The 63,813-nt window shown below is 54.4% G+C and overlaps 2 protein-coding genes across 4 annotated transcripts; one reads left to right on the top strand and one right to left on the bottom strand.

Moving 5' to 3' along the window:
- The first annotated feature begins 6,693 nt into the window (after positions 1-6,693).
- Positions 6,694-12,411, top strand: BRF2 (BRF2 RNA polymerase III transcription initiation factor subunit). Its single transcript, XM_030817104.1, has 4 exons — positions 6,694-6,967; positions 7,939-7,998; positions 9,113-9,434; positions 11,081-12,411. Exons 1-4 carry the CDS (start codon positions 6,814-6,816, stop codon positions 11,802-11,804), a joined length of 1,260 nt encoding a protein of 419 aa, XP_030672964.1. The 5' UTR covers positions 6,694-6,813; the 3' UTR covers positions 11,805-12,411.
- On the bottom strand, positions 12,315-58,570 carry ADGRA2 (adhesion G protein-coupled receptor A2). 3 transcript variants are annotated; one of them, XM_030817101.1, is made up of 19 exons: positions 57,906-58,570; positions 41,085-41,156; positions 27,222-27,293; positions 26,849-26,920; positions 26,622-26,693; positions 26,167-26,330; positions 25,258-25,471; positions 24,593-24,757; positions 22,976-23,174; positions 22,342-22,491; positions 22,051-22,212; positions 20,753-20,977; positions 20,381-20,597; positions 18,361-18,569; positions 17,197-17,324; positions 16,658-16,781; positions 16,015-16,160; positions 15,432-15,521; positions 12,315-15,206 (listed from the first exon to the last, which is right to left on the bottom strand). In XM_030817101.1, the coding sequence occupies exons 1-19, from the start codon at positions 58,169-58,171 to the stop codon at positions 13,937-13,939; spliced, it is 4,017 nt and encodes a 1,338-aa protein (XP_030672961.1). In that variant the 5' UTR covers positions 58,172-58,570; the 3' UTR covers positions 12,315-13,936. The 3 variants fall into 3 exon arrangements, with proteins under 3 accessions (XP_030672961.1, XP_030672963.1, XP_030672962.1); XM_030817102.1 differs by lacking the exon at positions 15,432-15,521 and having other exon boundaries at positions 12,327-15,206; XM_030817103.1 differs by lacking the exons at positions 27,222-27,293; positions 41,085-41,156; positions 57,906-58,570 and having other exon boundaries at positions 12,325-15,206; positions 26,627-26,693.
- Between the last annotated feature and the right edge of the window lie 5,243 nt (positions 58,571-63,813).

Below are 63,813 nucleotides of genomic sequence, written 5' to 3'. Positions count from 1 at the left end.
GTGGGGACTTGCCGGGGGACATCCTGCCCACTCCCAACCAGGAAAACAGTCACTTACTGGGCGTGGTTACCATTCTTTACTGGGGCCAGTGGTCAGCACAACAGCCTCCATTAGCCCTTGGACCCAGTCTCTGAACACAGGCAGCTTGCCCCTGGGCCGCTTTGCGGGTGTCAGCTTTTGGGACCTGCAGTTTTCCCCTACTGGGATGTCATGAACTATCACTTCTGACTCGAAACTGGCTTCCTTGAGCCCTTTGAGGGGAGGGTTTCCCAATGCCAAAAAGCCTCCTGAGGGGATATGTCCTTACTTGGCCTTTCGACTTTCTATTACTTTACACAGAAACCTGTGTCTTGAGCCTGGGAAAGAATCGCCTTGGGGACATGATATGGCTCTCACAGAGTTGAGAAAAAGCTGCCTCTGTCCTTACGGACTGCTCACTTCAGGCTAAACCTTGACTGCAAAAGGAAGGCCTGCTTCTTGAAGCACTGAGGTGTACTATTTTTAATAACTCTCATCCAGGTCAATGTCTCCATTGTGCAGCTGAGCAAACAGACTCAGAGAGGCAACAGCACTCTCATTTGCCTAAGTCACACTGTGAGTTGTTAAGAGAGGATTCGATCTTATAACCTGTCTGACTTGCAGGCCTAGAACGGGTCAGCAAACGACAGCCTGTCTCCTGTTTTTGTACAGCCTTCAAGTCAAGAATGGTTTTTACATTTTTTTTTTTAATGCTTCAAAAAAAATCAGCTGGGTGCAGAGGCTCACTGTAATCCACAAAGGAAAAAAAAAAGTAAGAACAAAAAAAAAAAAAAAAAAAAAAAATAAGCTGGCATGCCATTATAGTCCAGCTTCTTGGGAGGCCAAGTAGGGAGGACTGCATGAGCCCAGGAGTTTAAGGCTGCAGGGAGCCTGGGTGACAGAGTAAGACCCTGTCTCCAAAAAATAAAGAAAACAACCAAAACAACAGTATTTCATGACACATACAAATTATACGGAGGGCTGGGCACAGTGGCTCACGTGTGCAATCCCAACACTTTGGGAGGCCGAGGTGGGCAGATCACCTGAGGTCAGGAGTTCAAGACCAGCCGGGTCAACATGGTGAACGCCATCTTTACTAAAAATAGAAAAATTAGGCCGGGTGTGGTGGCTCACGCCTGTAATTCCAGCACTTTGGGAGGCCGACACAGGTGGATCACACGGTCAGGAGATCGAGACCATCCTGGCTAACACGGTGAAACCCTGTCTCTACTAAAAATACAAAAAAAAAAAAAAAAAAGCCGGACGTGGTGGTGGGCACCTGTAGTCCCAGCTACTCGGGAGGCTGAGGCAGGAGAATGGTGTGAACCCAGGAGGCGGAGCTTGCAGTGAGCCGAGATCGCACCACTGCACTCTAGCCTGGGCGACAGAGCGAGACTCTGTCTCAAAAAAAAGAAAAAAATAGCCAGGCATGGCATAGTGGTGGGCACCTGTAATCCCAAGTACTCGGGAGGCAGAGGCAGGAGAATTGGTGGAACCCAGGAGGCGGAGGTTGCAGTGAGCCGAGATTATGCCACTGTACTCCAGACTGGGCGACACAACGAAACTTCCCTCTCGGGGGAAAAAAATATAGAGGCCTGTAGCAGGGCAGGGGTGGGCCCTGAGGAGGCGCCTTGGCCAGACCAGGTTGCACCCAGAGACCACAGGCTGCCTGCTCACCTCATGCCCATCGGCCACCCCTCCCTTCCCTGCCCCCAGTCCCCAGCAGGGCCAGAGAGGCCACCACCAACGTTGGTGGGGATCTGGTGGGAGTCTGGTGAAGGGAAGCTGAGAAGTGGGTCCTGGGGAGCTCACTGTGCTCCTGCGGGACGGGAGATGGAGGCCGAGTCACTCTGCTCATTGCTCGAGGCCAAGGTGCTGCCTTTCTAATGTGACCATTCGGCTCTCAGCTCTCACCCCTGCCGGTTTGATTCTGTTTTCCCTGGGTTCTGAATACCCAGAGACCCAGCAGAATGTCAGCCAGTGTTGCTCCTGTTAAAGCACTTCTGACTGATCTCTGTTAGTTTAGCTACTGTTCACTAGTTGATGCTGAAATTGCTCTTATTAAAGTTAGATAGCATTAGGATTGTATGGTACTATTGGTACTATTTTCAAATAAAGATTGTTTAATATGATTCTTACGAATACATGACTTCCACATCTCTGGGCCCTCCAGAAGTACATAGGATAAGTATTGTATTTTCATTTAGAGAAAGCGTCTCTCAGCTGGGTGCAGTGGCTCACGCCTGTAATTCCAGCACTTTGGGAGGCCGAGGTGGGTGGATCACTTGAAGTCAGGAGTTCGAGACCAGCCTGGCCAAGATGGTGAAACCCTATCTCCACTAGAAATACAAAAATTAGCTGGGTGTGGTGGCACACACCTGTAATCCCAGCTACTCAAGAGGCTGAGGCATGAGAATTGCTTGAACCCGGGAGATGGAGGTTGCAGTGAGCCGAGATGGCACCACTGCACTCCAGCCTGGTCAATAGAGCAAGACCCTGTCTCAAAAAAAAAAAAGAAGAAGAAGAAAGAAGAAGAAGGAGGAGGAGGAGGAAGAGAAGAAGAAAAGAAGAAGAAGAAGAAAAGAAGAAGAAGAAAGAAGAAGAAGATGAAGAAATGACCCCTTTTACCTCAACATCATTGTGTTCAATATGGATAGAAAGGTTGAAAACAGACCATTTTGCCGGAATAATTTCAGCACCCATAGATGAAGCTTTATTGGAATATAGCCATGACCGTTTGTTTGTTTATGTAACTGTCTATGGCTGTTTTCACATTACAACAGCTGAGTTGAGTAATTGCAACAGAGTATCTATTGTTCGAAAAACCCAAAATATTTACTATTTGGCCTTTTATAGAAAAAGTATGATGGCCGGGTAAGTCTGATGGCTGGGTGTGGTGGCCCATGCCTGTAAACCCAGCATTTTGGGAGGCCGAGGCAGGAGGATCATCTGAACCCAGGTGTCTGAGACCAGCCTGGGCAACATAGTGACATCCAGTTTCTACAAAAAAAATTTTTTTAATTAAAAATATTTTTTAAAAATAGAAAAGAATAAGTTTGCCAACCCCTAGGCTAGGATCGCTTTGAGGGGCAGGAATATAACATTCTATCATTCACTTGGAATCGTGGAGGATTGGAGCGGGCAAGGAAAATGGAGGCCATATGACTCAATCCTCTCTCAGGACTTTCCATAAGGCCAGATGAGCCTCAGCCTCCCAGCAGAGAGGCGTTCCAGGTCAGGTTGCAGTGGCCTACGCAGCGCACCCAGTCTGTGCTGTGACCACCTTCCTGGAGTTACCAGATGCCTTTGTTCCTAGGAGTTCAAGAAATTGAACGTGTGAATCTTTAGCCCAGAGAGAAGTGGCTGGGAGGGGCAGACTAAACTATGCAGAGGGGAAGCTGCATATGAGTGAGGAAAGGTGCTTGGCACGGGGATTTGGGAAGCCCTGGCCATGCTCTGCCCTGAGGCTATCTCATCGGGAAGTGCCCACTGAAGAGCGGTGGGAAGGAAGTCCAGTCAGAAAGGCTCCAAGGCCTGAGGCAACTGCCAGGCCCAGTGCCACGGTGCGAGCTGTACTCAGGGCTTGGTGAAACTGGGTCAGGGTCGCAAAGCATCATCAGCTAAGCTGAGAGGAGCCCAGAGCTGAGGCTGGAAGGCAGGCCTGGAGAGCAGCCCGCTCTCAGCAGTCACTTGCTCTAGATGGAAATGGGCCTGCTTTGGAGGAACTGGGTCTATGTGGTGCTCCTTCTTCTTCATCTTTTTTTTTTTTTTTAAGAGTCAGGGTCTCACTCTGTCACCCAGGCTGGAGTGCAGTGGTGCAATCGTAGCTCATGGCAGCCTCTTAACTCCTGGACTCAAGTGATCTTCCTGCCTTAGCCTCCCAAGTAGCTGGGACTACAAGTGCACACCACTATACCCTGCTATTTTTTTTGAGAGGGAGTGGGATCTCACTATGTTGCCCAGGACAGTCTCAAAGTCCTGGCCTCAAGCTGTCTTCCCACATCAGACTCCCAAAGTGTTAGGGTTACAGTCATGAGCCACGTGCCTGGCCTATTTGGTGCTGTGGACAGGCCCACCTAGGACAGGAATTCACAGGAGTTGAACTTCTCTTTACTGAATGCCAGCCCTCACTTTAGGAGGTACTCCTGGGGACACAAGGATGAGAAAGCCAGATTGTTCCCATAGAGACTTCCATCCAAAGAGAAAGTCAAACAACGAACTAGAATGTACACAGCCAACCGAGGGAGGATGCGCAGAGGACTTCATTCAGGTGCCAGATCCTCCTCTTCCTCAGTGCCTTTCTCTACTCTCCCCTCTAGAAAGAACTCTGGCCTCAACGTCAGCATTATACATCTGGACTACAGCTGGGCTGCTGTTCAATGGCCTCCCGACAACTAGCTTTCTGCTCTGGCCAAGCCCACCCTGGGCACTCGGGGCATCTGTTAAAAAGATAATCACTGCCAGGCATGGTGGCTCACGCCTGTAATCCCAGCACTTTGGGAGGCCGAGGTGGGCAGATCACCTGAGGTCAGAAGTTTGAGACCAGCCTGGCCAAGACAGTGAAATCCCGTCTCTACTAAAAATACAAAAACTAGCCAGGCATGGTGGTGGGCGCGTGTGGTCCTAGCTACTTGGGAGGCTGAGGCAGAAGAATTGCTTGAACCCGGGAAGTGGAGGCTGCAGTGAGCTGAGACTGTGCCATTGCACTTCAGCCTGGGCGACAGAGTGAGACTCCATCTCAAAATAAATAAATAAATTAATTAATTAAATAAAATAAAAAGATAATCACTACCAGGAATGATAACTCTTAGAAGACTTGGGAGCAGTGGAGAGGGCACCGAGATGATTTCCACGTCTGTCCAGATTTCCTGGAGCAAGGCAAATACATTTCCCAAATAAATGGACTCCTTCCTGAGAAAGTGAACCCCAAACTTACACAGCTTAGTAGAGGGCGCCACCTTCTGGCCTGGACCCTGCCCCCTCCCAGCCTGTGTGTGCCCGAGGACCAGGCTCTCCTAGGCTCCCAGTAAGTACATCCCACATGTGTGACTGGGAAAGACAACCAGCTTTCTCCTTCCGTGGCTGGCTGCAGGGTCATAAAACTGCTTTTCCACTTTACAATCAATCAGGTTGGGTCAGGCAGGATTTCAAGGCTTCTGTCGTAGGTAGATGGGCTCTGTAAAGTCCCGCTTAAAAAAAAAGTGGAGGTAGGTTCAAGATCTGCACACAACTGGGGATGAGGGGAGTCTGATGCTCTGCTGTGTGATCATGCAAGGAACTGTTCCCAGTGCAACTTATGTCGCTTTCAGGGACACTTTCTTCGTCCAAGTAAGAATGTCAACCACACTAAAACTAATGGATGTCTCTGAGTGGTGTGTGTGTGAGGGTGCGCATGTGCAAATGTGTCTTAATATTTAACTGTCAGCCAGAAATAAGCTCTCATCCTGTATCTCACGCTAGTGGGGAGGTCTAGAAAAGGGTGGGGGGTTTGAACTGCCGGATCCCACCCACAATTAATGTGCTGAAGCCCCCTTCTGTTATGATACTAAAGTAATTCAAATTGAAGAGAAAGGACCGTTGGGTATTATTGTGTCCCTTTGCCCTCCAATGTGATCAAGCCCCATGGGAATGGATGGGATGTCTCTGAAAAGGAGTAGTGATTCTCACACTCTGAGAAAGCAGTCTCTCAGGGAAGGGATGGTGTCTTTAGGTTTGGATATCACGTGTTAAAACTGGGTGTGGAAAAGAAGGGACTGACCCTTCTTAAAGGTATGTTTTGTTCTGTTTGAGATGGAGTCTCGCTCTGCCACCCAGGCTGGAGTGCAGTGGCGCGATCTCGGCTCACTGCAACCCGCGCCTCCTGGGTTCAAGCGATTCTCCTGCCTCAGCCTCCTGAGTAGCTGGGATTAGAGACGTGCACCACCACGCCCAGCTAATTTTTGTGTATTTTTAGTAGAGACGGGATTTCACCATCTTGCCCAGGCTGGTCTCAAACTCCCGAGCTCAGGTGATCCACCTGCCTCGGCCTCCCAAAGTGCTGGGATTACAGGCGTGAACCACCACGCCCGGTTAGCTCAAGGTTTTTTAAAAAACATCTGAATCTGCGTGCTTGCGCCGATCCAGGTTGCCAAAAGCTCCATCACTCCATATTCTTTCACTCCAAACTCCTTTAGCCATTCCTGCCTGGCCTCGAAAAGCATTTGGGTTTACCTCTCTGGATTTTATTTCAACTTCCTCATTTTACAGTTGAGAAAAACAGGAGGCAAAGAGAGGAAGGAACCTGCTTTAGGAAGCAGCTCTGGAAAGCAGAACACAGTTTCCTGCTCCCGCTCTCTCTCCACTACTCTCCCTTTAAAAAATATACTTTCTTCTATGGCCAAATTAAACATTCATTACCAACGTGCGATTCCCTTAGGACTTTAAAAGGAGGGTTGTTCAGGGGTGACAACAATCTCCTGTCTGTTATACGTGTCCATGTAGGCAAAAACTTTCCCAAATTCAACCCCAGTCTAGGTCCCAAAAACTAACTACAGAGAGAAGGGAAACCAGAGAGCTACAGTTCAGACCAGGAACCTCCTCTCCTAGCTCACGTTTCTACCCGAGCCCGCGGAGGAACAGACCGGAAATAGCGCGCAGCTTCCCCGCGGAGGGAACCGCCTATGCCGCTGCCGCACTGGCCGGAAGACGGGGGTGCAACCCTTTGAAGTGTCCCCTCCTACTTCTTGCTGCTTCACGGTTGCTGTTGCAGACCCAGGAGTCTCCGAAGGCTTCTGCGGCTTTGGGGCCGGTTGTGAGATGCCAGGCAGAGGCCGCTGCCCCGACTGCGGCTCCACGGAGCTGGTGGAAGACTCGCACTATTCGCAGAGCCAGCTGGTGTGCTCCGACTGCGGCTGCGTGGTCACCGAGGGGGTCCTTACCACTACCTTCAGCGACGAGGGCAATCTCCGAGGTACTTGTGGCCCAGGGGACAGCCTGGGGCGGTGGAGGGATTAACATCAGATTTCTTTTGTCTCCCCGCTCCCCCCATACTCCTAACTGAAACGCACACACTTAATTGGAGAGAAAATGACCTAAAGTGAGCGAGGGAGCTGAAGGAGATGGGGGCTGCCATTCATCTGTGTTTTCCCAGCACTTAGGATCGGGCATAGATGGTGCGTGTAATAAATATTGAATAAGTGAAACAGAAACAAAGTTCCACTTATCTTGCCATGTCTGGTCATTGTGGAAGGATTGCCGATATGATTATAGCAGGTATTATTACCCTGAAATAGTTTTAAGCACAAACTGGCAAAACATCACTTTTCTTTGCTTTCCAAGTTTCTGACCAATGCAGCCCTCAAAATCTGCAGCCACTGTCTGTGTGGGGTGGCTTACGCCTGTAATCCCAGCGCTTTGGGAGGCAGAGCCGAGAGGATTGCTTGAGCCCAGGATCTCGAGACCAGCCTTGGTAACGTAACGAGACGAGTGCCTAAAAAAATTTTTTAAATTAGCCAGGTATGGTGGCATACACCTGTAATCCCAGCTACCCAGGAGCCTGCTGAGGTAGGAGGATTGCTTGAGCCTGGGAGTTGAAGGCTGCCATGAGCTATGATCGCACCACTACACTTCGGCCTGGACTATAGAGGGAAACTCCTTAAACAAACAACAAAATCTGCTACTAGGGAAATTGCCCGTGTGGAATGTACTGGAAGGATGACTGGAAATTTGGAACACTTGGAGCTGCTTTAATGCAGTCCTAACCTTTCCCAGTCTCTGTGTATTCGGAACCGCTTGTAGACATAGAAAACCAGATGGGGCCTTTAACTGTGCAGCAGCAGATGCTCAATGATTTGAATTCTGCATTCTGGTTTTGTGTGGTGGGAGGGCAGGGGTCTGATGAATAAAGGCTAAGCACACTATTTGTTGTTTATTATCTTACAGAGGTAACATATTCCCGAAGCACAGGGGAAAACGAACAAGTTAGTCGCAGCCAGCAACGAGGTGAGAATTGACCTTTTACAACACAGTGGCTTTAAAGAAAACTATCCTAGGCCGGCTGCTGTGGCTCACGCCTGTAATCCCAGCACTTTGGGAGGCCGAGGCAGGTGGATCACCTGAGGTCAGGAGTTCAAGACCAGCCTGGCAAACATAGCGAAACCCCATCTCTACTAAAAATACAAAAATTAGCCGGGCATGGTGGCATGTACCTGTAGTCCCAGCTACTCGGCAGGCTGAGGCAGGAGAATCGCTTGAACCTGGGAGGTGGAGGTTGCAGTGAGCTGAGATCGCGCCACTGCACTCTAGCCTGGGTGACAGAGTGAGACTCCATCTCAAAAAAATAATAATTAAAAAAAGAAAATTATCCTGGTGGCCTAGCCCAGCTTTTCACTTTTCCTATTTTCAGCATTGCTGGTGTGAGGTAGAGTAGAAGAGAATGGTAATTAGGAATTTAAAATCGGGATGGTGGCTCACACCTGTAATCCTAGACTTTGGGAGGCCGAGACGGGCAGATCGCTTGAGGTCAGGAGTTCAAGACCAGCCTGGCCAACATGGTGAAACCCTGTCTCTACTAAAAATACAAAAATTAGCTGGGCCTGGTGGTGCATACCTGTAATCCCAGCTACTCGGGAGGCTGAGGCAGGAGAATCGGTTAAACCCAGAAGGAGGAGGTTTCAGTGAGCCAAGATGGCGCCACTGCACTCCAGCCTGGGCAACTGAGCCAGACTCTGTCTCAGAAAATAATAAAATAAAATAAATAAAATAAAATAAATAGGGATGGTTCTGAGAGAGGCAGCAATTCAGTATAAGGTTTGGGTTTGATCAGATGTATGTTTGAGGTAGCCTCTAAGAGCCTGGATAAAACTTTGGCTTGGCCCTGAATCAAACCAGCCTGCAAAAACTGGTGGGCTGAAATGTGACTTCTTTACACAAATGTTTTTGTGTCTTTAGGATGACTATACCAAGTGTCATTCCTGTCTATGCAGAAAGGTACATAATTTGTGCATCTGATATCTGAGGCAAGTTTAGCAGATCTAAGTAAGTCCTAGCAGAATTTTCTAGGAGTTGCACGATAGCTCCTTTGACCCCTCTAACTCTTGCTGTGGGTTTTTCCTAGGTCTCCGGCGAGTGAGAGACCTTTGTCGAGTTCTGCAGTTGCCACCACCATTTGAGGATACCGCGGTTGCCTACTACCAACAGGCATATCGGCACTCTGGCATCCGAGCGGCCAGGCTGCAAAAGAAGGAGGTGTTGGTTGGGTGCTGTGTCTTAATCACCTGCCGACAGCATAACTGGCCCCTAACAATGGGAGCCATCTGCACACTGTTGTATGCAGATTTGGATGTGTTTTCTAGCACTTACATGCAGATAGTGAAGCTCCTGGGACTGGATGTGCCATCTCTGTGCTTGGCAGAACTGGTGAAGACCTATTGCAGCAGGTACGTCCCTGGTGGGAGACAGTAGGATGGGATGGGATGGGTCCTTAGACCTGAATCCTTTGACCTTTGGCCATCTCTTTTTTTTTCTTGAAACGGACTCTCGCTCTTGTCATCCAGGCTGGAGTGCAGTGGCACCATCTCAGCTCACTGCAACCTCCACCTCCAAGGTTCAAGCTAATTCTCCTGCCTCAGCCTCCAGAGTAGCTGGGATTACAGGTGCCTGCCACCATGTCTGGCTAATTTTTTTGTTTTTCTTTGCATTTTTAGTAGAGACAGGGTTTCACCATGTTGACCAGGCTGATCTCGAACTCCTGACCTCAGGTGATCCGCCCACCTCGGCCTCCCAAAGTGCTGGGATTACAGGCGTGAGCCACCGCACCTGGCCTTGGCCATCTCTTTTTTTACCAAAGCCCATGTAAAAGGATGTGGGAGAAAGATCTTTAGTTTATACTTGTGCTAATAAGGTTAATATTGTTTTACATTTTTAGAATGCTATAATTTTCTGTTTTTTTGAGACCGAGTCTTGCTGTGTTGCCCAGGCTGGAAAGCAGTGGCATGATTTCGGCTCACTGCAACCTCCCCTTCCCGGGTTCAAGTGATTTTTGTGCCTCAGCCTCCCAAGTAGCTGGGACTACGGGTGCATGCCACCATGCCTGGCTAATTTTTTGTTTTTAGTAGAGATGGGGTTTCTCCATGTTGCCCAGGCTGGTCTTGAACTCCTGGACTCAAGCGTTCCACCCACCTCAGCCTCCCAAAGTGCTGGGATTACAAGTATGAGCCACTGCACCCCGCCAAAGAATGCTGTAATTTTCAAACCCCTTTGCCCTCACAGCAACCTAATGACGTGCGGAAAATAGGTCTGAGTCTTGGCACAGGGCTGCTGAGTTGCACCACTCATGTGCTCTGTGCATGGCAGTTCCTAGAGGTGAGCTGTGCCATGGGCTTTGTGGCTGAATGCCCAGCTCTGTCTCAGCAGGATCATCTGCAGAGGAAGCTGAAAGGATATTAGTTAATGACATAACTGGGCTTAGAAGCTAAGCCTTTTCTAGTTTTTTTAAAGACAGGGTCTCACTCTGTCACCCAGCCTGGAGTGCAGTGGCGCCATCATAGCTCACTGCAGCCTGGAACTCCTGGGCTCAAGCGATCTGCCCACCTGATCCTCTCAAAATGCAGGTATTAGAGGCGTGAGCACTGCATCTGGCTCTTTTCTCATTTGAAGTAGCTACGTTCTTTTCTTTTTTCTGATAAATAATATTGAAAGCAGAGGCTGTTGGTGTCTAATAGCCTTGTATTTGAAGCTTGGTTACTGCCTGGCTGGATGACTGTGGGAAAGTTTTTTAACTATACATGCACATAAGATGGTGCACATGCACGTACATTAAATGAGAACGTTGTAAAGCACTCAGAATAATGGCGACTGGGAGGCGCCCAATAAATGTTCGTGGTCTCCTGCATCCCTCCGCCTTCCCCTAACAAGCGGAAGATGCCCTATTTTCTCTCACTTACCTTTATTAACTTGCTGCCCAGTGAGCTTGAGTATTCCTGAGGGCAGAATAGCTTCCCCATCTTGAGTGGGCTGTCTTTCCTCACTGTGGGAGAGCAGCCCCCATATCATTAAGATCCAACCCTCATTTTGGTTGTTTCAGCTTCAAACTGTTCCAAGCTTCACCTTCTGTGCCAGCCAAATACGTGGAAGACAAAGAGAAGATGCTGTCTCGAACATTGCAGTTGGTGGAGCTGGCAAATGAGACGTGGCTGGTGACTGGGCGGCATCCCTTGCCCGTCATCACTGCTGCGACTTTCCTGGCTTGGCAGTCGCTGCAGCCTGCATATCGGCTTTCATGTTCCCTTGCCCGATTTTGTAAATTGGCAAATGTGGACCTGCCCTACCCCGCGTCCTCCCGCCTGCAGGAGCTGCTGGCTGTGCTGCTGCGGATGGCTGAGCAGCTGGCCTGGTTACGAGTTCTGAGACTTGACAAACGGTCTGTGGTGAAGCACATCGGTGACCTTCTCCAGCACCGCCAGTCACTGGTCCGCTCGGCCTTTCGGGATGGGACAGCAGAAGTGGAGACCCGAGAGAAGGAGCCACCGGGGTGGGGACAGGGGCAGGGAGAAGGGGAGGTGGGAAATAATTCCTTAGGTTTGCCCCAGGGGAAGCGACCGGCCAGTCCTGCCCTTCTCCTGCCACCCTGCATGTTGAAGTCCCCAAAGCGGATCTGCCCTGCACCCCCTGTCTCCACTGTCACTGGAGATGAGAACATTTCTGATAGTGAAATAGAACAGTATTTGCGTACCCCTCAGGAAGTTAGGGACTTTCAGAGAGCCCAGGCTGCTAGACAGGCTGCCACAAGTGTCCCTAACCCTCCCTGATGGATATCCATTGGGAGCACTTCATCCTGTTCTGACAGCTTGATAACAGTCCTGTCATAACCAAGGACGGAAGTGTACACGAGTCTGTAGGCATTGCCTTTCTTGTTTGAAGGAACCAAGAGGGGCTCTGCCATTAGTTGGACCCCGGGTCCTGGAGTAAAGTCCGGAGTGCAGGGATGACTATAGGTAGGAGAGATTCCCATCCCTTGGTGTGGGAGAGCAAGTTGCCTATGGCCATGTTCTGTGAGATGGCTTTCCTCATGGATGGGAAAATGTCAGGCTCTTTGCTGCTGGTTTGAATTGGACACACTGCTGCGGCTCCTCCTGCAGGCCTGAGGGGGCTTCCCTCTGCTTGTGGGGCGGTTGGCATTCCCAGCAGTATCAACCCTCAGAGGAGCGGGAACTGGGGAATTCCTGGCCCTACGTGCATTCACAGGCATTGGTGGGTTTGTGTGTATGGTATCATGAGATCCTCTACCTCATAACAAAAGGACAGTGGGTAGACTAAGGCAGTAGCTCAAAGGGCTTTGCAGAATTTTAATATATTAAAACAAGAGGCATCTGCTAGAAAACATTCTATTGTATAAAACCCGAGTTCTTAAAAACATGTTTTCTTTGGCACTTTCATTCCCTCCCTCCCCTTTCCCCAGCATATTGCAAAAAGCTCTCCAGTGCTAAGGCGTTGGCAGGGTGTGTAAACAGCAGCCAGCATATGTGGAAGAATAATACAAAGCATTTTTTTTTTCTTCTAATATGTCTGTGCAGCAAGCATAAATAACAGGACCCATTCCAAGGAGTGTGTGTGGGTTTTCCCCCTCCCCTGTGTCCTCTGTCACCTTGGTGATGAGGCCAGGGTGATGTGAAGATTGGGAGGGAACCCTAGGTCAGACCTTGGTTTCTTGTTGCTCTTCCCAAGACCCAGGGTTCCCTCTGTTTCCATTTGGTCCTGTAGTGAAATGCTGGTGGTTGGTTTTAGGTTGGGGAAAAGATGGGTGCTGGTGTTTAAAAGGAGTAAAGGCATAGGCCCCTCATGATCTGCAGGGACCCCAGCCACTGCCTCTGGGCTTGGCTTGAGCTCCTGGGAGTCGGAAAGCTGGTTTGACATTTTGTAGGTTTCTCTCTACTGTGGAGCTGGAGATCAAATGATTGGGATGGTTCTTCCTCTGGCCTCATGGAGGCAAGGAAGTGCTCTTCCTCAGTCCCTTGGTGTTGTCAGGCTGAGACTAGGGAGATGGGTCTTGTAACTGAAAAGTAACTGCTTCTCCAAACACCACCTGCAGCTTTCTGGAGCGCCATTGTTTACAGGACTAGCTTTAGGGTATGACTAGATTCTGCCCTAGTTCCACCTGCCGGCTCCCTCTACTCCCCTCAGTTCACCCACAGGCACCTGGCAGTCAGCTGTTGAGGTGCAGGGCCTCGGCTTTGTCCCGGTGTGCCACCTCTGAACCCTGCTGTCTGGTTTAAGTACCACTCCTGTGGGAATGGTGGCATTGTTCCTAGTTGTGCCCGGTTCCCACTCCCCTCCCCCAGGACTGGTTGATGTCTAGAGCTGCCTGTCACGTGGCCCCGCCCTCCCCTCTTGCATAGTGGATCTGAAAAGCAGCACCTTGTGACTTAACATCACTTGTTTCATGTGCTGGGCTGGCTCTCGTGCCAGCCAAACCCGGGAGGAAAAGGGACCCAGGATCTAGGCAGGGGCTGAGCTGAAATCAGTAGAGGGCAGGGAGGAGAGAACACAGTTCCCACGCTCCCATCTCTGCTTTGCTGGTGAGGCTGATGGCCCCCGGTGAGGCCGCATGGACAGTAGGCGGGGTGGGAGTACTTGGGGAGGGTCCACCTGGGATGTGCTGTGCCCTTTCACACAGACGGAGGCCTTCCCCGTTCCTGGGAGGGCACCGACAGTCAGACTGCCCCGGGCTGGACGGAAATGTATTATGCGTGTTTCTGGGATTGTCTGTCGCTACCCCAGAGGGATGCCCTCTAGGCAAGTGGGGAACATCTGCCTGTGAGCTTCCTCCAGCCATCGGCTCCTCCGCCTCCAACCTGCTGACTACGGAGACGCCTTGGAGGGCCCCGAGGAGCGGGGGAACGAGCCGCGTGGCCAGCCCGTCTACCGCGTCGCCCGCCCCACCCTAGACGGTGGTTTCGCTCTTCCAGAGTCCGGTCTTCATGCACCCGCCGCTGGCTACCTCCGCGCCCATCACGGTGACGTCGTCGTACTTGCCCCCCTTGGGGGCGCCGTTTAGGCTGGCGGCGTTGAGCGGGTACGAGCAGCGATGGCTCTCCTTCTCCAGCGCGCCGCCTCCCTTGAGACTGTCGCGGCTGGCGCTGCGGCGCTGGCTTGCCCGGCCCGCCTCAGAAAGCGGCGCGGCGCTGGTGTCGCTGCCCTCCGACGGCGTGAGCATGGGCTCGCCTTCCAGCTGCAGGCCGGCGCCCGGGCTGTTGCGGCTGCTGCCCAGGTAGCTGTCGGTGGGGCTGTTGTGCAGACTGCCGCTCTCGCTGGACAGCAGCTCGGGCGCCCCCGCCGCGCCCCCGCGCAGGGCCTTCAGCCGGTTCTTGCCGCCGGCCTCCCCCGCGCGGTGTCCCTTGGCCCGGCTTTTGTGCGCCCGACGCCCGTGGTGCACGTTGTTGGGGTGGCGGTGGGCGAAGTTTCCCCGGGTGCCCGCAGGCTCCGGCTCTCCTTCCCCGCGGGCCGCCGCCCCGGCCTCGCACACCTGACTCTGGGCCAGCTGCAGGTTGGTGAGCTTGCAGGGGCCCAGAGCCAGCGGGTGGCCGCTGCTGCCGCTTGGGGAGGACTTGAAGGAGGGGGGCCCCTCCCCGAACACCGGGGAACCGTCCTCTGCGGCGGCGGGCAGGGCCCGGGGTGGGGCTTGGGGGGCCGAGGGAGAGGCAGGGGGGCAGCAGGCGCGCCACGAGGCTCTCACGTCCCTCCGCCTGGCACAGTGGTGAGTGAAGACGAAGAGGCCCAGGGCGGAGGCTGCCACCCCGTACAAGCAGCTGCACACCACCCGGGGCAGCCAGCGCTGGGACACTGCCAGAGCCCCGCAGGCCCACATGGCCAAGTACAGGAAGTGCGTGGTCACCAGCGCCCCTAGCTGGACTCCCGGAGAATAGAGGCTGTCACCATCCTCCGGGGGCCCGGGCGTCCCCACCCGCGCGCTCCCAGTAGCAAGAAGGGAACCTGAGTCACTCAGGAGGGGGCCGCTGCCCCTGAGCCTGGTAGAACCCCTCAGCTCCTCCCCTGCCTCCAAGGAGGCCCTGCTGTTGCCCGCCTTGGGGTTCTGTGCCAGAGGACCCCGTAAGCGCAGCCCGGCGCACAGGAAATAGATCCAGGTGATGAGCAGAATCAAAGCCACCGGGATGTAGAAGGCGCCAAGGCTTGGACGCCACACCAGCCAGCAGCTGCAGGAGACACAGAAGCAATGATGAGGACAGGGGGCATGGCTGGGGGCCGGGGTGGTTGGGGAGACAGGATATGGCGAGTGCGGAGACAAGGACGGCTTGGTCAGCATGCGTGGGCTTGGGTTGGGTTATGGCTGGGTGGACCTGGCAGATGGCCCTGCCAGTGGAGTGGAAGGCATCTGGTGTTAGGTAGGTGGGCTTGGGGCGGGAGGGAGGGGTGCTCACTAGGGGCTGTGGTCCCGGTAGTTGTGGATGTTGACTGCAGCCGTGATGCCACAGATAATGAGTGGAATCCCTCCAGCGATCAAATAGAACCTGGAGGGAATGAGGGATTGGGGGTCCCAGAGATGGGGAAAGGGAAGGGAAGAACTGGGTGCTCAGAGCCCTTTGCTTGGTGTCTCTGTCCCATCCTCTTTCTCCTTTAAATTATCAGAATTTTTTGCCAGAGATGCAAGGTCCCTGCAGGGACTACTTGGACTTGGCCATGACTGTTCTAAGGGGCAGAGGCCAGAATTGCTCTCTCACCCTAAACAGTGCAGAAGTCAGGGGTGCCACTCAGGTTCCCAGGATCCTTGCCATGACATTTGGAGTCATCTCCTTCCCTGGCTTTGTCATGCCCCAGAAGCCCACAGGATGTCCCCCACTGCATGGTCTTGTGTGATCTGCTGAGTCTAGGGCCTAGCCTCTCCTGTCTTTGGAGAGTGATCTCCCAGGGACCTTAAACTCACCCTTCACCCACCCTGGGAGGTTTCCTGCGCCTGCCTCGGAGTCCCTCCCCAATTGCAAAGCTGGAATTGAAAGTATGTACCGGAGCATAGGACTGGGAGCGGGCAGGGCAGCGTCCCCTTCTTGTGGAGGGGGTGCCCTCCAGGTGAGCTCCTTGTGGAGCACTCGTGCCTTCACGCCCATCCAGAGCAGCGTGGATAGGGAGGAGTAGTGCAGGGTGATGCCCACCTGCGGGGTCAAGGCATGGAGGCTGGGGATATGGGGGCTACCACTGGACCTCCCAGAGCCTCAGCCCTGCTGATGTCCTCCCAGGCTTCCAGCCTCCGGCCCCCAGCTTTTTTACTTTACCCAGCCCACTCCCCATACACTCGCCAAGCTTCCATCCCTGCTGCCACCCTCTGCCTCCACCCCAGTGTTCTCTCCCACTGCAGGGCTTCCCATGACCCTGATATGGCTATCCAGCTGATCCCCCACCTCCCCACCACTGCAGGTCTCCATTTCCACTTTGAAGCCCATCTCCCATTCTCTCTGATCTGGTTCTTACCACCCCCTACTCTCACTCTCAACGACCCACCATCCCTGCCTTCCAAGGCTGCCACAGAGGAAGCCATGGAGCCGTGGAATATGAGCACCAGCCTTTTTCTTCCAGTGTATCTCCCCACTCTATGCCTAGGTGCCAGAACTCATCTCAGAGCACCACCCCCAAAGCCCCTTCTCCTGCTTACCGCCTGGCAGACCATCTGGTAGTTGGTGAGTGTGATGCCCCCCGCAAAGACAGCAGAGGTCATGGCCATGTGGAAGCACAAGTTCAGCAGCATGTGCCAGCCCTTCCGGGACACACGGATGGAGCTGCCCGGAAACAGTCTCTAATTAATGGCCGTCCAACCCAAGGTCAGGCCCATGGGGTCTCAAGGCCACTGGGAGAGCCACAGGGGGCAGGCACATATCTGCGTGTGTGAATGGGTGGGAATGTGACAGAGGCCATAGGGTAGGGCGTCCTTAACCCCTCAAAGTGATTCCAACCCCAATGGGTGAGAGGCTGAGAAAGTCATGTGGACCCACCTGGGGAAAAAACCCCTGCCAAGTCCTCAATGAGTCCACCCTGCACCCACGCTGGGAGGTTTCCTACACCTGTCTCGGAGTCCCTCACCCATTGCAAAGCTGGAATTGAAAGTATGTACCAGAGCATAGGACGGGGAGCGGACAGGGTGGGGGACCCTTCCGTGCCTGCCCACCATGCCCTACCTCCTGCAGGAGCACCCACCTGTGGTTGAGGATGTAGGTGATGATGGTGGCGAAGAGGCAGAGCAGCAGCAAGGCCGTGCAGGGGTACACCACGGGGTGCAGCCCTGCCCCGGCGCCCCCCACCTCCCTGGGAAAGGCGCTCAGCTCCTGGGAGAGGGCGGGAAGGAGGACGTGAGGAATATGGACACCTTGCCAGGCCCCCATGCCAACTTTCCTCTTCCCAGGCCCCGTCAGCCTTGGTCCTGCACTTTGGTGCTTAGTTCATCTGGGCAGGGAGGAAAGCTTCAGGCTGGACAGCTTAGGAAGCCAGCCCTATGGAGCCAGCTACTGCGGCCCCTTCCCTGCCTCTGGTCCTGCTTTGCTGGGGACTCTTCACGCCCCCAGCCTGAAAGACCAGAGATGAGGAGAAAGGGAGCAGGTGCTGCCTGTGACCAGCAGCAGGACTGCAGGACTGGAGAGTGGCAGTACCACGTGCCACGAGGGATGGGGTGACCAGGAAGGAGAAGGGTTCCCAGATTATTTTTTTCTTCTTTGTAAGAAGTCTCGGCTGGGCACAGTGACTCATGCCTGTAATCCCAGCACTTTGGGAAGCTGAGGCGGGTGGATCATTTGAGGTCAGGAGTTTGAGACCAGCCTGGCCAACATGGCAAAACCCTGTCTCTACTAAAAATACAAAAAATTAGCCAGGCATGGTGGCACACGCCTGTAATCCCAGCTACTTGGAAGGCTGACTCAGGAGAATTGCTTGGACCCAGGAGGCGGAGGTTGCAGTGAGCCGAGATCGTGCCACTGCACTCCAGCCTGGCGACAAAGCCAGACTCCGTCTCAAAAAAAAAAAAAAAAAAAAAAAAAAAAAAAAAAAAAAAAAAAAATCTGGTCTCAGAAAGTGCGGGATGTGAAGGCCAGGCTAGGGAGTTCCAGATCCATTAGGAGTTCCAGATCCATCAGATCCAACTATCTGGATATAAGCATGGAGGCCAGACCTCCCTGTCTCCTGATAGATGGAGAGGTGGGAGAGGCCAAAGGGCCATTTCCCCACATCCCACCACTCATGGGGCCCAGTAGGGCTGCTGTCCTTTCTGTATTTCTCCATGGTCCCAAGTGGTCAGAGTACACCCACCCCCATTTTCCACCCAGCCCATGTCCCTGCCCCCACCTACTTGTCACCCCACCGCACACCCACCATGAGTACGGCCACATTGCCCAAGTGCTGGCAGTGCAGGGCGCTGACATTGGGCTGGCTGGAGCGGAGCTGGCAGCCCTCCGAGGTCCAGCCCCCGGCCTCCCCGGGCCCCTCCTGGCTCCACCAAGCGGCCACAGGTTCGGCTCCCTCAGCCCAGTGCCGCAGCGAAACGGCCACTGGCTCTGTTAGGTTTCCCACGCCACAGCCACCTACAGGGGGAGAAGGACGTCCACACAGACACACACAGGGTGTCAGGGAGGTGGGCTCAGCTGGGACTCAGCAGCAGCAGCAGTGACAGGGTGTGTACTAGGCACCTGCCGGGCAGGGCACAGTGCTGGGCTGGGGGCATGTGATGAGATGCCAAGGACAGCCTCAGTCTAACGGGGGACCCTGGAGGGGGTGGGTGCGGATGATGGTGGAAAATGTGAGCCCTCTGTGGTGGCCCGCCCTGAGTGCTGGATGAGCAGTGATGTCATGCTCCATGGTGAGGACTCAGGCTGGGGGCGCTCAGGGACAAGAACACAGAAATGCAGATGGAGGGAACAGAAGCCAGGTGAAGGGAGGAGGGAGGCGGGCGGGATGGAGGGAGGACTAGGAGGAGGCGTTCCCAGTGGGAGAGGGGCTCCCGGAGCAGGCCCTGGTCTCCACAGACCCCTCACCCACCCGCCTCAACCCACACACTCCCACAGCCCATGCGGCTGCGGACACAGGGCTCTCACCTTCCTCAGGCCACCTTACTTGTCCTTTAAGTCTTAGTGGTTTTCGGGAAAGGCCTCCCTGGCCTCCAACTAGGTTGGGTGGTCCCTCATCCCTGTGCCCTCCAAAACACTTCACTGCTGCTCACTTACAACGAGCTGCTCACTCACTGCTGCTTACTTACAACGAGCTGCACTTACAATGACTTGTCCACTGCCTGTCCTCTCTGCTGAAGGGTGTGTTCCTCAAGGACAAAGCCGTAACTGTCTGTGCACAAGTGTGTCCCAGCTCAGGCACAGTCTGGCACATACCAGATACTCAGTGAGTGTCCCCGGCCAGAACGCAAGACCTGACAGCAAGAGTCTGTGCTAGGAACAGGATGGAACCCACGGTGGGGTGGCAGCGCCTTCTGGCTGGGCAAAGGGGGTACAGCGGCATCGCTAGGACCCTAGAGGGCTCATGGAGGGAGGCAGATGTCCTGATGGTGGGAAACAACCCAAGATTTTGAAGGGGCTCTCTGATGTGCAAAGTGCAGTTTGCATAAGGTGAATCTGGTGAGGGCATGAGGGATGGACTGAAGGTGGAGGTGTGGGGGCCAGAGATGGGCTGGTGCCAGCGTGGATGGTGGGAGCAACAGTGGAATCACCGGCAGAAAGAAGGCAGGTGTGGGGGTTGCTGGTCCCGGGGGAGAGATGGAATGATAAGAGGGGGACTGCAGGTGATCCATCTGCTTTCTGGGTGCCAGGCCCCCAGCTGGGTGGCGAGTCAGACACTCGGTGTCTCCCACCCCCCACACCTCTGCTCATGTTGTTATTCCTCTGCCCTGGTCTCCGCCCTTCCTTGGTGTCTCTGAAACTCCTGATCATCCCTCAAGGCCCATCTGTGTCAGTCCCACCTCCGCCACGACAGCTGGAGCCCTGTTGCCTTTTCAGAATGCTTCTCACCTGGGCTGCCTGTGCAGCAGCTTCCTGGAACCTCTCCTATGGCTGCCGTGGGAGGTTACTTCGCCCTCTACTGCTTAGGTAGCCTCTGGGAGCAGGGACCATGGCCTAGATGTTTTTATTCCTTCCAGCACCAGTGACAGTGCTGTTTCTAGCAGGCACCCGTTCAGCATTACTTGTCTGCATTGGGCCCGTGGGGTGTGTGTGTGTGTGTGTGTGTATCTCTGCCCTCTGCCCTGTTGGGAAAAGGTGAGAGACCCAACATCCTGTGTCGGTTCCACTAGGGCACTGGGGGGCTGTGGGCTAGGGAAGGGCAGGATAAAGGGGAACAGGGCGGACACACGAGAGGCACCCCGGGCAGGGCGGGGAGTTCAGCCCCTTACTGGTTCCTGCGAAGATGACGGGGGTGGCCACGCCACGCCTCTTGCCAGGCCCAGCAGCTCCGGGGCGGGAGGTGTTGCTGTGGCTGCGGAAGAGGCGGCCATTTCGGAAGACGAGCAGTTGCAGGGTGCAGTCTGGGGGCACCGGGGGAGCCAGGGCAGCCGGAAGGGATGAGAACAGACTCGGGGGCAGCTGGATGGAGGCCAGGGCCACGCTGTTCTGGGGGGACATAGGAGCTCCTCAGAGACACCAGGACCCCCTAGAGCACTGATGTCTTGCAGCCCCCTCCTCCCACCTCCTCTCACTGCCCCCACCAGGCACCTGCATCTGAGTGCCTCCCTTCTCCCACCCCCTCCCCCTCCCCCAGTGCCCACCTTGATGTGGAAGGACGACAGAGAAACATTGGGCTTCCCGGTGGTGCAGCGGAAGCGGAGCTGCTGGTCAGCTGGGGGCTCAGGTTCAGGTGGGGGGTTCTGGCCAGGGCTTCCTAGCCGTGCTCCCGGCACCCCTCCCTCCCTCCTCTGGAAGGCTGTGCAGGTCAGGCCCACGTAGCTGTGCGGCTTGATGAGGTAGGCCTCCAATGCCACGTTCCTCGCGTTCTGGGGACAGGGACCTTGTCATCCCACCATTTGAGATGGTGGCCTTCTGCTTGGGACTGCACATCTCTCTCAATGGGTCTGCTCAGGCTGTAGTCCTGCCCTTCAATCCTCAGTTTTTTCAAAGCCACCTCTTTTTTCTTTTTAGAGGAACAGGTTCTTGCTATGTCACCCAGGCTGGAGTGCAGTGTCACAATCAGCTCACTGCAGCCTACAAATCCTGGGCTCAAGTGATCCTCCCACCTCAGCCTCCTGAGTATCTGGGGCTACAGGCATGCTACCATGCCCATATAATTAAAAACATTTTTTTTTTTTTTTTAGAGATGGGGTTTCACCATGTTGCCCAGGCTAGTCTCAAATTCCAGGCCTCAAGTGATCCTCCCACCTTGGCCTCCCGAGTAGCTGGGACCACAGGCGCATGCCAACACTCCTGGGTAACTTTTGTATTTTTTGTAGAGACCAGGTCTCTCTTTGTTGCCCAGGCTGGTCTCCAACTCCTGGCCTCAGGAGATTCTCCTGTCTCGGCCTCCCAAAGTGCTGGGATTACAGGTGGAGCCACTGCGCCCGGCCTCTTGCTCACCTCTTAGGTATGCCAGTTCTGTTGCCTGACTCAGCTGTAGAGCAGGCTCCATGTCTCGCCCCTTTGCATCGCCCCAAGGGCCTACCTAGCACAGTATCTTGCACATACACGATGCTGTACTGTGGTTGTTATCGGATTGGAGCCCTCACCTTCTCTCAGGGAACTTCCATTACTCTTCACTCAATCCCGAGTGCTGTCTGCCCTGCCACCAAGCCCTCCTCCCATCCCTTCTACTCCTTTCACTCTTCCTCCTGCTTATTCCCGTCAGGCTGGCCCTTTGGCTCAGTTCCCCACCACGGAGTCTGGCATCACTTCTCCAGGGTCACTGGCCATCTCTCCTTAGCACTGCCCCTGACAACTTGGAAGTGAACCCCATGGCTCAGAACTTTGTCACGTCTGCTGCTCTTGCTAGCTGGGGCACAGCAAGTGCATGCATGAGAGGGAGCGCCTCCCTCCTCTGCATGCCAGGGCCACCCCCTATGCTGACCCCCATTACCACCGAGATGTGCTGGGCATGGGGGCTGAGGGCGGCCCCCCCGATGCGCTCCAGGGCACCCACGATGCGGCTGCAGGCCTTGTCCTCGCGCTGGGCCAGCCACAGCAGGTGCTCGTCCACCAGCATCAGGTTGCTGGCCATGTCCACCATCACCTCTACCAGCTGGGGGGACAGGGAAGTTGCTGAGGGCAGGGGCGGGGCTTGGGACTCAGGGGCTGGAGTGAGAGAGAGGCTTGAGCAAATGAGGGATGGGGGCGTTTTCCGAGCTCCTGAGGTCCAGCTGAGTCTCACCTCTTTGATCTGGTCGACATAACCCAAAAATTTCTGGATCATCTGAGCCACATAGACTACATCCATCATGTCTGAAAAGCTGGCGGCCTCAGCTGTGTACACACGCAGCTGGTGAGCCAGGGTCAGCGCATTGGAGGCATTGATGGGCATCTGGGGATTGGGGGAAGAGAGAGGATCATCTCGCCTGTTCCTTCTGCCCCCAAACTGCCCCTGGGGACCCTCTGCTCTGTGCCAGTGCTCAGTGCCTGAGGACAGGAGTCCAGCCTACCTGCTGGGTCTCATCAAGCTAGGAGGGCAGAGAGGCTGAGATCATCACAGCCCAAGGCCACCACTGCCAGCATCCCTGGTGTAAGGACAGTGGGACTCTGCTTTTGGCGTTGGTGAGTAAAGGGGCGTGAGGTGGCCGGATGGGGACAGAGGACTGGTGCCCTTCCCCACTGTGGCCTCAGTGGGTCTGAATCCCCCAGCAGAGGGCGGCTAGAGGAGAGGAGCCGACTCCTGGCTCTGCACAGGCAGGGGACAGGAGGCACAGCCCAGCGGCCCAGAGATCGGGCTCCCCTTGCCCGTTAGGTTGGCTTCTCCCTTCCCTGTGCCCCCGAAGCAGAGCTGGTGGGGTGCCCCAGCCTCTCCTCACCAGCACGAAGGTGTACAGCACCCTGGTGATGTCGTTGGTGTAGAGACAGTGGGAGTAGTCCCCCGGCTCCCAGCGGCCAGCACGGTCACACCGGCGGGAGGCTCGGGTGCCCGGGGCGCCCCCGCCCAGGGGCACTGAGGTGAAGGGATACTGCAGGCAGGACTGGTAGGCTGTGATGCCAGCCAGAGTTCGGGGCCACCTGGGGGCAGAGGCAGGAAGTTGCCGATGAACCAGGCTTCTCAGAACAACAGCCTTTCTCCCGACTTTAGAACTGTGAGGCCGGACTCCTTGGGGCCTTGGGGAAGGATCCAGGAGCGGGGTCCAGACCAGCCTTCCAGGGGTTCCCAAGTTCCACTCTCTTTGTTCTGACCGGGCTGTCACAGGCGATAGGGGGCTGGACTTTAGAGTTCTGAGTTTAAATTCAAGTTCTGCCACTTATTTGCTATGGCTTAAGGCAAAGTATTTATCCTTTCTCGGCCTCAGTATTCTCAGCTGTGCAGTGGGGAGAATAATAGCTTTCCTGCATAACAGAGAGGATCACTGGGATCTTAAAAGGTGATACTCTTTGTGGGCGAGCTTTTGCAAACTATGAATATAAGGAAGCAAATAAAAGCCTTTTTGTGGCCAGGCACAGTGCTTGAGCCCAGGGGTTTGAGACCAGCCTGGGCAACAAAGTGAGACCCTGTCTCTACAGAAAATAACACAATAAGCTAGGCATAGTGGCTGCGCCTGTAGTCCCAGCTCCTCGGGAGGCAGAGGTGGGAGAATTGCTTGAGCCCAGGAATTCGAGACTGCAGTGAGGTATGATTGTGCCACTGCACTGGAGCCTGGATGAAAGAGCAAGATCCTGTCTAAAAAAAGTCACAGTGGCTTAAGCCTGTAATCCCAGCACTTCGGGAGGCCGAGGCGGGTGGATCACTTGAGGCCAGGAGTTCGAGACCAGCCTAGCCAACATGGTGAAACCCTCCATTGAAAATACAAAAATTAGCTGTGCATGGTGGCACAGTCCAGCTACCGGGGAGGCTGAGGCAGCAAGATCATGCCATTGCACTCCAGCATGAGACTGTCTCAAAAAAAAAAAGTCTTTTTGTGCAGCACATCTCAGATGGTAATTTTGTTTGTTTGTTTGTTTGTTTTTGAGATGGAGTCTTGCTCTTGTCTCCTAGGCTGAGGCTGGAGTGCAATGGTGCGATCTTGGCTCACTGCAACCTCCGCCTCCCGGGTTCAAGCGATTCTCCTGCCTCAGCCTCCTGAGTAGTTGGGATTACAGGCACGCACCACCACACCTGGCTGATTTTTGTGCTTTTTGGTAGAGATGGGGTTTTGCCATGTTGGCCAGGCTCATCTCCTAACCTCAGATGATCCGCCTGCCTTGGCCTCCCAAAGTGCTGGGATTGTAGGTGTGAGCCACTGCACCCAGCCTCAGATGGTAAGTTTATACATAAAGTCTATCTATTCGATAGCAAGGCTTCAGGCTGAATGACAAAAGGAAGTGTCTTCTCCATCTTTAGGACCCAACAGAGACATCGGATGGGGAAACTCTGGCCACCTGTGATGTCAGGTGCAAGGGTGGGGTTGGGGGCTGGGCAGCCCTCTACAGGGTGGAGCGGGCCAAACCTGAAGTCCCCGCGGTTGTTGGCGACACGCTCGGCGGGGCAGTAGGAGGCAGAGGTCTCCAGCACCACGATCTCCACCTTCTTGCTGGCGTTGCCCTGGGCCATGGACACGGTGCACTCCCACTCGCCTGAGGCCCACACGCCGATGTGAGACAGCGTCAGCTCACTGCGGGTGGCAGGCGGAGCTAGCTCGTGAGTCACCCTTGGGCCCAGCCACGTCGCCCTCCCTCAGCACCGTCCTACGACATTAGCTGCAGGTCCTTTTTTCTTTAATGAAACAAGGAATGCAAGTACGCACTCCTTTTATTCTGATTGGCCTTATGATACTGTTTTTTTTGAGCTTCGATTTCCCCATCCTTATCATGGAGCCGATAGTATCTCTCTTGCAGGTCTACTGTAGAGATTAAATCTGGTGCCACAGATAGGAGCCACTCTATACAGTGTAAGAGCACTAAAGAGATGTCAAGTATCATCATTTTGTTCTATCAGATATTTATTTCTAGCCTCTATCTAGACCATCGATAACTTAGTCCAAGCTTTCCGTAAATATACACGCACATTCTCCCAGGAACACATCTGGGGGCAGCTCTTTTGCAGGGTGGTGATGGGTAGGGTAGGCCCCCCAACCCCATGCTGAGGCCTGAGGAGGGGCAGCGGGGCTCATACCTGGTGATGAAGGTGCAGTCGTGGATGAGGCTCTCGGCCAGGAGGATGCCCGCCTGCTCATCACCCTCCACAGGGGCTCGGTTGTGGTACCAGCGGATGTGGGTGTCGTTGCCCAGGTAGCTGGCAGAGCACTGGAAGGGCAGCCGATCCCCCTGGAATACCACTTGGCGTAGGGACGGGATGAGATGGTGTGTGTGCAGCTCCAGGGCCCCCTCTGTGGGAGGAGACACCAGGCGTGAGGCCCGAGTGCACACGCATGTGAGGCTGCACATGTGAGGGAGAGTCCAGCAGGATGGGGCGGGGCGGGACGGGACCCTTGGCCTGTAGCCTGCTCCAGCTGGGAAGGAAAAGGGGTCAAGAGAAAGTCTCCAGGGATAAGGGTAAAGGGGAGGGACAGGCGGTTTTTGGACAAAGAAAAGTGCTCCTTTCTCAGCACACGTGTTACCCCGAGAGGTGGGGCCAGATGAAAACATAAACAAGCAGTCCCAAGGGGGCTTAGAAAAGCTGATGGAGGACTGACCCCAGGACACCGCGGGAAAGGGGATGCCCTGGAGGACACGCCCAGCGCTCAGTCATAGGCGGAGTGGGGAGAATAACACCGGCCCTGCCTCACAGGGAGGGTCACTGGGATAGTAAATGTGATTCTTTTTGTGGGCTGGCTGTTGCAAACCTGTAATGAAAGAGAGCACAGAAAAGCCTTTCTGTGCTGGGCAGCACATCTCAGATGGTGATTTATACATAAAGATAAGGTCTCCCTAAATGCAAGAGCAGGACTCAGTGTCGTGGTCTTTTGCAAATTGCAATACAAAGGTAAAAATCTGTGGGTCTGACGGGAGGCTCGTGTCTGGGCCCTGGGTTGGTGGAGAGGCAGGGTCCCTGGTAGATGTGTAGTTGGGGGGACTTGCTCACCGCAGCAGAGCTGGGCCTCCTGGAGGCTGCCCAGGGCCTGCGCATGCAGGGCACTGGGGTAAGCACAGAGCGTGTGCTCCGACAGCTGCAGGGAGCGATTCTGGGCCCAGGGCAGCAGCCAGCGCAGGTGGCAGTCGCAGGTCAGGAACTCGGTGCCCAAGTCCCTGCAGGGTGGGCAGAGGGGTCACGGAGCAGAGCAGAGGGAGTGTGGGCTCGTGGGTGGCCTGGGGCCCCAGGGAGGGACAAGGCTGGAGAGGGTAGGAGGGGCAGAATCGGGTCTCTGTGCACCATCTCTGCCCCGGGCCATTGCAGGAAGGTGATCGTGGGGGCATTTCAGGCACTGTCTGCTGTGGCCACTCGTGAGGCCGGTCCTGGTGGTCATGATGCTTATACATCCCTCCTGGGCAGAGAAAGGGACAGGGGTCTGGGTCCTCGCACTAGGAAGAGATACTCACACAACCTTAAGGGCTGGCAGCTCATCAAAGACCCCAGGTTGCAGACTGGAGAAGATGTTTCCAGATATGTTTCTGCAGGGGACAGGGGACAACTGAGATGGGGTCTTAGGGTGTCCATGGGCGGGCGGAGGAGAGCAGGTGGGATGTGGAAGGGTTGGGGGCCACATTTTGCTTCCTATGCACTTCTTCCCTCTCCTCCCCTCCCCACTTCTCACCCCATCACTTACAGTCGGAGAAGCCTGGGGAGGCCCTGGAAGGTCTCGGAGGTGAGACAGCCAATCCGGTTGTTGGAGAGATCTCTAGAGAGACACAGGCAACCTCAGCGAGTCGGCCACGTGGCAGCACGCAGGTCCACTTGTGAGGAACACATGGGTGGGGCCAGGGCTTGTGTGGAGGGTGGGATGAAAAAGGAGATGAGGTTGGGGCCAGGCCACAGCTGGACTGGTAATGCCGGCTCCTTTGACCCCAGCCAAGGCACCCGAGCGGAAAGGAGGGGCAGGTGTGGGTGGGTGAGAGGAAAGGGGTGGGCATGGAGCAGGAGGGGTGACTTTCTCCCTCAGGAGGAAAGGGGTGGGGGTCAGGGGAGGGCATGCCACTCACAAGCGCTTCAGCTCCCCCAGGCCCAGGAAGGCGCCGGGCTGCACCATGCTGATGATGTTGTTCCTCAGGTCCCTGCAGAGGCAAGTGCAGAGGCCCTCACACCTCTCCCCACTGGAGCTGCCCTGCTCCCTGGGAGGGGTCCTCACTGTCACCGTGGTGTTGTTGCTGGGTTTCTCAGGGACTTGACTTCCTGCTAAACCTCTGCTCTCCTCAGCACTGGGTGGGAGGTGGGATTAAAGAACCACCCCGATCAAGGCCATTCTGGCCAACATGGTGAAACCCCGTCTCTACTAAAAATACAAAAAAAAAAAAAAAAAAAAAAAAATTAGCCGGGCGTGGCAGCATGCACCTGTAGTCCCAGCTAGGCAGGAAAATTGCTTGAACCCGGGAGGCAGAGGCTGCAGGGAGCCAAGATCGCACCACTGTACTCCAGCCTGGGCGACAGAGCGAGACTCCATCTCAAAAAAAAAAAAAAAAAAAAAAAGAACCACCCCCTCGGACAGGCCTCCTCTGCCTCCCTGGCTACCATCAGGGGGCACTGGCCAGAACGGAGAGAGGATGAAGAAGCCAAGAGATGGGATCACAAGGGCCTCGGACGACACGGAAAGCGCCCTGAATTGAGAGTTAGGAGGCCTCCTTTCCCACCCTGCCCCACCTCCGGGCTGCCCTGCAGGTCTCTGGGGTTGCCCTGGGATGCATTTGAAAATAGGTGTCATGGTCTTTTGTAAATTGCTATACAAAGGTAGAAGCTTCTTGAGCCTGGCCTTTGTGGGCAGGGGAGGGGGCACATGGGAGGGGTAGTTTTTTTGTTTTGTTTTGTTTTGTTTTTGAGGCAGGGTCTCTCTGTCACCCAGGCTGGAGTGCAGGGGTGTGATCGTGGCTCATTGTAACCTCAAATTCCTGGGCCAAGCCATCCTCCAACCTCTGCCTCCCAAGCAACTGGCACCACAGGTGTGTGCCACCACACCCTGCTAATTAAAAAAAATTTTTTTTTTTGGTAGAGACAGGTTCCCACTATGTTGCCCAGGCTGGTCCTGAACTCCTGGGCTCAAGTGATCCTCCCGCCTGGGCCTCCCAAAGTGCTGGGGTTACAAGTGTGAGCCACCGTGCTCAGCCAAGGGGGGTATTTTTATGGCTGTTTTATCCCTGTGCCCCTCTCTGTCTGACAGGCGAGGAAATAGGTCAGGTGGCTGGACGAGGCCCAGGTGGACTCTGCCTGGCTCCTCTCCAGCCAGTCCTGTCCAGCCTCCTCCTTCAGATGAGGAAGCCAGGGAGGTGACAGCTTGTTCAAGGTCCTCAGTCCTGTCTTCTCCATGGGTCTCCGCAGGAGCCCGTAGTGTCGGGAGACAGGACAGAAGGGGGCTGTGACCCCCCAGGGATCCCAGGGGCCAAACCTGGCCTAGAGGAGTGAGCGGCAGGTAAGTCTGCAGCCTTCCAGCCCTGAGTCTGTGGCTCAAATACAATCATGGCCTGGGCACAACTCTCTGCCCCCTTCCTCACCTGCCCCCGGGGCTGCAGGGACAGGGCTGAGGAGACAGTGCCCACCCACAGGCGACCTGCTGGGTATCTGCCTGCCCCAACCCCACACCTGCCAGGGCAGGCCCCTGGGCTCCTGGGGCAGGCAGGACCACAGAAGACCAAGGTGGGTGCCTGCTCACTGGCCTTCTCCCTCACCCTGTCCTCTGTGCCCTGCACAGCCAGGGATAGATGCCTAGAAGGCAGGGTGGGTGGGGCCAATTGCCCACCTACTCAAAGGCCAGCTGGCTCTTTCCTGAGCTAAACCAGGACAGGCTTCAGGCTCCATAGAGCTCATGGGGCTCACAGCCCAGCAGGCCTCCCTGTCCTGGGTCTGAGATGGAGAGAGTGGCCTCTTGGCTCCCACCCACTGGCAGGAGATTGTGAGGCAGCAGGCAAGGGTGGGGGACCCCTGTCTGCAGGGGCTGTGGCGGGAAGGCAGGAGATCCACAGAGATTTCTGGGGCCCACTTGCTTTCCCAGGCCCTGCCACCCCTCAGCCCAGATGGAGGAGGGGGTCAGGGGTGGGGGCTGAGGAGGCTCTTGGCCCTGCCCACCACAGCCTCATCAACGTCTCTGGATTACTGGGCAGGAGGGGGTTAACCAAGCCGGCTGCCTGCTGGGAGGAGAGGAAATGGGTGTTCAGGACGGGGACATACTGTCCCACCAGGGGGCCTGTTTGTGCACAGTCCCGCTTGGGGACAGAAACACTGTGCACAGCCCTTCCCACGGCCAGGGGAGCCCTCACCCTCAGCTCCTTCCCATAGGAAGGACTCGAAGGACTCAGCCGGCCTCCATGACCCCAAGTCCCTGGAGAAGGAAGGGAAGGGGCCACCAGAAGGGGCCAGTTCCCTAGAGGAGGGATGGCTTCCACGCTGGGGTGTGCTGAGAGGTGCCCCCCAGCGGGGCGCACACAGGGACTGTGCCAGGACACTGATCCTAGGCCCCTGGCTGAGGGAGAGGGATGCAGGATAAGTATCCTGGCTGCCAGGGGTGCCCCTCCGGCCCATCCCCCACCGTTTTGCCGCCAGACCCCATCCTCACCGCCTGCCCCTCTGGGGCTGTCCCAGCCTGTGCCCCCTGGCCCCTGTTGGGGTCTGGCCATTCTCAGGGCTCAGCCTCCCACCCCCACGTCGGGGACGGGCAGAGAGAAACACATTCCTCATTGTGTCACTTCCCTTCATGGGCTGCCAAGGGGCTTAGGCGCAGCCCCCCTTCCCTCCCCACTTACTTGTGTTTATTCTCATTTCCTCCCCGGCCCCCCTCAAAAGCCCCCACCAGCCTGCCCCACTGATGCTCTGCAGATGGGAGCGAGGCGGCACCCAGGCCCCAGCCTCTCTTCCTGCCCTCGATTTCCTGCAGCCCAGCCATGCTGGGGCCTTGGAAAGGGCGCCTCCACCTCCACGGAGGGTGGGCATGCCTTCTCCCTTGCCTTGAGCCCGCCTGGGGAGGAGCCTCGGGGTGACCAAGGCAGCCCCCAGGAGTGTTCTTGGGAGCTGGCCTGTCTCGGCTCCCTGGGCCGAACTCTGAGAGCCTGAAGGACCCATGGGAAGCCGATGCTGCCTGGTCCCTCTGGGTAAGAAGCTATGTCCTCCCTCGGGGCGGGAGAAATGCTGCCATAAGACTTGGACATTTTTGGGACCTGCAAGTCTCCTATAGCCTGGTTGTTTTGAGCCTTTCTTGCTTAGCACATCCTTTTGAAGACCTATGAAGGCCATGAACTTCTGCCCGAGAAAAACTCACTACACCCATCACTATGCATACAATTTCCAGAGGGGCGTAGAGCGCAAGTTAAGAAGCCCTGGCTGGGCGCGGTGGCTCACACCTGTAATCCCTGCACTTTGGGAGGCTGAGGTGGGCAGATCACCTGAGGTCAGGAGTTCGAGACCAGCCTGGCCAACATGGTGAAACCCCGTCTCTACTAAAAAAAAAAAAAAATTAGCCAGTGTGGTGGCGGGCGCCTGTAATTACAGCTAAATGGAAGGCTGAGGCAGGAGAATCGCCTGAACTTGGGAGGTGGAGGTTGCAGTGAGCTGAGATCTTGACACTGCTACACTCCAGCCTGGACGACAGAGTGAGACTCTTAAAAAAAAATGATAGAAGCCCTTTGCTGGATGGTCTGATCTGATCCCTCCATCTCTCAGGTGAAGCTAGAGTAGCTTGTGGAAGCATGCACAGATATGCTTCCACAGAGCCCTGTCCTTGGAACCTGGTAAAGACGCAGGGTGTTGATGGCGCTTCCCCTCCCTGCTACCCATTGCCCTTTGACTCCAGGCCACCCCTTCCGTGTATCTCTGTCAATATGCAGGAGGAAGATTCCCTTAAGCCAGATGTGGAGGGAGGATTCCTGGGAGCAAATCATGCCCCATGCTGTTGTTGGGAAAACAGAGGCTTTGGGAGCTGAGTGTGTAAGAATGAGTTTGTGAGCAGAAGCAATGAAAGGAGGAGGGAGTAACGGATTAATAAAAGTTCAGAAAAAGCAAAACGGGGTGAAATAGGAAACAAAGTAAAGATTGTTAAGTTGGACTTAATAACAACTTAAAAATTTTACACCTTTGGCCAGGTGAGTGGCTCATGCCTGTAATCCCAGCACTTTGGGAGGCTGAGGCAGGTAGATCACCTAAGGTCAGGAGCTTGAGACCAGCCTGGCTAACATGGTGAAACCCTGCCTCTACTAAAAATACAAAAAATTAGCCGGGTGTGGTGGCAGGAGCCTTGTAATCTCAGCTATTCAGGAGGCTGAGGCAGGAGAATCGCTTGAACCCGGGAGGTGGAGGTTGCAGTGAGCTGAGATCACACCATTGCACTCCAGCCTGGGCAACAGGAGCAAAACTCCGTCTCAAAAAAAAAAAAAAAAAAAATATTGCACCTTAAAGGATACCATCAAGAAAGTGAAAGAGAACTACAGAATGAGAGAAAATATTTGCAAATCAGATCTGATAAGGGATGTCTATTTAGAATATATACAGAACACTTACAACTCAATAGCAAAAAGACAAACAATCCAGTTGAAAAAAATGGGCAGGCTGGGCATGGTGGCTCATGCATGTAATCCCAGCACTCTGGGTGGCCAAGGCGGGCAGATCATGAGGTCAGGAGTTCAAGACCAGCCTGACCAACATGGTGAAACCCGTCTCCACTAAAAATACAAAAATTAGCTGGGCATGGTGGCGCACGCCTGTAATCCCAGCTACTCAGGAGGCTGAGGCAGGAGAATCACTTGAACCCAGGAGGCGGAGATTGCAGTGAGCTGAGATCATGCCATTGCACTCCAGCTTGGGCAACGAGTGAAACTGCATCTCAAAAAAAAAAAAAAAAAAAAAAATTGCACCTTAAAGGATATCATCAAGAAAGTGAAAGAGAACCACAGAATGAGAGAAAATATTTGCAAATCAGATCTGATAAGGGATGTCTATCTAGAATATATACAGGACTCTTACAACTCAATAGCAAAAAGACAAATAACCCAGTTGAAAAAAATGGGCAAAGGATCTGAATAGACATTTTATCCAAGAAGACACACAAATGGCCAATAAGCCCATGCAAAGATGCTCAACATCACCAGCAGTAAGGGAAATGCAAATCAAAGCCACTTGACACCTACTAAGACAGCTGTAATAAAAAAGAGAGACTCCAGCAAGTGTTGATGACGATGTGGAGAACTGGAACCCTTACACATTACTGGTGGGAATGTAAAATGGTGCAGACACTTTGGAAAACAGTTTCACAGTTAGGGTTACCATATGACCCAGAAATTCCACTCCTAGGTATATATCCAAGAGAAATACACATACATCCACACAAGAACCCATAGTTGAATGTTCACAGCAGCATTGTGTGCAGTAGCAAAAAGTAGAAACTGGCCACATGTGGTAGCTCAAGCCCGTAATCCCAACACTTTGGGAGGCTGAGGTAGGAGGATCACTTGAGACCAGGAGTTCGAGACCAGCCTGAGCAACACAGTGAGACTCCTATCTCTACCAAAAATAAAAATTGGCCAGGCATGGTGGTGCATGCCTGTAGTCCCAGCTACTCAGGCGGTTGAGGCAGGAGAATTGCTTGAGCCCAGGAAGTCAAGGCTGTAGTGAGCCGTGATCATGCCACTGCACTCTAGCACTCTAGCCTGGGCGTTATAGTGAGACTCTGTCTGTCAAAAAAAAAAAAAAAAAAAAAGGCTGGGCGCAGTGGCTTACACCTGTAATCCCAGCACTTTGGGAGGGTGAGGCGGGCGGATCACGAGGTCAGGAGTTTGAGACCAGCCTGACCAACATGGTGAAATCCCGTGTCTACTAAAAAATACAAAAATTAGCCAGGCATGGTGGCTCGTGCCTGTAATCCCAGCTACTCAGGAGGCTGAGGCAGGAGAATCACTTGAACTTGGGAGGAGTAGATTGCGGCAAGCCAAGATCGCACCACTGCACTCCAGACTGGGCAACAGAGTGAGACTCCAGCTCAAAAAAAAAAAAAAAGTAGTATCCGCCCAAATATTCAAGAGATGAAGGGATAAACAAAATGTGGTATAGTCATACAATGGAATATTATCTGGCCATTAAAAAGAACGAAGTGCTGATACGTGCTATAACATGGGTGAACCCTGAAAGTACCATGCTGAAAGAATCGAGTTATGAAAGATTACCTGTTGCATGATTTCATTTATAGAAAATGTCCAGAACAGGCAGATTTATAGACCTATAGACAGAAAGCAGATTAGTGGTTGCTTGGGCTGGGGGAAGAGGGGGTGGAGGAATGAGGAGTGACTGTTAATGATTCAAGGTTTCTTTTGCAGATGATGAAAATGTTCTAAAATTAGATTATGGTGATTACACAATTCTGTAAAATATACTAGAAACCACTGGATTGCACACTTTTTTTTAAAACGGGTGAACTTTTATGGCACGTAAATTATATCTCACTAGAGCCGTTAAAGAGCATGTGAGTTTTTATGACCGTGTGTCTGTGTGTGTGTGTGTGTGTGTGTGTACCCACATACAGGCGGTGGGGGTGGCAGAGAGTCAACTCCCTCTGGCCCCCACAGACCTCCCTGCTTGTGGTTTTGAAAATCAAATTATAGGTTCGGAGGCCACAAAGCAGCCTTCCCTGGGCCTACAAGACTTCCAGGGTTCACTAGAAAGTGGGGGCTGGCTGAGAAGTGGGCCAGGACACCCTGCAGGTATAGAAGTGTCTAGGGGAGGAAGGGAGAGGTTCTAGTCCCATCCTCCAGGCCCCTCTTGTCTCTGATAACAATCCACAGGTTATTTATTGAGCATGTACCCCATGCCAGGCATGGAGGCTACCATGGCCAACAAGAGGGCTGTCCCTGAACACATCAGCCTTCCTTCCTGGGCCTCAGTGGTGCCAGAGTCCAGGCAGCTTGCCTGTGGCATTCCTCCCCGGTGTTGTTGGGGACGGGGAGGGGAGGAGGGACAGAGCCCAGCAGCCTCACCCTCAGCCCCGCCCACAGATTAATGGAAGCCACCTGGCGTGGGGCGAGCCTCGCTCCACCCCCAGGCCGCCACTTTCGTTCGTTCCCATGAGCATCTGCTTCTAATGAGTGCCTCAGCACCCCTGCATACCAGCCCCCGGGGCTCATTAATCTCATTAAGTAATGACAAATCATCCCGGGGCTGACCGGGCTCCCCTCCCCAGACTCCTTTAGCCGTGCACGAGCCTCTGGGGGCCAGTGTCCACACAGACCCATATGCTGGCAGGCACGTAGTCTCGCTCCCTTGGCCTCTCTTCGGGCTGTCTGCCCTAGCTGGCTTGGTCCCTGGTCTAGAGGCATCTTACTGTGACTGACACCCTCAGAGCCCCCCAGAAAAGTCTTCCTGCGGCCTGCTCCCCATTGCATGTGCTTGGCAGGGGATCCCGGGGAATGAATCACCAGCTGTACTTGGAGCATGTATATTTCAGCTACACAATTGCCTGCTCAAGGCTGGGAACTGTAGGCAAATCTATGCAAATGATAGGCGGCCAGGGTAACATCTAGCAACTGGGAAACCTTCAGAGGGGAAGGGAACTGCCTGCCATATACTGGAAGCCTGTGCTGCCATGCATTCTGTGTAAGGAACTCTTCCTCTGTTCCTGTAACAACTCCTCATAGCCCCATTTTCCAGGTGAGTAACTCAGGGCTGGGAGAGGCACCGGAAGGTGAAAGAAGGAGGGATAATTCCACTCCAGGCTGCTTTTCACACCAAATGGAGTCCCACGCTCTTTCATCAGCTCCTCTCTGCCCCAAAAGTCTTTCCTTTGGGCAAGAAACAGTCTTGGCCATGCTGGAGGGTGGTGGGGGAGAGAGAGGGCCGAGAGGTGCAAGGCAGGTCTTCTGTACACTCCCTGGGTGGCCCAGGAGGTGTTTCTGCGGGGCTCTGTTTCAGGTCTTCCTGTCTATCCTACCTGGCTGATAAAGGCGTGTGCCCCCCATCTCCACCCCTACCCCCAACCTCTCTGGATGATCATCTCTGACATATCCCCACTGGGCATCTGCTCTGTGGCCTCTTCCTTGCCCACCCTGCCTATGCTGGCCTCAGGACCCTGCATTGCAAAACAGATACCACGCAGATCTACTCCAGCTCCTGTCCAACAAGGCGACCCCCTCACGTACACACAGCCCATTTGCAAAGGCCCAAGGGGCTCTCAGCCAAGGAGGCCATGCAAGCACATTCCGCAACAGCCTGGAGCTTCCGTTTCAGTTAGCAGACTGGGCCCCAACCCTCCCACGGGACGTGCTGCTCATAGACTGTGGGATGTCAAGTTGCCACGGCCTCAGCCGCCCAAGCCTAGACATCTGAATTTGACAGGACAGAGGGATCAGTGTTTCCTGAGCACCAACTACATGCCAGCCCGTGGAGTCTTATTCCTGATGAATAGGCCCTCAGTCTAGGGGTCATCTTGCCCACTGGCACCTAACCTGGCTGAGCATGAGAATTGTCTGCATAGCATGTAAAAAATTCCCAGGCCCCATGGGACAGATGAATGAGAATCTCCAGGAGGGAGGCCCAGCATCTGTATTACCCAAGGGCCCTCTCCTTCTGGGGGGATAGTAGTTGTGATGGTTAGTTTTGTGTCAGCTTGACCAAGGCTGTAGTACCCAGTGGTTTAATCACACATGAATCTAGATGTCGCTGTGCAGGCATTTTGTAGATGTGGTTGACATCTTCCATCAGCTGACCTCATGTGAAGGAGATGCTCCTATATGATGTGGGTGGGCCTCATCCAATCAGCTGAAGGCCTTAAGAGCAGACACTGAGGCTTCCTAGAGAAGAAATTCTGCCCCAAGACTGCAGCATCTGCTCCTGTCTGACTTCTCAGACTGCTGGCCTGCCCTACAGATATGGGGTCTGTCAGCCCCCACAATCATGTCAATCAATTCCTTTTTAAAAAATGTCTTCGTGGCCAGATGCGGTGGCTCATGCCTGTAATCCCAGCACTTTGGAAGGCCGAGGCGGGCGGATCACTTGAGGTCAGGAGTTTGAGACCAGCCTGGCCAACATGGTGAAACCCGGTCTCTACTAAAAATACAAGAATTAGCCAGGTGTGGTGGTACGTACCTGTAATCCCAGCTATTCAGGAGTCTGAGGCAGGAGAATCAATTGAACCTGGGAGGTGGAGGTTGCAGTGAGCCAAGATTGTGACACTGCACTCCAGACTGGGTGACAGAGTGAGACGCTGTCTCAAAAAAGAAAAAAAAAGGCCAGGCATGGTGGCTCATGCCTGTAATTCCAGCACTTTGGAAGGCCGAGGTGGGCGGATCACAAGGTCAAGAGATCGAGACCATCCTCATCCTGGCCAACATGGTGAAACACTGTCTGTACTAAAAATACAAAAATTAGCTGGGCGTCTTGGCGGGTGCCTGTAATCCCAGTTACTTGGGAAGCTGAGGCAGGAGAATCACTTAAACCAAGGGGGCAGAGGTTGCACTGAGCCGAGATCGTGCCACTGCACTCCAGCCTGGTGACAGAGAGAGACTCCATCTCAAAAAATAATAATAAGTATTTGTATATATAAATACAGCAGTGATCAGTGACCACGTTGGAGACCCTGAGCTCCTCCAGCCCTGAACAAGCACCATCCCTGTCCTGCTGCCCATGGCACACCCTTCTGCCCAGATGGCCCCTCCTTTGGAAAGCCTGGCCCTGTCACTGGGTTCTGTGATCATCTTCTCCCTATGGGCGCTGTGGGTGTCCCACACACATCCAAGGATCATAGAATTTTAGATCCATAATGCACCTCCCAAATCACCCCATCTACCCTAGCTCTTCTGACAATGAGGAATCGAAGGCCACCCCAGTACCCACCCCAGCATCACATCCTACCTGTCTCCTGCCACCTCCCCCTGGCTTGCTCTGCCAGCTCACACTGCCCTTCTGTTTCTCAGACTCCCCAGGCATTCCCTGAACCCAGGGGCCTTGGCAATGCCTGCTCTCTTCATCCTTCCTGAGAGCTCTGGGCTTCCTTTCTCGTCCCTTCAGGTCTCATGCCCAGGCATGTCATCAGCAAGGCCTTCCTGACCTCACTACATAAAATAGCACCCCTGGCCCTCTTGCTTTCTCTCCTCCTTATCCTGTCTTGTTTTTCTCTGCTGCACTTAGGCCTCTAGACACACCACACAGCTATTTGCTATTTTCTGGGTCCTATCAGTAGAGGTAAGGGCCGGGAGGGCAGGCACCTGATCTCCTGTGCTCACTCCCAATGCCTAGAACAGAGCGTGGCACATAGAAGGGCTCAGTGAGCACCTACAGAATGAATGGATAGGGTGACCAGCACAGAGCAGGAGCTGGGACTCAGCGTTTAGAATTCCCACTCTAGTGCTGCTCCTACATCGCACGACTCGGCATCAAGCCAGATGTTGCCTCTCGTGAGCTGCTGCTGCCCTGGTTCTTCTGACTGCCTGCCATGCTCAGGGTGCACTTGCTATGCAGCCTCCATAGCCTTGGTGCTGGAGAAGGACAGGCCATCTTTTCATCTTCATCAGAAAAATGTGCTCTCATGACACTGAAGGACAAGGAGACAGGGGAAGGGCTGAAGAAGGGGAGATGTCAGTGAGGCCACCAGGGGCTCTGTGCAGCACCTTCTCACTTGTGTGTGCTAAGGAGGAGGAGGAAGAGCCACTGCAGGAGGTGCCAGCCTGAGAGGGGCAGGGCAGGGGCTGAAGAGGCCACTGCGGCTTGCCTTCTCCAAAGACCCCTGGAAGGACATCTGGTTTCCTGCGACTCCAAGACTGCCTCCAAGACCAAGCCTGGGCTGAGCAGAGGACACAGAGCTCTCAAATGCTTAGCCGCTTTCCCTCTTTGTTGGCACCCAAGAGGACTTTTATTTCTATTTATTTATTTATTTATTTATTTATTTATTTATTTATTTAGAGCTGGAGTCTTGCTCTGTCACCCAGGCTGGAGTACAATGGCACGATCGCAGCTCACTGCAACCTATGCCTCCCGGGTTCAAGCAATTCTCCCTGCCTCAGCCTCCCAAGTAGCTGGGATTACAGGCACCCACCACCACACCCGGCTAATTTTTGTATTTTTAGTAGAGACAGGGCTTCACCATGTTGTCCAGGCTGGTCTTGAACTCCTAACCTCAGGTGATCCGACAGCCTTAGACTCCCAAAGTGCTGGGATTACAGGCACAAGCCCCCATGCCTGGCCTATTTATTTATTTATTTATTTATTTAGAGAGACAGGGTCTCACTCTTTTGCCCAAGCTGGAGTGCAGTGGCACAATTATGGCTCACTGCAGCCTCAACTTCCCCAGCTCAAGCGATTCCCACCTCAGCCTCCCAAGTAGCTGGAAATATGGGTGCATACCACCATGCCTGGCTAATTAAAAAAATTTTTTTTTTTCTAGAGACAGGGTCTCATTGTGTTGCCCAGACTGGTCTTGAGCTCCTGAGCTCAGGCAATCTGCCTGCCTCCCAAAGCTTTGGAATTACTGGTGTGAGCCACCAGGCCTGGCACCAAGGAGACTTAGATAGCAGCTTGGTGACAGCCCTTTCTCTGCATCAAGACCACTCTGTCTGTGAGCCACAGGGCAGATGGTCAGAAGGACCTAGTCACGGAGCTGTGTGCAAATGTCGCTGTCACCATCGCAGGTCCCCCTGCTATCCCCAGCTTGTCCCAGATTGGTAGACAGCCTGCTCTACCTTTCTGCCCAAATATGGGATTTGTGCCTTCCCACTCCCAGGAACCCAGCCAGGCCATCACTCTTTCCTCCCAGCTTCGGGGGCTTGGGGCCAGAGGCTTTCCCTTCCACTGTGGAATAGGCGTCACGGAGGCTCCCTCACGAGGCTGCTGTCATGGTGAGAGATGTCAACACCATGTCACATCCATACTGTGTCTCCATTACTTCTTTGGACTTTGCTGACACCTCCTTTGAACCTGACAAGAGCCCTAATCTACGTGTGTGTGTGTGTGTGTTTTGTTTTCATTTTGAGACAGAGTCTTGCTCTGTCCCCCAGGCTGGAGTGCAGTGGCGCAATCTCAGCTCACTGCAGGCTCCACCTCCCAGGTTCAAGCAATTCTCCTGCCTCAGCTTCCTGAGCAGCTGGGACTACAGGCGCACGCCACCATGCCCGGCTAATTTTTGTATTTTTAGTAGAGACGGGGTTTTACCATGTTGGCCAGGCTGGTCTCAAACTCCTGACCTCGTGATCCACCCACTTTGGCCTCCCAAAGTACTGGGATTATGGGCATGAGCCACCGCACCCAGCCGTGTGTGTGTGTGTGTGTGTGTGTGTGTGTTTGAGATGGAGTCTCGCTCTGTCATCCAGGCTGGAGTGCAGTGGCGCAATCTCAGCTTACTGCAATCTTCGCTTCCCAGGTTCAAGAGATTCTGGTGCCTCAGCCCCCGAGTAGCTGGGATTACAGGCATGCAGCACCATGTCCAGCTAATTTTTGTATTTTTAGTAGAGGCGGGGTTTTACCATGTTGGCCAGGCTAGTCTCGAACTCCTGGCCTCAAGTGATCCACCCGCCTCGGCCTCCCAAAGTGCTGGGAATACAGGTGTGAGCCACCGCGCCCGGCCTAAGTGTGTGTGTGTTTTTAAGAGACAGGGCCTTACTCTGTTACACAGGCTGGAGTGCAGTGGCACAATCACAGCTCACTGCAGGCTTGAACTCCTGGGCTCAAGCCGTCCTCCAGCCTCGGCTTCCCAGAGTGCTGGGATTTACAGAACCACCACGCCCAGGCCCCAATATACTTAATTCTAATATACATGGCATTGTTTGTGGTCTCCCCTGGACTGCAATCGCCTGGGCTCTTTTTGAGCAGGCGTCACACCTTTATTCTTTTGTGTCTCCCATTGCGCTGACCCATTTGGGCAAAATAGTGCTAGAAGGGCCAAGGGCCCTCCCTGTCGAAGGAACTAGGAACGCCTAGCAGGATGAGAGCAGAGATGGGAGAGGGGATGGGGGCGTGAGAGAGAAAGCAAGAGTCAGGCTGTAGGAGAGGTGGGAGGCCCAGGCTTCCTCTATGGAGGGGCAAGGACCCAGAGCTGTGGTCCAGGCTGTGGTCCCGGGATTGTACTGACGGAGCAGGGGACTTAGAGAGAGGGTGATTACATTCCTGAGTCTGGCAGCTTCAGTGACTGGCCCAAGCGGCTGAGTGAGGTCTCTCACCCAGAGCTTACCCTACCTCTCCATGAGCCCCGTGAACACTCTCCCCAGGCGGAGAGGGCAGGGCTTCTGCGTCCGCCCATTTCCCTAACAACTCACAGCCACCAGCTCCTCCTCGATAACCCTCTTCCCCACACTGGCCCCACCAGACGCAGGGGCCCCAGCTCTGGGAATGAGGTTCCAGCCGGCTAGCGGGGCCCTGGCAGCCCCAGGGCCAAGGCCAGCCTGAAGGCTGCCACTGCCCAGGCGGCTCTGAACCAGGGTGGGGTGGGCTGGAGTGGGGGAGAGGCTTGGAAACGGTCGGCCTTCCCCACCCTCAGCCACCTTGGGGCTTTGTTTGTTGATTTGTTTGTAGGAAAGGCAGAAAAGGGCCGCAGTCAGTCGCTTTAAGCCGCCCTCAGCCCTTTTATGCTGGGCCCCCAGCTGGGCGGGGGAGGCCAGTCGAGAGCTCAGCCCTCACAGCTAATTGCTCATTAAAGAGCGTTAATGAGCTTCTCAGAGGCCGCTCCCCGCTTCTCTCGCCGTGGCTGGCGGAGGAGCTGGTCTCTCGTTCCATACCAGCGCCTCTCTGGCTTCTCCTTGTTGGTCAAGCCCTGGGCAGGGTCCTAGTGGGTCTAACTCCGGGCCCTGCTTGGCCGGCAGGTTCTGGAGTCACTCAGCAACCAGCGTTCCTCCTCCTCCCTGGGGTGACCTCTTGCCATCATGGCCATCCCCCTCCTCCACCCCACCTTCCCCAGCACTTACAGCTTCTCCAGCAGCGACAGTCCCAAGAAGGAGCCATTGCGGAGCCCCGTGATCTTGTTATTGCTCAAGAGCCTGAAGAGACAGAGAGAACACAGACAGGAGAAGGTGCTGTTACGTGCTGGGCATCTGCTTTCACCACTGGTGGGGCCAGCTTGCATCTGTGTCAACGGCGCCCCCTGGAGTTGTGCGAGGCAGCAGCCCCACCCTCTACTTCCGGAGATTATAGGGAGAAGCCGGCCAACGGTCCACCCAGCCCCAAGTCAGACCTTCCTGCCCTGAGTCTCCTCCAAGCCTGGCTCTGACGTGGGGCTCTGTGTGCAGGTGGGAGGTGGGCTGAGCAGGTGGGGGTGACACTGTGATGCCCCGTTTCCACTCTGGAACCACAGGGCTGACCCTCGATGCCCCCTCATGCCCTTCACAGTTCCATCCTTGCTCAAGCCCTTCACCCAATATCCCGAGGAGAGTGGTGGGGAGAATGGCTTGCACGGGGCCAGGATGCCCAGCAGGTCTGGAGGCAGGCGGGAGCTGCCCTTCCTCGGAGGCTCGCATACTCTCACCTGTGAGCGGAGGACCTCACAGGCCCCCATCTCAGAGGGCCTGAGCGCACAGTGGCCGCACCCTAGCCTCCTAAGCCTTCTGAAGCCTTGGCAGAAAGCCAATGGAGCCCCAAGTGTAGGGGAAGCCAGGCCTCAGCCTCAGCCTCTGCGGCTCGGGTTCTGTTTATTTATTCGTTTGTATTTAGGGGAGGAGGAAAGGGGCCCCAAGTGACTGAGAGAGACCGAGTGTCTCATCTCCGCCCACCCACTCAGGCTTTCTCTGCCAAGCTCCCTGCTGGGAGGAGGGAGATCCAGGCCAGCCAAAGGGCTCATCCCCCAGTTAATTGCTTATTAGAAAGCTTTAATGAGCCTCTCCGCCCAAACTCTTGCCTGCCCTGGGCTGATGCAAAGGGTCTCCCTTCTTTGGTCTCAAGGGTAGAGAACTGACCTGGGAAGGCCAGAGGTGCAGGCCCTGGGCCTTTCCTTGAGCGAGCGGCCTCCAGGCTGGACTGGAAGGGAGGGGGAAGTGGGAAGGAACAAGCCCTAAGAAGAGCTGGCAAAGAGATGAGCCTCGAAGCTTCCTGGAAGTGGTGGGTGAACAGACCAGGGGCAGTGGGGAGACCCCCGACGGCTGACATTCCAGCAGCTCTGTCTTCCATTGGCTCGTGGAGAAGACAGTGGCCAGAATGGAGGGAAGCATGGAAAAGCGTTGAAGGGGCTTTCTAGGGCCATGGGAGGGGTGGAGACCTCATCTCCTTCCTTCCTTCTCCCCACTCCATAGATCCCTCCCACCCATGCCTAATGGTCCCTCCAATGGTGACATTTCCTGGTGGGAAGTGATGGGTAGGGGGGTAGGTTGGCTGAGTTTCCAAAATGCTTACACACACACAAACACACACACACATGCACAATGTTGATATGTCAAAAAGTACATCACAGTAGTTGTTATATGGGATATTAGACCTTCTATAAACTCATTTTATTATTTTATTTATTATTCTCATTTTATGGGTTAGGATAGTTTTATTTCACTTCATACATGGGGTGTTGGTGATGAATCATAATCTTGGCCATTCTTAGGGCCTCTAGAGGCCTCTAAAGGTCTCATCAGGCCCTGGTGGGGCTGGGGTGGCCTCTGAGTGGTGACAGGCTCTTTAAAAGAAATTTAAAAAAGATTTTTTTAGAGATGAGGTCTTGCTCTGTCACCCAGGCTACAGTGCAGTGGCACAGTTAGAGCTCACTGCAGCCTCACTCCTGGGCTCAAGGGATCCTCCTGCCTCTGCCTGAGTAGCTGGCACTATAGGCACGAGCCATCATGCCTGGAAGGTGACAGGCTCTGACTTTAAAGTCAAAGCCTGCCTCACTCCACCCCCAGTTCATGCCCTTCCTATACCCCAGAGTTTACATTAAATGTTGGACAAGGGGCTGGGTACGGTGGCTCACATCTGTAACCTAGCACTTTGGGAGGCTGGGACGGGCAAATCACTTGAGGCCAGGAGTTCAAGACCAGCTGGGCAACATAGTGAAACTCTGTCTCTACAAAATAAATAAATAAATAAAAAAAAATAAAAAATTAGCTGGGCCTGGTGGCATGGTACCTATAGTCCCAGCTACTCAGGAGCCTGAGGGAGGAGGATTGTATTGCTTGAGCCCAGGAGTTCAAGGCTACAGTGAGCTATGATGGCACGATTGCACTCCAGCCTGGGCAACAGAGTGAGACCCAGACTCAAAAAAAAAAAAAAAAAAAAAAAACCCCAAAAATTCTGCAACTCCCAAATCCTCAATATTAAAACCTGAGATCTCAGTTTGAGAGCTCTGCCCAGCGTGGGGCAGAGGTGGTGTTGGTGGGGGTGGTTCCTCACATTTTCCCAACTCTTTAGCCTTTAACCCACTTCAAATACCCCAAATTCTTTAACAGAGAGATGACTAAAACAACAACAACAAAACCATTGCAAGTGCATGTCACTTTAAATTTTCTTTTCTTTTTTCTTTTTTTTCTGAAACAGAGTCTCACTCTGTGGCCCAGACTGGAGTGCAATGGCATGATGTCAGCTCACTGCAACCTCTGCCTCCAGGGTTCAAGTGATTCTCCTGCCTCAGCCTCCAGAGTAGCTGGATTACAGGTGCCCGTCACCATGCATGGCTAATTTTTATATTTTTAGTAGAGGCGGGGTTTCACCATGTTGGCCAGGCTGGTCTCAAACTGCTGACCTCAGGTGATCCACCTGCCTCGGCCTCCCAGAGTGCTGGGATTACAGGTGTGAGCCACTGCACCCAGCCCATTTTAAATTTCCTAGTAGACACATTTAAAAAGTTTAAAAGTTGGGTCAGGTGCGGTGGCTCACGCCTATAATCCCAGCACTCTGGGAGGCTGAGGCAGGCGGATCACCTGAGGTCAGGAGTTTGAGACCAGCCTGGCTAACATGGCGAAACCCCGTCTCTACTAAAAAATACAAAATTAGCCAGGGGTGCAGGAAAAAAAAAAAAAAAAAAAAAAAAAAAAAAAAAAAAAAAAAAAAAAAAAAAAAAAAAAAAAAAAAAAAAAAAAAAAAAAAAAAAAAAGCGTGGTGGCAGGCGCCCGTAAGCCCAGCTACTTGGGAGGCTGAGGCAGGAGAATCTCTTGAACCTAAGAGGTGGAGGTTGCAGTGAGCCAAGAACACACTATTGCACTCCAGCCTAGGTGACGAGAGTGAAACTCCGTCTCAAAAAAAAAAAAACAAAACAAAACACACACACACAGTATAAACGTTCTTTTTCTTTTCTTTCTTTTTTTTTTTTTTGAGACAGGGTCTTGCTCTGTCGCCCAGTCTGGAGTGCAGTGGCGCGATCTCGGTTCACTGCAAGCTCCACCTCCCGGGTTCACGCCATTCTCCTGCCTCAGCCTCTTGAGTAGCTGGGACTACAGGCACCTGCTACCACGCCCGGCTAATTTTTTTGCATTTTTTTAGTAGAGACGGGGTTTCACCATGTTAGCCAGGATGGTCTCGATCTCTTGACCTCGTGATCAACCCGCCTCAGCCTCCCAAAGTGCTGGGATTACAGGTGTGAGCCACCGCACCCGGCCTAAAAGTTCATTTTGAGAACATACGTTATTTAGGCCCGGTGCAGTGGCTCATGCCTGTAATCCCAGTGCTTTGGAAGGCTGAGGCAGGAGAATTGCTTGAAGCCAGGAGTTCAAGACCGGTCTGGGCAACATAGCAAGACCCTGTCTCTACAAAAAATTTTTTAAAAAGTAGCCAGACATGGCGGCCTGCCTGTAGTCCTAGCTACTTGGGAGGACGAGGCAAGAGGATCACTTGAGCCCAGGAGTTTGAGGCTGCAGTGAGCTGTGATTGCACCACTGCACTCCAGCCTGAGCGAGACTCTGTTTCTTTCTTTTTTTTTTGAGAGAGAGTCTTGTTCTGTCGCCAGGCTGGAGTGCAGTGGTGTGCTCTCAGCTCACTGCAACCTCCGCCTCCCGGGTTCAATCGATTCTCCTGCCGCCGCCTGCCAAGTAGCTGGGACTACAGGTGCATGCCACCACGCCCAGATAATTTTTGTATTTTTATTAGAAACAGGGTTTCACCATGTTGGCCAGGAGGGTCCCGATCTCTTGATCTTGTGATCTGCCTGCCTTATCTTCCTAAAGTGCTGGGATTACAGGCGTGAGCCACCTCACGAGACCCTGTTTCTAAAAATATATATGTGTGTGTGTGTGTGTATATATATGTATATTTATGTATATATATGATCTAACTCTAACTCAATATCCAAAATATTATTTCAATATGTAATCAATATAAAATTATTAATGAGATACTTTCGTTTTGATTTTGGTACAAAGTCTTAGGACTCTGGAATGTCCTACTACTCTATTCTCTGCCAACACATCTCAATTCAGACCAGCTGCGGACCAAGTGCACTCGTGTCCGTGTGCAGGGTGGGAGCAGAGTGACAGATCGGGGACCTGCCCCAGAGGAGGGTAAGGACGAGCCTCTGGCCCAGAATAGCTTATCTCTGAGACCGGCTCCCATCCCTCCCCAAGCCGCCCTGAGCCCAGATTTTATGCAGGCCCAGTCTGTCTGTCTGTCTGTCTGTCTCTCTCTCTCTTCCCTCCACCCACCCCTCTCTCTCTGAGGCAGCCTCTGTGCGTGCTGGGAGGCAAGGGCTGAGTTGAGTGGGGGGCAGCTGCAGCCCACGCTTCCGGTTTGGCTAGCCCAGCACCAATTCCAGCCCTGAAAGTCTTGAAATGAGATATTTTCTTGCTGCAGAGAACATTGTCCTGATTCCCCACCCTCTAACCCACTCGCAGACGCAGGCACCAGGCAAAGGCCTTTTCATCCTTCTCCTCCAAGGGGCCCCCTTCTTGCCGAATTTCTAGCTCTTGGAAAGACCTCAGGCAGATCGCTGTATGATTCGAATCCTCAGATACCCAGCATTGGATTTTTTGGCCTTAACAACCTGGAGAGGTCTGAGGAAGTTTACTCTAGACCTGGATTATCCAGAGAGGGGCCTCCAGTGACATTGAGCTTGCTGGTTCTATTCTCCAGAGGGTGCCTTGTGGTGGGTCTGTCTGGGGAGAGGAGGGCAGGCAGTTTTAGACAGATAGTGCAGGGATCTGGTCTTTTTTTTTTTTTTTTTTTTTAAGAGAGACAAGTCTCGCCCTATTGCCCAGGCTGGAGTGCAGTGGCATGATCACAAATCACTGCAGCCTCCACCTCTTGAGCTCAAGCAATCCTCTCACCTTGGCCTCCCCAGGAGCTAGGACTATAGGCATGCGCCACCATGACCAGCTAATTAAAAAAAAAAATGTTTTTGTAGAGGCTAGATGAGGTGGCTCATGCCTATAATCCCAGCAGTTTGGGAGGCCAAGGTGGGTGGATCACTTGAGGCCAGGAGTTCAAGACCAGCCTAGCCAACATGGTGAAATCTCATCCCTACTAAAAACAAAAATTAGCCGGGTGTGGTGGTGCACACCTGTAATCCCAGCTACTCTGGAGGCTGAGGCAGGAGAATCACTTGAACCCGGGAGGTGGAGGTTGCAGTAAGCCAAGATCATGCCACTGCACTCCAGCCCGGGCAGCAGAGCAAGACTCTGTCTCAAAAAAAAAAAAAAAAAAAAAAAGAAAGAAAGAAAAAAGTTTTTCTAGAGACGAGGATCTCACTATGTTACCCAGGCTGGTCTTGAACTTCTAAACTCAAGAAATCGACTTGCCTCAGCCTCTCAAAGTGCTGGGATTATAGGGATGAGCCACTGTGCCTGGCTGGGTCTGGCATTTTTATGGGCAGGTAGGAAGCTGGGCATTACAGCACTGCTGATGGGGATGAACATGCATGCACACGCATGCACACACACACACACACAGCTTCATCCAATGGGCAGAAAAATGTTCCCACCATTCTAGGCTGTCCCCTGGGAGGAAAGCAGGCAAAGTGGTCACTTGGGCAGGGAAGGAGGGGGCGTTGGACCCACAGCTCCATCCAACACAGACACAGGGTCAGCCTAGGCCCTCTTCAACCCCCACAAGACAGACGTCTCCTCAACCCGCTCCGTCTTCTGGCCCTAAAACCTCACGGGGGCCAGCCAGGTAGATTTCCTGCTCAACCACACACTAGCTCTGCCCCAGAGCCCTGGCTGGCCTGGCCAGGCATCTTCAGCTTCTTTCTTCCCTCCCTCCCACGCCCTTCTCCCACTCCTAATGTCAAGCTTTTCACAGGAAGGAGGGCCAGTCCCTGGAGTCTCCTGTTCTCTACTTCAGAGTTTGAAATCTGGCCGGAGAGACGGGGCACACCGAGTCCATTCCAGAACTCTCTCCCGGCTGGGGTCCTATTTTGGGGGAGAGAAGCAAGCAGAGTTCCCACTAATGAGGCTGGAGGCCAAGGGAGCAAGCGGCTGGCGTCTACAGAGAGGCTCTGTGGGCTCTGGGCAGCCGCAGGAACGTACCAGATACCACCCCGACATCAAAGATGACCCTGCAGAAGTCACATGGGCACACAGCACATGCCTCAACTAAATGTTTCTCACATGTGCGGGAAGAGTCATGCGTGTCAGCCCCCTGCCAACCACTCGGACCCAATGAGCTCCTCACTGGACTTGGGGTATCCATACTCCCTAGGGAGTCTGATCCTGAAGCCTCCATCGGTTCAGGCCATCACTAGGTTCCTAGAGTCTGGGAGGCCCCGTCTCCAACACCTGCCACTGGCAGCTTGGCCGTGTCTTAGGGAAACCATCAGGGTAGGAGGCGGTCTGCTTGCTGATGCCAAAAAGCCCTGGGGCTCGAACCCCCACCGAAATCAGAGCTCTCGGCCTCCCCTGCAGGCGCTGTGCCTTTGAGCATTTCCAGGGCCCAAAGAGACGCCTAAAACCTAAAAAAGAAGCATTGCCTCTAAAATATAGATGCTGCAAAGACGGAAATTAACCAATGCTTAATGACATAATTACCCAATGTCATACTATGTCATTAGCAATAATTATTATGTTCGATGACGGATGTGGGTACATTTTAGTATGGTTGATACGACAGTAAGACCTCCAAAAGTGAGGATGCTCGCCGTGCACAGGCCCTGTTTCAACACACAACCTCAGGTGAAAGGCTGGCCTGTGACTTCCCGTCCCTCCGTGGCTGCCTTCACATGCATTTAGCCTGACTGCAAGGGACATAAATGTTGGGGAGGACATGTAAGGTGTCCTGCCCGCTCCTGTACTTCCCTGCCACCCTTCCCTGGGCTGGACGCCTGTCCGGTCAGCCCTGAACACCGACTGGCCATAGAAGGAGGCCTAGGGAGGGGCTTTAGGGGACTGGGTCCTGAGACTGCCCCTGAACCCAGCCTGGAAGCTGGGCTGTCCAGGCAGGGCTGGAGGCCCAGGCCATGAGAGAAAACAGACCTGCAGTGAGTCCTGCTCCACCCTGCCTTCTCTCATAGGTCTGGCCTCCTTTCTTTAATCTACCCTCGCTACAAGGGCACCCCAACTTGGTGGTGAGCAGGGGGAACCAAGAAACTGGGGCTTGGATGGGAAGGGAATCTGTGGCTTTGGGACAGAACCTGGAGACAGAAACCTAAGAAAATGGGCTACATGCCGGGCGCAGTGGCTCACATCTGTAATCTCAGCACTTTGGGAGGACGAGGCGGGTGATCACTTGAGGTCAGGAGTTCGAGACCAGCCCGGCCAACATGGTGAAACCCCGTCTCTATTAAAAATACAAAAATTAGCCTGACAAGGTAGCACGCATCTGTAGTCCCAGCTACTAGGGAGGCTGAGGCGGGAGAATCACTTGAACCCGGGAGGCAGAGGTTGCAGAGAGCCAAGATTGTGCCACTGCACTCCAGCCTGGGTGACAGAGTGAGACTCGACTCTGTCTCAAAAAAGAAAAAAAAAAAGAAAAAAGAAAAAAAGAAAAAGAAAAAGAAAATGGGCTACAGGTATTCGTTGGGGGTAATCAGTATACCTTGATGGGGATTTGGGGGTCACAGCATCCTGGCTTGAGGACAAGGAACGTAGTCTGATGTAGTCATCCACAGTTAGGTATTCATTCATTCATCCATTCATTCATTCATTGCTCAGAGCTACCTAACAGCCACTGTGCACTCAGCCTTGTGTAACAGGCTAGTCCTACAAACATAAATCATACATCGCATATCTGCAAACTTCCATTCATAGGAGGTGGAGGGAGATGTGTCCAACAGGATGGAATGTTTATCTATGTGTGTGTCTGTGTTTCCCTGATTTGTGGAGGCTGGGATATTACCCCCAATTGACCTTAAACATTTCCTCCATGCACAACCTAAAAGCCCCCCGGGGGGAGCCAAGCTTTTGGGTGAAGAAAGCAGACCTCTTTGAGGGGTAGGTGGTGATGGAGGTCTCTCTATGTTGCCCAGGTTGGTCTTGAACTCCTCTTGCCTCAGCCTCTGGACTAGCTAGTATGCCACCATGCCCGGCTAACAAAAAAAATGTTTTTTGTTTGTTTTTTGTTTGAGATGGAGTCTCACTCTGTCACCCAGGCTGGAGTGCAGTGGTATGATCTCGGCTCACTGCAACCTCCACCTCCCGGGTCCAAGCGACTCGCCTGCCTCAGCCTCATGAGTAGCTGGGATTACAGGTGCGTGCCACTACACCCGGCTAATTTTTTGTATTTTTAGTAGAGACGGGGTTTCACCGTGTTAGCCAGGATGGTCTGGAACTCCTGACCTCGTGATCCACCCACCTCGGCCTCCCAAAGTGTTGGAATTACAGGCGTGAGCCACCATGACCGGCCAAAAAAGAAAAAAAAATTTTAGACACGGATCTCTATGTGCCCAGACTGGTTTTGAACCCCTGGCCTCAAGTGATCCCCCTGCCTCAGCCTGCAGAGTAGCTGAGATTACAGCGAAAGGCCAACACACGCGGCACAGACCTCTTTTAAAATACAAATAGACCCAAAAGGATTGAAGTTATCAGTCTTTTCTACCTACGCAGATACTCGTCTTTGACCTTTCCTCCCTAGAAGCTCTATTTGCTGCCCTGATCCTGTCCGGCGTTGTAAACTGGTACCTGTCTCCAGGAGACTGTAAGGACAGAAGGGCAGAGCCTGGGTCTTTTGCCTCCTCCCATGGGGCGAAGATACACTGTAGGCATTGGCTGAGTGACAGGGGCAGAGCTCCAGGATGGAGGGGCTGTTTGGTCAACAGAGAGTTCACTGCTGAGCCCTGGGTTTCCCCAAGCCAAATGGCAGTTTCTTTCTACCTCCAATTCCCAATCTCTCCCCAGCACCTAGGAGATAGCATCCATCCTTCTCTGAGTGAGCCTGGCTCCATGGTACAGCCTTTCTGGGATGCCACACCCATAGGGGTCACATTGTCTGAAGCTACCCAAGGTGGTGCCAGAGAGGAAGAGGAAACAGTTGGAAGGGCGTTTTAGAGACAATGGGTTGCACATTTCCTGGGTCAGACTGATTTCAAATACTCCATGCAGTGCTTCTGTACAGGGACCCCATGAATACGCTTGTACTTGTTAGGCCATTAGGGGGTCGGGGGAGCCCTTTTTCCCTGGCTCATGTATCCATGTGGAGGAAAACGGATTAGGGCATCTGCCCTGTCCCATCTCCAGGGATGGCTCCTCTGATTGGTCAGTGTGCAAAGAGGCCCCAGACCTTCCTGCCTGCAGAGCTGTTTAATGTGGGGGCTCTCCTTCAGAGGGGCTGGGAATGGGACTCGGATGTCCCCTGGGTGGGCAGCTCTGACTAAACTCATTGCTGCTGAACCTCTAAGCTAGGTCTTCCAACAGCTTTTATCAACAATAAACCTGTATTTTGATCTCCCGCCTGCTAACCTATTCTATATCTCCGCAACCCTCCTCAAGTGAAGTCAGGAAGTATTGTTTTTGGGGTCAGGCCCCTTAAACTCCCAGTCCCACGTGCCTGCGTTTTCATCAGAAAACACCCTTGCCATCAGCAGAGTGGGCAGATGTGGCCTCCGGGGCCCCTGCTGGCTGGGGCAGTGTCACTGTTTGAGAGTGAGGGTGGTGAGGCTTTCAAGAGGTCTGAGAAGTTTCAGAGTTTCCAGATCTGTCTGTCTTGCTTCCTCTCCCTTTCTCCTGGAGATGTGGCTGCCCTTGGTGGCTTTGTCTCTGGATTCCCACCTGCACAGACTAACAGCAGAGGGGATGGGAGGCAGGAGCCCTGGGGTCTAGTTAGAGCTGCCTGGCTAAGAGCTGTGTGTGTGTGTGTGTGTGTGTGTGTGTGTGTGTCTCACCGTGGGCAGGTTGGCCCCTCCCTGGGGGTAGACTGGAGACCCCACACCTTATCTTTGATGGTCTTTCCCATCCTGGACGCTGAGTCTCCTGAAGCCTGAAGTCATAGTTTCTGCCTCAATACATAATTCCCAGCAAGGCTAGGAGCCCTGGCAGGGGAAGGGAGGAGGAGAGGGAGGAACAGAGGCGGTAAAGGGGGCCCTGAGACCTTCTCTTCCCTTCCCAGCTGGGAGATGTCTGGCCCCTTGGTTGAGGCTGGAACTCCCTCCCCAGGACTCGCCCTCCCACCCTGTCCATTGCCTGCTCCTCTGTGACAGATGGGGCTCCCGCGCCTCACCTGGCCCCATCCATCCTGCACACCTCCCTGGCTCCCAGGAAAGGGCTGGGAGAGCTGAGAATGTCCTGGGAGGCTGCTGGAGTGACCTACACTCAATGGCTTCTCTGCCCCCTCCCCCCATAACCCAGTCCTGAAAGCAAAGGAATGTTCTGGAGTTTGGGAAGGATGGGGGCCCCCGGAGGAGGGAGGAAGGGGAGGAGGCAGCTTTGTCCTGTCAGTGTCTGAGCTGTAAATAGAACAGAGCGGCTGGGCTGGGGGAATGAAAATAAACAGCCCCTCTGAGCAGCCCTTCCTAGCGGTTACCGGATCTTCCTTCTGGTCCCCCAGTCTGGGGCCATTTCCCTCCTCTCCCCGCCCCTGCTCTCTGGCTGCTCCCAGGGAGGCTGGGGCAGCCTCTACCTCTGGGGTGATGGGGAGGATAGCGGTGTCTGGGTCCAGGCTGTGTGGCGTCTGGGAACTCTCTTCCCCTCTCTGGACTTTGCTGAGGGGAGCAGCCAGTGCCTCCATGGAGTGGAAGGACAGCGATCAACTCAGAGGTGGCTGGAACTTATTCTCCATGAGGAAAGGGTTCTTCTCCCAATGACTCCCATGTGGGATAAACTTAGAAACACTCTCTTTCTTTAAAAACATGACCCCGCATTGAAGGGTCAATTTATGGTTAGGTTCAAATTACATTGGTTTGCCTGTGCCTTTGGGGGAAATTCTCACACTCCCCCCCCAGGACGGGGGTTGCCACTCCCCCTCCCTAATCACAGAGGGGAGAGCCGTGGTAGCCAGCAGGAGGGGACTTCGGTGGCTTCAGGAGTGGCTAGGTTCATGCACATGCAGGAGTAACTCCGGCCAAATAACACATTCGGGGTCTTGGACCCACTGGGGGCGGAGTCACAAGTGCCCCCTTAGGAGCCAGCATGATGGCCTCTGCAGTGTTTTTCATTCAACCAGTGGGCCCCAGAGAGCTCTGAGCTCTGCCCAGGGCTCTGCCTAGGATGGGACCCTGACTCTAACATCCTGCAGCAGAGGGAGCCCTCAGGGGAGGGGCTTCCAGGCCCCAGAGGATGGATGGGTGGAATCCCTGGATCCCGAGCTAGCGACCTCCAGCTTCTCCAGTGGGTGGTGGGGAAAAGTCCAGGAGAGACTGAGGTTTCTGCTGGGCCCCTCCCTTTGAACTGGCGAGGTCCCGGAGCCCAGGTGGGGGTGCCGCCGCTGAGAGCTGCACCCCTGGGTGGGGAGGGGAGTGGGTGCTGGAGTCTCCGGGCTTGCCCTGGCCTTCTCTGTCTCTGGCCTCTTCCCTCTCTTCTTTCCTTCTTTTTCTTTGCTCTTTCCCCCTCCCCCTCTTCTCTCACAAAAGCTCTCTGTACACAGCCACTTCCTCTGGCTGCTGTCTCTGCGCCCAGACCTTATGAGAACCATATGGGGGAAAGCTGGTGGAAGGGAAGGGGGTGGGGGCGCCGGCCTGGGCCTGCCCCTCCACCAGCATCCTTGTCCTGCCCTCGGGCCATGTGCACGATGCTTGGCACACTTTGCCCAAATTCCCCTAACTGGATCCTGGTGGCTGTAACGAGGGGCCCTGAAGTGAGTCCCAGCCAGCAGCTGGAGGTCCAGAGGGAGATCTGTGCTCAAGAACAACTTCCCTGAGGCCCATCATCCTTAAATTCCCCCACCAAGACCACTGAACTCCCAGCAGAAGAACCCAGCCTGTACTGGGCACACCTGCGGCAGACAGCCTCTTCTCCCCTAGGTGGGCAGCCTGCGTGGTGGGCACCCCCGCTTTCCTGAATGGGAGGCCGAGCAGGTTGAGAGTTTGCCTCTTCTGGGGAAATTCAAAGTGACCTCTCCTTGCCCAGCCTGGAATGTTCCCAGGTCAAGAGGGCTCAGATCCTGCTGGGAAGGAACCGGGTTTTTTAAAGCGTCTTTTGTGTCTAATGGGTCCCAAGTTCAGCCAGGTGAGCAGCGAGGCCCTCACCTGGCAGGAATGCAATGCCCATCCCGGCGCCAGCCCCAGCCGGCTGTGTGACTGTCAGCAAGACACCCTTCTTCTCCTGGCCTCAGTTTGCTCAGCTGTAAGATGTGAGACTGGACTTCCTTATCGCTAAGATCCTTTGGAGCCCAGGCTGTCTGGGAATTTATGACACTGGCTGGTATCCTCGGAGTGCCTGCTCAGATGTCCTAGGAGGTCTTCATAGATTTCCTTCTGGAGTTATCTACAAACAGTCCTTTCCTGGAATTCCTTATCCTCAGCCCCCTTCCCCCTCACTCACTCCCAGAGCTGAGAACCTCAGCCCTCAGCTGCTCTCGAGTAATAGTGGGGCTCACAGTGGTCTGCACCTTCCTCCCACACCCAGGTTCTCCCGGTCATAAGCCACCCCCCGTGGGACCTTTTCCCTGGGGGAGGCCCACAAAGGCTCCTGCTCTCTCTGTTCAGAAGCACGGGTGCCCACAGCTGCCCTGCAGACTGGGCTGGGAGCCTGGGGGGTGGGGTGGGACAGAGGGATCAGGAAGGAAGCCAAGAGCTCAGCTTTCCTGGAAAACTGCAAATGAAAATCCACTAGAGAAAAAAATGCAAAGGATGGGGGAGACGGGGGATGCAAAAACAGAAGGCAGAGTTGAGATAATGGGTGGAGGTGGCAGGAGGGCTTTCCATGCGGTAAACGGGACTGTGAACGGGGTCGCCTCTGACTGCAGGAAGGCTTTCTCAGAGTGCAGGAGGAGGCTCTCCGCAGACAGGGACCCCACCTTCATGCCTGAACAGCCCCCAGCACTCAGACTCCCCAAGGATCAATCCTGAGTGCCCTGGGGCCCCATCTTGGAGGAAAAAAAAAGGTCTTCCACGGGAATGTGGGGGAGATGGGGAGGGAGGATAAAGCCAAAACACAAAAATGAATGGCTCCAGTTTTATTTGCACCAGGTGACAAGCTAAAAGGTGAAAAGGAAAATGTTCGTGGCAGGAAAAAAAATAAATAAAGCACGAAGGAGGAATTTGGAAATGAGTCTGGCCATTTGCGTGGGGCGGCTCTCAGCTCTTGTCCTCTGGTTTTGCTGCTAGGCAAAAGAAGCGGCAGCCCCCTCCTTCCCAGATGCAGGGTCTCAGAGAGCGATACCCCAAAGACCAGACACTTTGACACACTGAGAGACTTTAGGGGCCTCAAAACTTGGAGCTCAGAACCAAGATCCTCCTAACTTATCTTGTCCCCTGTTCCCCCAGCGCAGGGATGGGGCACTCTCCCTGGAATTCCCTTATCTGATGGAGAAAACTTCTCCCCGAAATAAAGGCAACGGTCTAAATACCTCCTCCCTAGAGATCTCAGCAAATAACCAAGACAGAGCGGGAGAAGAGTCTGGGAATCGTCACTGCACCCAGACTTCTCATCTACTCGGAGAGCTCTGAGAGATCACCTGAGAGGTGTGATCCGCATAAATCCGCATAATGAAACCACCTTTTGCTTCTGTGCAGCTCACCTTCTCCGGAGTCCCATCACCTACCAGCCACCTCCCACCTCCCAGTCCATACATCTCTCCTCTGTGGAGAGAGCATTTCAGCCTTATTGACTCCCGTGCACACGTGTGTGCGTAACAGTAATACATGAGTTATGCTTTTCTCTTGTTAACCTGGGGTTTTTGTTGTTGTTAGAGGGCTGTTGGCTGTAACCCTTCCCGATGGGGAGGAGACAGATCGTCCCCTTTCAGCCCCTACACAGACTTTCTCCTGCTCCCTCCCTCAAGATGCATCCTGGGGTGGGTGTGGGGGTGCTGGAGGGACTGAGCCTCAGAGGAGGGAACCTTTGCCCAGCTTCTGCTGAAGGAGAGCCTGGGTTCTTTTTCTTTTCGAAGCCAGCTGGTGGGGATTGGGGGGTGCCATGAGGATGAGGATTATTCGAAGTCTGGTGGGAGAGCTAAGCAGTAAGTCTGTGGCTGGGGATTCCATTACCCTCCAGGCTGAAGGACCGGTGGTCTCTCCAGGGCGTCCCTGGCCTGCCCTGTTTGTGTCCCTGTGGGGACATCCAGAGCCAGGCTCGGGGGGCTGCTCCTGCTCCTTAAAGGGTATCCTGTCCTAAGCCTGATGGGTCAGTGGCCTGGGAGGATTTGGGATTGGAGGGTGAGCTAGGGGTCACCTTTGCTGCCATCCGGTTCTAATGTATTCTTACCAAGAGCTAGCCCAGCTCTCTCCGTGGAGTGGCGTGGATAGGAATTAACCACGGTCTGATCATTCTAAGATGTATTGCAAAACTGCCTTTCTATCCACGGCCTCCCCCACTTCCTTCTGCCTTTGATATGTTAGGATCCCCTAACCCTGACACAGAGACACACAGAGAACACACATCCCACATATGTGCATGAGCAGACACAAGAGCGTGCACACATGCACGCACAACTCTCAGCTCTGAATTCTTTTTTTTTTTTTTTTTACGGAGTCTTGCTCTGTCGCCCAGACTGGAGTGCAATGGCGTGATCCCGGCTCACTGCAACCTCCGCCTCCCGGGTTCAAGCGATTCTCCTGCCTCAGCCTCCGGCCTCCTGAGTAGCCGGGATTACAGGCGCGCGCTACCACGCCCGGCTAATTTTTGTATTTTTAGTAGAGATGGGGTTTCACCATGTTGGTCAGGCTGGTCTCGGACTCCTGACCTCATGATCCACCCGCCTCTGCCTCTGAAAGTGCTGGGATTACAGGCGTGAGACCGCACCCGGCCTCAGCTCTGAATTCTTATGCAGCTGGGACTTACGCAGACGCTACCGACTATTCCGCAGAGCAAGCATTTTTCTCCTCCAGAACTAAGTGAGCTGGGGAATGCCCAGGCCTGCCTGGACCCTCAAACCCCAGCGGACAGTCAGAGAGCGCTGCCCTGAACAGCCACAGGTGCCTTCCCTGGCCACGGCCTTACCCTGAGCAGCAGAGAGGCGGCAGCGAGCAGACACACCGCCTCCACCCCTAAGGCACACACATGCACACACACACCCGGGCCGGGGAAAATGCAGGCCGGGCGGCCAGCGTCCGAGGCTGACCAGTTGTGTCCTGTCAGGAAGCGGGCAGCCTCTGAACTCACCCAACCAGAGGCGTTACTGTATTGTTCTGGACACAATCGAAAAGACTGGGCCAGCCCGGACTCCGGGCAAGGGGCAGTGGAGAAACGGTTGCCACTGGGGTCAGGAGGACAGGGAAAGGGAAGAGGCTCTTAGGCTGGATTTGGGACAGGAAAGGAAGCGGCGGCCGCGGGGGCCCAACCCTCAAGTCCACGGCATGCGTGGAGCTGCGAGCACGTGGTCGGCGCAGGAAATCTCTGCGGTGGGGAGGGGTCGCCAATGCTCGCGCGGCTGCTGGGACTTGCGACCCCCTTGCAGGAGGCTTGGGGTCGGGTTGCGGTGCTGCCGCGCTCGCTGCCAGCAAAGCAAAGGCGTACTGAGGCCCTGACTAAGGGAAGTCGCCGAAGGAGGCCCGGGTGGGCTGCGGTGAGGGAACCCCGCTTCCTCAGCCGCGTTTCTTTCTTCGCAGTCTTTGCGCAAAGTCAATCAAGAAACAGCCAAAGCTCGAGTTACTTCCAGGGGAGGCAAAGGAGAGGCAAGGACGCGGGACCCAGTACTGAGCTCACTGCACGAACGGCGCCGCGGGAGAGGGGCCTCTAGAGGGATGGGGACGCCAGGGTCTCCTGCAGCCCAGAAGCGCCCGCATTCCAAGGGCCGACTTTTCCGAGCCTAGCCTCCCCTTGCCTTAAGGAGACCGGCTGGAAGCGGCGCTGGCAGGCCAGGGTGCATGGATGGGATGACCCCAATTGAAGGGACAAGGCCAGCCAGGTAAATCCGGAGACTCCTCCAGCCCAGTCCGGGACGCGTCCGTAGTGGTTAGGACCACAGCCCCCTCCTGGCCACGGGCGTCGATCTTTCCTGAGTATTCCCCGCTCTCACCCTTCTCAGGTCCCCAAAGTCCGCAACCCTAGTCCAGGCTGGAAATCCGGGGCGTGGGTTCCCTGCAGGCGTGCGCTCCACTTCACCTGTGCAGGTGAGTGGGCGCCTGCGGTGCCTTTCTCTGGGGTGCGCCTGTCTCCCGCAGCTCCTTCCCGCCTCCACACTCCTGGAGCCCCAGTCTCTCCCCTGCTCCTCCAATATTCCCCTCTGGGCGCCTGAACTCAGGCCTGTCCAGGACTCTCTGAAGTGGGGGGATAGCCCCCTTCCCCCTGCTCCCACCCCTCCCGTCTCGCCTCCCTTCGTCCCCAGTCCCGGCTCGGGCGGAACTGGCCTGGTAGGGTACTCACAGGGTAACGGTGCCGTTAGGCAGCAGGCCGGGCTCGGGAGGCTCCGGGAGGTCCCCGCCGCCGCACACCACCCTCCGGCGAGCCGGGCCAGGGACGCCGCCGCTCAGCCCCTTGGGCCGCTCCCCCGAGCACTTGCAGCTGCGGATGGGTAGCGGGCAGCCGGGCGCGCCCCGAGCCTCGGGCGCCAGGAGCAGCAGGAGCCACGGCAGCAGCGGCAGCAGCAGGCGCGCGGGCGCCCCCCGCATCCTGCGTCCCCCGGCGCCCATCAACCCATCGCCCCGCGGGGACCCACAGCGCTGGGGCCCGGCTGCGCGCCGGCGGGAGGGACCCAGGCGTGCGGGAGGAGTGCTCAGCGGGGGCCCGGGGCGCCCGAGGGCGTGGAGGGGGGCCCTGGGCGGAGGCGAGCCCCGGGGTCCCCGCCGCCGCGCCCCGGGGGCATGTCCGGCGAGCGCCCCGGCGGGGAGGACGCGGGCGCGGCTGTCAGCGCAGCGCGGGCAACCCCCGGCTGCGCGGCCGGAGTCTCAGCGCTCGGTCCTCGGGCCACTGGAGGCCTGGCCCCTCCGCGTCGCCTGCTCGCTGGGCGCTGGGCTGGGACCTAGCGGATCGCACTGGGCTCCTGCTGCCGCCGCCGCCGCCGCTCCGTTCCATGGATGGAGGCTGCTCCGCGCCGCGCCGCTCCCGCCGCCGGTCCCCGCCCGCCCGGGCCTTCCGCGGGGCCCTAGCGCCGCCCGATACGAGGCCAGGCCGAGGCCCTCTGCCGAGTGGGGGCGGGCCAGCTGGCTTGAGGACCCTGGTCCCCGCGCCCGCCCTGCACCAACACTCCTCTCCCGCTTGTCCCCGCGCCCCGGGCCAGGACCCTTCCTTTCCGCAACCTATCTCAGACCTCTGAGCCGACCACCACCGCCTTCCACAAAATTTCCCTCGCCCGTGCTGGTGCAGCTTGCACCTCCAGGCTGCTGGGGCCCTCCTGGACCCGCCGGCTTGGACAGAGACGTCTGGGGCGCCCTGTTTTGGGTTGAACTTGGTGGAAGGCTCTGAGGTTTCCTTTGGCCCCTGACACGATGATCAGTCTGGAAGTCGGCTCTCACTCTCCCTCCAGCTCCGGTGGAGGCAGCCGCAGGAGGATGGCAGCCGAGATGAGGAGGCAGCAGACCCTCCGCCGCTGCGGTGACCTCGCTCAGCGGGGGGTGCATGTCATTCGGCCAAGGAGAGGTCAAAGGCCAAGGCAGACAAGGCTAGACTGGGCCTCCTACATTTTCCACAACGCTGTGTGTGTGTGCGTGCGTGTGTGTGTGTGTGTGTGTGTGTGTTTCGGGGACAGTGAGTGGGACAAGGGAAAAGTAGATGAGGAGGAGCAGGGCTTTGCAGCAGGGTATGGAAAGAGCACTGCACAGTGAGTCTGGAGACCCCTATTCTAGACTCGGCTCTGCCTCTTATTACTGTCTGACCTTGGACACAGTCCCTAGCTTGCTGGGGTAGCAGATCTCTGGGGTTGAAATGGGGCTCTGCCTGCTGCCTAGTTTATAGAGTGGCATTAGATGCCCAGTAAATAGTGGCATTAGAATAAGAGAGTGTGGTGGGGGGGAGGGGCACATGGTTTCCAAAGGCAGAGGACTGGTAGTGGCAGGGGTGACCTTGACAACTAGTGGTGGGTATAAAGCTGCCTGCAGGCCGGACGCGGTGGCTGACACCTGTAATCCCAGCACTTTTCGAGGCCGAGGCAGGGGGATCACTTGAGGTGAGGAGTTTGAGATCCACCTGGCCAACATGATGAAACCCTTGTCTGTACTAAATATACAAAAATTATCCGGGCGTGGTGGTGGGCGCCTGTAATCCCAGCTACGTGGGAGGCTGAGGCACGAGAATTGCTTGAACCCAGGAGGTGGAGGTTGCAGTGAGCTGAGATCGTGCCACTGCACGGCAGCCTGGTGACAAAGTGAGACTCCGTCTCAATAAATAAATAAATTAATTTTTAAAAAAAATGGCCTGCAGTACACCAGAACCAGGGCTGGGGACAGGCAGTAAGAAGTGCAGCCCAGGGGTCTGCTTCCTCTGTTTCTCCACAGAGGCTCACCTTTCTATTGCTTAATAGAGCTGCCAGGATGGGGCAGGACTCCCGTTCCCCCTCCTTCAGTCTATGACCCAAGTGGTCCCCAAGGTGAGCGCCACCTTCTTCAGTGAGCTTAGCCCTGCTGGTGTGCGGTGGTGCCTTTTCCAGGGCCCCTGTGCCTGTCAGCCAAGACTACCCTGACTATGCAGGGAAGTGGCTTTTCTCTCTTGCCCGTTGGCATTGGTGGCAGGCAGGGGCCTAGACGTTGGCCTCTTCACTTTCCCTCCCTGGCTCCACAGATCTCCCCCAGTTGCAGGCTCTCTGGTTCCTTGAACTTCCGAAGATAAATAAATAGTGACTGCAAATGGAGGAAGGGAGAAGGGGAATGGACTCCCCCAGCAGGAACCCTCGCAGGCGGTGGCCCAGGCTGCATTCCTCAGGAAAGAGCTGACAGCAGAGCCACAGCCCATAGGCAGGGCTGTGCAGCCCTCCTGTTCACAGGCAAGGAAGACTCTGAGATCTCTGGCCTGGGTCATATAGCTTTTCTGTGATTTCCTTTGGCTAAATGAAGACACTCAAAGTCTGAAGAGGAATTCTACTGGAACACCCACTCCTGGAGGCTGAACAGAGGCCAAAGGCCATTTAATGAGGCGAGGCTTCCCCACCACTAGGAATGAAATGTCTGATGGAGACATTTACAAAACACTGGCCTGTCCTGAGGGTCACCACATTTGACTTCTTACCCACCCAGGGAGGTGATGAAGTGAAGGTTACTTTCTTATTTTGCAAGTATGGATGAAGAAACTGAGTCACTGAGACTAGAGTCCAAGGGTAGGAAGTTACTTTCTGATTCCTTTTTTTTGTGTACGTGTGAGACAAGGTCTGGCTCTATCACCCAGGCTGGAGTGCAGTGGCAGGAACACTGCAGCCTCGATCTCCTGGGTTCAATCCTCCCACCTCTGCCTCCCAAGTTGCTGGAACTACAGGTGTGTTATTGCACGCGGCTAATTTTTTTTAATGTTTTGTAGAGATGGGGGTCTCGCCATGTTGCCCAGGCTGGTCTCAAACTCCTGGACTCCAGCAATCCTCCTGGCTTGGCCTCCCAAAGTGCTGGGATTACAGGAGTGAGCCACCGCGACCTGCCATGAGATGTTTTAATCCTTTTTTGTTCTTATTTCTAGTATACTGTGCCCAGCCATGGTTCCTTTTTAAGTGCTTTCTTCTCGAGCCAGAGGGAGCCTTTCCCCTGGGAAGCTTCCTGCAGACCTCTCCTCAGAAGTGCAGGGAGGAGTGAATGAATTGCCCACATCAAAATCTTTTTGTTTTGATGTTTGTTTGAGATAGGAGAATGACTCGAATTTAGTTCCAGACCTCAAAAAATCTGCTAGGGAGCCTGACCAATTAAACACACCTTGATCGGAGGTGATAAGTTCTTCAGTGGTGATCACAGACACAAGGCTGAATTAATTCCGACCAGAGCAAGGGAGAGGGGACTTTCCGAAAGAGTCCGTTTAATTTGGGCAAGAATGTAATCTACCGGACTCTATGAGACCTTATTCCCCTAAGAGTCTAAGGGCTCATATCTGCCATCTCCCTCTCGAAAGAAGTTTGCCGGGAGCTAGCTGCTAGCTGATCTCTCTGAGACTGAGCAGATTGGAGCTACCGTGGGAGGCACATAAGGAACGTGGACATCCACTGAGTGCTTATTATGTGCCAAGCGCTTGTTGAGTACATTTCATAAGAATTAGCTGATTTAGCCAGGCACGGTGACTCATGCCTGTAATCCCAGCATTTTGGGAGGCTGAGGCGGGCAGATCACCTGAGGCCAGGAGTTCGAGACCAGCCTGGCCAACAGGGCAAAATCTTGTCTCTACTAAAAATACAAAAATTAGCTGGGCGTGGTGGCGGGCGCCTGTAATCCCAGCTACTTGGGAAGCTGAGGCAGGAGAATCGCTTGAACCTGGGAGGCGGAGGCTGCAGTGAGTTGAGATTGCACCACTGCACTCCAGCCTGGGGGACAGAGTGAGACTCCATCTCAAAAAAAAAGAATTAGCTCATTTAGTTGTCACAACAGAGTAAGGACTTTTTTTTTTTTTTTTTTTTTGAGTCAGAGTTTCGCTCTTGTTGCCTGGGTTGGAGTGCAATGGCATGGTCTTGGCTCACTGGAACCTCCACCTCCTGGGTTCAAGGTTCAATTTTCATGCCTCAGCCTCCCAACTAGCTGCCCGCCACCATGTCCAGCTAATTTTTTTTTGTATTTTTAGTAAAGATGGGGTTCACCATGTTGGCCAGGCTGGTCTCGAACTCCTGACCTCAAGTGATCCGCCCACCTCAGCCTCCCAAAGTGTTGAGATCACAGGGGTGAGCCACTGTGCCTAGCGGTTAGGGCAATTTTTTTTTAACAGATAGGGAACCCAAAGAGTACCTCACCCAAGAATATATAGCTAGTAAGTAACGGAACCAAGATATGGACTCCTGGAACCAAAGTCGAAAAATTTTTTGAGACAGGGTCTCTCTCTGTTGCCCAGGCTGGAATGCAATGGTACAAGCATAGCTCACTGCAGCCTTGAACTTCCAGGCTCAAGTAATCCTCCCACCTTAGCCTTCTGAGTAACTGGGACCACAGGCATGTGCCACCACGCCCGACTAATTTTTAAATTTTTTGTAGAGATGGGGTCTCGCTATGTTGCCCAGGCTGGTCTCAAACTCCCAGCCTCAAGTAATCCTCCTGCCTCAGGCCCCCCTAAGTACTGGGATTACAAGCATGAGCCATGGTGCCTGGCCTAGAGACCAGATTTTTAACTGCTGTACTCTGTCATCTCCCAAGAGTTTCACTTCCCCTTGTGTGTGTGTGTTTTTTTTTTTTTTGACGGAGTCTTGCTCTGTTACCCAGGCTGGAGTGCAATGGCATGATCTCAGCTCACTGCAACCTCCACCTCCCGGGTTCAAGCATTCTCCTGCCCCAGCCTTCCGAGTAGCTGGGATTATAGGTGCATGCCACCATGCATGGCTAATTTTTTGTATCTTTAGTAGAGACGGGGTTTCACCTCGTTGGCTAGGCTGGTCTCCAACTCCTGACCTCAGGTGATCCACCCACCTCAGCCTCCCACAGTGCTGGGATTACAGGTGTAAGCCACCACGCCTGGCACCCCTTGTGGTTTTTTTTTTTAACTTTGATTCTCTGGCCTTCTCTGAGCGAAACCTTTAGAGATGTCCACTCTTAACCCATAGCTGGTAGTAGAACTAAGACACACTTGGCTTTTTCCCTAATAGAGTCTGGGAATGGAGAAACTTCCTGAAGGAACTTCACTACTAAGCTAGGAGAAAGTAATGGGTAGATAAAGAATATACACAGACTGCCGGGCATGGTGGCTCATGCCTGTAATCCCAGCACTTTGGGAGGCCGAGGCGGGCGGATCACGAGGTCAGGAGATCGAGACCATCCTGGCCAACATGGTGAAACCCCCCCATCTCTACTAAAAATACAAAAATTAGCCGGGCGTGGTGGCACGTGCCTGTAATCCTAGCTACTTGGGAGGTGGAGGCAGGAGAATCCCTTGAACCAGGGAGTTGGAGGTTGCAGTGAGCTGAGATTGCACCACAGCACTCTAGCCTCGCGACAGAGCAAGGCTCCATCTCAAAAAAAAAAAATTAGTGGGTGTGGTGGTGCGTGCCTGTAATCGCAGCTACTTGGAAGGCTGAGGCAGGAGAATCGCTTGAACCCAGGAGGTGGAGCTGAGATCGTGCCATTACACTCCAGCCTGGGCAACAAGAGTGAAACTCTGTCTCAAAAAAAAACAAACAAACAAAAAAGAAGAATATACAGACTGTAAGCATGCAGAGGTGCTGGGGGTGACA

Source organism: Nomascus leucogenys, chromosome 8 (assembly GCF_006542625.1).
Source record: "Nomascus leucogenys isolate Asia chromosome 8, Asia_NLE_v1, whole genome shotgun sequence".
NCBI classification, from domain to species: Eukaryota; Metazoa; Chordata; class Mammalia; order Primates; family Hylobatidae; genus Nomascus; species Nomascus leucogenys.
This window is presented reverse-complemented; position numbering and strand designations above follow the sequence as displayed.

Coding starts and splice junctions, on each gene's coding strand:
- ADGRA2 (XM_030817101.1), bottom strand. CDS start 58,171: ATGGGCGCCGGGGGACGCAGGATGCGGGGGGCGCCCGCGCGCCTGCTG. Junction 26,921..27,221: donor CTGGGGGAGCTGAAGCGCTT/GTGAGTGGCATG, acceptor GTGTCTCTCTAG/AGATCTCTCCAACAACCGGA. Junction 16,161..16,657: donor ACCAGATGGTCTGCCAGGCG/GTAAGCAGGAGA, acceptor TTGACCCCGCAG/GTGGGCATCACCCTGCACTA.
- BRF2 (XM_030817104.1), top strand. CDS start 6,814: ATGCCAGGCAGAGGCCGCTGCCCCGACTGCGGCTCCACGGAGCTGGTG. Junction 6,968..7,938: donor CGACGAGGGCAATCTCCGAG/GTACTTGTGGCC, acceptor ATTATCTTACAG/AGGTAACATATTCCCGAAGC. Junction 7,999..9,112: donor TAGTCGCAGCCAGCAACGAG/GTGAGAATTGAC, acceptor GGTTTTTCCTAG/GTCTCCGGCGAGTGAGAGAC.